This window comes from Salvelinus namaycush, chromosome 25 (genome assembly GCF_016432855.1).
Source record: "Salvelinus namaycush isolate Seneca chromosome 25, SaNama_1.0, whole genome shotgun sequence".
NCBI lineage: Eukaryota > Metazoa > Chordata > Actinopteri > Salmoniformes > Salmonidae > Salvelinus > Salvelinus namaycush.
Window position 1 is genome coordinate 20,817,174 of NC_052331.1, and position 72,089 is coordinate 20,889,262.

General features: G+C 41.7%; 1 protein-coding gene across 1 annotated transcript; it reads right to left on the minus strand.

Moving 5' to 3' along the window:
* Positions 1-20,874: 20,874 nt before the first annotated feature.
* LOC120019840 (cadherin-12-like) lies at positions 20,875-49,331 on the minus strand. The gene is made up of 11 exons (XM_038963256.1): positions 49,089-49,331; positions 39,928-40,222; positions 36,952-37,071; positions 35,225-35,392; positions 34,666-34,853; positions 30,026-30,279; positions 27,297-27,433; positions 24,245-24,366; positions 23,984-24,098; positions 22,128-22,379; positions 20,875-21,359 (listed from the first exon to the last, which is right to left on the minus strand). The coding sequence occupies exons 1-11, from the start codon at positions 49,329-49,331 to the stop codon at positions 20,875-20,877; spliced, it is 2,379 nt and encodes a 792-aa protein (XP_038819184.1).
* Positions 49,332-72,089: the final 22,758 nt, after the last annotated feature.

Below are 72,089 nucleotides of genomic sequence, written 5' to 3' on the forward strand. Positions count from 1 at the left end.
GGCAACAGGACCCACCTACACAGGATTCATGGACATGGGAGGAGATATTGGATGGAAAGGGACCTTGGGCACAACCGGGAGAATATCGCCTCCCTCGTGAAGAGCTGGAGGCAGCTAAAGCCGAGAGGAGGCGATATGAGGAGGCAGCACGGAAGCAAGGCTGGAAGCCCGTGAGTACAACCCAAAAATTTCTTGGGGGGGGCCTTAAAGGGAGTGTGGCGAAGTCAGGTAGGAGACCTGCGCCTACTCCCTGTACTTACCGTGGAGAGCGAGAGTACGGGCAGACACCGTGTTACGCAGTAGAGCGCATGGTGTCTCCTGTACGCGTTCATAGCCCGGTTCGGTACATTCCAGCTCCACGTATCGGCCGGGCTAGATTGAGCGTTGAGCCGGATGTCATGAAGCCGGCCCAACGCATCTGGTCACCAGTGCGTCTCCTCGGGCCGGCTTACATGGCACCAGCCTTACGCATGGTGTCCCCGGTTCGCCTACATAGCCCGGTGCGGGTTATTCCACCTCCCCGCACTGGTCGGGCGACGGGGAGCATACAACCAGGTAAGGTTGGGCAGGCTCAGTGCTCAAGGGAGCCAGTACGCCTGCACGGTCCGGTATTTCCGGCGCCACCTCCCCGCCCCAACCCAGTACCACCAGTGCCTCCTCCACGCACTAGCCCTATGGTGCGTGTCTCCAGCCCTTTACCACCAGTGCCTAAACCACGCACCAAGCCTCCTGTGTGTCCCCAGAGTCCTGTGCGTCCTGTTGCTGCTCCCCGCACTAGCCCTGAGATGCGTGTCCCCAGTCCGGTACCACCAGTTCCGGCACCACGCACTAGGCCTAATGTGCGCTCCCAGGGTCCAGTATGCCCTGTTCCTTCTCCCCGCACTAGCCTGAAGGTGCGTGTCCTTAGCCCGGTGCCTCCAGTTCCGGCACCACGCACCAGGCCTACAGTGCGCCTCATCCGGCCAGAGCCATCCGTCTGCCCAGCGCCATCTGAGCCATCCGTCTGCCCAGCGCCATCTGAGCCATCCGTCTCCCCAGCGCCATCTGAGCCATCCGTCTCCCCAGTGCCGTCTGAGCCATCCGTCTGTCCAGAGCCATTAGAGCCGCCCGTCTGTCCCGAGCCGTCAGAGCCGTTAGTCAGTCAGGAGCCACTAGAGCCATTCGTCAGTCAGGATCTGCCAGAGCCGCCAACCAGACAGGATCTGCCAGAGCCGCCAACCAGACAGGATCTGCCAGAGCCGCCAACCAGACAGGATCTGCCAGAGCCGCCAACCAGACAGGATCTGCCAGAGCCGCCAACCAGACAGGATCTGCCAGAGCCGCCAACCAGACAGGATCTGCCAGAGCCGTCAGCCAGCCATGAGCGTCCAGATCCGTCAGCCAGCCATGAGCGTCCAGATCCGTCAGCCAGCCATGAGCAGCCAGATCCGTCAGCCAGCCAGAGCAGCCAGATCCGTCAGCCAGCCATGAGCAGCCAGATCCGTCAGCCAGCCATGAGCAGCCAGATCCGTCAGCCAGCCATGAGCAGCCAGATCCGTCAGCCAGCCATGAGCAGCCAGATCCGTCAGCCAGCCTTGAGCAGCCAGATCCATCAGCCAGCCATGAACAGCCAGATCCGTCAGCCAGCCATGAGCAGCCAGATCCGTCAGCCAGCCATGAGCCGTCCAGCCAGGATCCGCCAGAGCCGTCCAGCCAGGATCCGCCAGAGCCGTCATTCAGTCCGGAGCTGCCGTCCCTCAGTCCGGAGCTGCCCCTTATCCTGGTGCTGCCCCTTATCCCGGTGCTGCCCCTTATCCCGGTGCTGCCCCTTATCCCGGTGCTGCCCCTTAGTCCGGTGCTGCCCCTTAGTCCGGTGCTGCCCCTTAGTCCGGTGCTGCCCCTTAGTCCGGTGCTGCCCCTTAGTCCGGTGCTGCCCCTTATTCCAGTGGGGTTAAGAAAGCGGGTAGTGACTATGGTGGGGTGGGGACCACGACCAGTGCCAGAGCCGCCACCGTGGACAGACGCCCACCCAGACCCTCCCCTAGACTTTATGCTGGTGCGCCCGGAGTTCGCACCTTAAGGGGGGGGTTATGTCACACCCTGGCCTTAGTTATCTTTGTTTTCATTATTATTTTAGTTAGGTCAGGGTGTGACATGGGGAAGTTTGTGTTTTTGTATTGCCTAGGGTGTTGTATGGTTTAGGGGGTTTAGTAGAGGAGATGGTTTAGTGTTCAGTGTAGGTGTCTAGGAAAGTCTATGGTTGCCTGAATTGGGTCTCAATTAGAGACAGCTGGTTATTGTTGTCTCTGATTGGGAGCCATATTTAAGGCAACCATAGGCTTTAGCTTTTTGTGGGTAATTGTCTATGTCAGTATGTAATGGTCAGTGTCAGCACCATTTTGTTATTATAGCTTCACGGTCGTCAGTTTGTTATTTTGTTTGTTTAGTTGTATAGTGTTCGTTTCGTGTTTTTTTCCCTCTTCTGAATAAAAGAAGATGTACTTTCCACACGCTGCGCCTTGGTCCAATCTCTCACCCAAAGACGATCGTGACAACATGGGGACAAAGATCGTACTTTTTGGAGAAATGTCCTCTGGTCTGATGAAACAAAAATAGAACTGTTTGGCCATAATGACCACCGTTATCTTTGGTGGAAAAATGGGGATGCTTGCAAGCCGAAGAACACCATCCCAACCGTGAAGCACGGGGATGGCAGCATCATGTTGTGGGGGTGCTTTGCTGCAGGAGGGACTGGTGCACTTCACAAAATAGATGGCATCATGAGGCAGGAAAATGATGTGGATGTATTGAAGCAACATCTCAAGACATCAGTCAGGAAGTTAAAGCTTGGTCGCAAATGGGTTTTCCAAATGGACAATGACCCCAAGCATACTTTCAAAGATGTGGCAAAATGGCTTAAGAACAACAAAGTCAAGGTATTGGAGTGGCCATCACAAAGCCCTGACCTCAATCCCATAGAACATTTGTGGGCAGAACTGAAAAAGCATGTGCGAGCAATGAGGCCTACAAACCTGACTCAGTTACACCAGCTCTATCAGGAGGAATTGGCCAAAATTCACCCAACTTATTTATTGTGGGAAGCTTGTGGAAGGATACCCTAAACGTTTGACCCAAGTTAAACAACTTAAAGGCAATGCGTTCCAAATACTAATTTAGTGTATATACACTTCTGACCCACTGGGAATGTGATGAAAGAAATAAAAGCTGAAATGAATCATTCTCTCTACTATTATTCTGACATTTCACGTTCTTAAAATAAAGTGGTGATCCTAACTGACCTAAAACAGGGAATTTTTACTTGGATTAAATGTGAAATGGTGAAACTGAGTTTAAATGTATTTGGCTTAGGTAGGTGTCTGGTTAGACTGTAAACTCTTTCCAGACTCACATTAAGCATCTCCAGTCCAAAATTAAATCTAGAATCGGCTTCCTATTTTGCAACAAAGCCTCCTTCACTCATGCCACCAAACATACCCTCGTAAAACTGACTTTGCTACTGATCCTTGACTTCGGCAATGTTATTTACAAAATAGGCCCCAACACTCTATTCAGAAAACTTGATTTAGTCTATCACAGTGCCATCTGTTTTATCACCAAAGCCCCATATAATACCCACTACTGCGACCTGTATGCTCTCGTTGGCTGGCCCTCACTACATATTCCTCGCCAAACGCACTTTCTCCTGGTCATCTATAAGTCTTTGCTAGGTAAAGCCCCGCCTTATCTCAGCTCACTGGTCACCATAGCAACACCTACCCGTAGCACACGCTCTAGCAGGTATATTGCACTGGTCATCCCCAAAGCCAACACTTCCTTTTTCCGCCTTTCCTTCCAGTTCTCTGCTGCCAATGACTGGACCAAATTGCAAAAAACCTCTGAAGCTGGAGTCTTATATCTCCCTCTCTAACTTTAAGCATCAGCTGTCAGAGCAGCTTACGATCATTTTACCTGTACACAGCCAATCTGTAAATAGCACACCTGACTACCTCATCCCCATATTATTACTTACCCTCTTGCTCTTTTGCACCCCAGTGTCTCTACTTGTACATCATCATCTGCACATCTATCACTCCAGTATTAATGCTAAATTGTAATTATTTTCGCCTCTATGGCCTATTTATTGCCTACCTCCCTACTCTTCTACATTTGCACACACTGTACATATATATTTATTTTGTGTTATTGACTGTACGTTCGTTTGTGTAACTGTTGTTTTTGTCACACTGCTTTGCTTAATCTTGGCCAGGTCGCAGTTGTAAATGAGAACTTGTTCTCAACTGGCCTACCTGGTTTAAATACATAAAGGTGTAAAAAAATGTAAAAATAAATATATATATATTTCTTTAAGACAGGCACCATGGGTGCACACCTATCTTTTGGTTGTCACCTTCTCCACAATGTCATTTTCCTCCATTCTACACAACTCCTCTTTCACCTTCTGCATATGTGGTATTGAAATTCTGTGCGCTGTGTGCGCTGTGTGCATTGCGCGCTGTGTGCATTGCATATGACTATTCTCTTTCAGTTGTATTTTCACTGGTTCAGTGTTGAGCAAGCCATGTTCTCCTAATGCGTCATAAACCTATTTGATGCGTTTCACCAGGCAAATCTCGGCTGCTGTTGACCGGCTGAGTTAGTTGTTCACACACGGTCCCTGAACGACATACTGGGAAGGAATAGTGCTTTTCTTTGTATGTGGTGGTCACTTGAAATTGCCCTAAACAATTCAACTGGCCCCTGGGACTTCACAGAGTAATGGTAGACAGCTGGAATGAGCATATCAAATGTCTCTTCAAACATAACACTAGCGTCTGTTCCAGCGTAAATTTTTCATTTTCAGGTGTTGCACCACTGAGAAATTGCACTGTCCGTTGGTCATCACTCCTACCGGCATTGCTAACGGATGCCAAAAAATATGCTTGGTCGTAATATTCTGTGGCACATTCTTTCCCAATATCCTGTTTTCTGACACTTGTTGCATGTCGACTTGAAAGCTGGACATCTTTCCTGCTTTTTATGTTGCATTTTCCAACACAGGGTTGCATTTTCCTTCTGCACGCTCTGTGTTCCTTAAATCTCTGTTTTCATTCCATTTTATGTGCCATTTTGCATTCTTGTGCCCCCTTGTGATCTCCTGCACATCACGCAGCTTCTCCCTGCCTGCTTAGTTGCATGCTAACTTCCTTTGACAGACTTCTTGTACAATAGTTGCTAACGTGAGATCTGCAGTTTGTGAGACGGTCCTTTATCCAGTATGCCCACGACAATCCGGTCCCGAATATATGCTCATCTCTATTCGCACCAGTCACAATACTCTGAAAGCATGTAAAGGGCTCTGATAAATGCCTCTGTACTCGTTGATTAAAAACAGGCACGTTCTTGAATAACATCCTGTTTGTGGGGGAAAAAGTAGTCATCATATTTCCTCATGCCAATTTCAAAGTCTTCTTTCTCATCCTCCGATGCAAAGATGAATGATTTGAAAATGTTCTTTGCCTCGCTGCCCATGGAATATGAGGGAACTGACCTGTACATCACCATCTTCCTGATCCAACTTGGACACGGTTCTGAATCTCATAACCTTGTTTCCAACCTGTCCATCTGTCGGTTTATCAAAGCTAAAGTTTTGCGGTGGGTCAAACTTCGCCAGAGTCTACTTTCTTAGTAGGATGTGAGCCTGTCATCCCGCTTCTGACACCATGTAATATAATGTGAATGTCCAGTCAAGAGTACCTTTCTCGGTAAGTTGTTTTAATGCCTCAAGATAACTGACGTACTGCTTTAAGACATCCCGTAACACTGTCGTGAATACTACGACAATGCCCTGAAATCCTTTTTATATACAGTCATTTCGTTTCAACAAAAACCTTGTCTGGGTGGTGGCCTGGGACATTTAAAACCTGATTGGCACATAGTCATCTCAGCATTTTCCTTAAATGTTTTACTCTCGCACACAATGTATTTTTTTCTCTCTCTATCAGCTGCATAAGGGACAAACTCAACGCAGAGGGCTGAATTCGCTTTAAGTCGAGTGTCGCTCCTAAAGGAATCCTAATAAATAATATAAGAGTGAGGGAAGAGTGATGTGACATAAAACATAAAGGCTAGGAAGTGTTGCGCCTACTATTGTGGGAGCAAACAGATACATTTGTGTGATACAACAAAGGGTTTATGGGTGGAAAGAGGTTTACATGCTAGAGCCCCAAAGTCATTAAACCTTCAGTTGACTCATGCCATCCATCACTGATCCCAATCATCATTGATTTTGACAAACAAATCGGTCAATCTGTGAGACCCTCTGGCATTCAAAATCCTGATGAGGCCCTCGAGCCAAAAGGTTTGCCCACCCCTGCTGTAACTGCAGCTTTATATTTTGAAGTTTATACTGTAGGTCTTCAAGACCAAGGTCTGTCATGTTCTGTTCATTGGCCATTTGCTAACACATCAAGAAACACTTTCTTAAATGCTATGTCCTGCTTGGCAATAATGACATTGTGAGATTTTGGAAGACAATGCATTCGCTATCTTTACTAGCAACACATACTGTCACTGGTTATAGTGGGAGTAAAACATTATGGGACCACCATGGATCCACCACGATGGTCAAATGGGATTATTAACCCAGAAATGTCTTTCATAAAACTCATCTCCCAGGGTTTGAGATCTACAAAACCTAGCAGGTGATTTTTGCTCCCCACAAATAATCTAATTTGACTTTGCTTCCGGTTTCCTCTTCCCTCTGTGTAGACTGGAGGGAGAGGAAAGGAAGAAAGACCACCCCTTGTTTTAGTAAGGCTCAGGAGCTGAGGGTGAGAATGAATGCTCATTACAGGATTAGCAGAGTCCAGAGAATGACTCAAGGGAAGAATTGACGTGGGTCTGGCACATTGACATCTCCACTGCATAAAGCATTAGTGAAGAGGTATCTAGCTAGCAGAGACGGTCTGTCCCAGTGAGTCTTAAACCTCCCCCCTGTAGATTAAACGGAACTCAGGAGAATTGCTTTGGCCTTTCAATGGAGGGAATTATACATACATTTAGCATGGATCTCTCTAATCATAAAGTAATGAGCAGCAGCTGACAAATGCATTTTAAAATAGCAGCTTACATACACACTTATGTATTCTATACAAATCAGCACTTGCAGAAACTACAATTCTTCCTCTACACGTTAAGTGGATATTTTTTGCAGAACCACCATCTTTTCCAGGTCTTTAGCCAGCTACACCTTCTGAGGCACTAACATAGTCAATTGCTAGACTGCAGTGAATTGATCGTGGAGCAGTGAAATTGTTTCCACAGGGTTCCACTCTCCTGTTTAGTTCCATCTTAGAGCTGGAGCAATGAGTGGCTAGGAGAGGTCCAATGGTAATGTGATAGATACCTTGGTGATAATAAAAAGGACACCACTGCTCATTAAAGCTCAAACAATAAAACCATTGAAAATGTGGCGTCAGGGCTCTTGCTTTAGCACACCCCTGGCCGTATAGAGAGGCTCTAAAGCAGCGTGAATAAAACAAATTAACTTGCACTTATTCACAGCAGCAGTGCTCACCACAGGCAAAAGCAGCTTCAGAGGATCCAACAGCAGAGGCAGCAGGAGTAGAAGCACAAACAGTAGCAGATGTGAAGACTATGACAACAGAGATGGATTGAAAGTGCTGAACAATTTCCCTTTACCTTTCCTCTCCAAACAGATGATAAGGTGTGTGAACAGTGAGCTGTGATCAGACTCTCCCTCTTCATTTTGCTTCCCACCCCATCTGTCAACTGCTGCTCCCAATCCACCTCAGTGGAGTCATCTCCCCAATCCACCAGGTTGCTGCCTTACTTGTCTGCTGCAGCTCTGGAGTGGGCTTCTGATTGGCTGACTAAACACACACACTCTCTCTCTCTCTCTCTCTCTCTCTCTCTCTCTCTCTCTCTCTCTCTCTCTCTCTCTCTCTACATCTGCTGCATCAGTGACTAAGGTGGAACAAGCTCAAAGCAGAGGGTTGAATATGCTTTAAGGTGAGTGTTGCTCCTAAAGGAATCCTAATGAATAATATAAGACTGAGAGTGAATGGGAGGGAGGGAAGAGTGATGTGCAGCAAAGATCGTGAAGCCCCTCCAGACCATAGGGCATTTTTAACTGAGATGAAAGCGAATGTGTCGGCACATAAAAAAAATAAAGGGGAGGGAGGGTTGCGCATAGTATCGTGGAAGAAAGCAAAGAGATGAGAATGTGATATAACAAAGGGCTTATGGGAGGAAAACTAGGTTTACATACCAGAGCCCCAAAGTCATCAAACCTTCACAGTTGACTCCCATGCCATCCATCATCTTTGCCCGGTATCCACCCACATCTTCAAAGGCTAGGGAGGTGATTTATCTTTTCAGACTCATTTATTTATTTACCTCTGCCAACATTATGAGTGGCCCTGTTGGTGGGCCCCAGGTTGAGTTATGTAACACTGTAGGGGAGACCGGGGTTGGTTGTCACACTGTTACTCTTGTGTGTATTTCTCAGCACCAGTATAACTTACAAGACTATTTTCAATATTAGGAGAAACCAAGGTCCTGGGTTGGAATTGGGAACATTTTGATCCTCATATCTTATTCCAACATGGCGTTATAAGCCATGAAATACAATCTGTCCACTTGTGACAACTAGCCCAATCGCGGGGTTGGATGTCACACAGTGCGTTGTTGGTTGTCACAATGTTTAATGTTTGTGACTTTTGTCACAGGAAATGAATCAATATAGTATACAATGTTTTAGAAATAGCTTTTCTCTGACAAAAAACAGCATTTTATGCCGTGAGAATAAATGTGTGTGTACTGTATGTGTGTGTGTTTGCACACACACATACTCTTCAACAAACATAATTGTTCATGGATACTCCCATCATTCAACGATTTACAAAGAAAATACAGAGATTTTTATTTTTACCTTCACCTATGAAAAACATACACTGAGTGTACAAAACATTAAGGACACCTGCTCTTTCATTGACATAGACTGACCAGGTAAATCCAGTTGAAAGCTACGATCCCTTATTGATGTCACTTGTTAAATCCACTTCAGTCAGTGTAGATTAAGGGGAGGAGACAGGTTAAAGAGTTAAAACGTTTTTGTGTATGTGTGCCACTCAATATTAGGAAGGTGTCCTTAAATTCCCCTCACCTCAACGTTTTGTCATACTGACATGAATTGACCAGGTGGATGAGTTATTTCAAAGAATTCACAATTTTAGTCATGCTAGAAAATATTTGATCCACGATGATGAGGCGTTAGGCTATACGTGCAACATATAATTGAATGAGAGGGTTATACTATTGGGAGGCCCTTTTTAAAAGCATTTTCAATGTATGGGGATACTGTATGATATCTACATCAGCATATCACAAAGCATGATCGCTCATCAAATAAATCAATGTTTAATGCAAACTGGTTTAGCCAAGCCCTTGAGACAGTAATTCCTTTAAAATGAGTGGACCTGACAAGGTCCTATTATCCAATATCTTAATTCGGCATCAGTGTTAGATGGTGTCAGGGAGTATTTTGCCTAAGAGGAAGACATCAATTACTTCAACTGACTTAAATATCACAATTTCAAATAATTTGAATTTGACGAGACAAGTTACAGAAATGATAAAAAGAGAGAGTGTGTGTAATATCTTCAAAATGGAACATTGGAACTATACTACATGATATTTGCACTGTATGGCCCATAGTTTTCCTGATCTCATAGTCAGCACAAAAAACTCCTGGCCTTGGTTATTATATGCAATATGCCTGTGTATCCATACCATGGTTCATGTCTTATTTGTCTAAGCTTTGACAAGGGCTTTAGTAATTTAAATGAATGCATTACAATGGGTTTAGTGATGAAAGCTTTCCCTCGTGCTCATTTTCCATCCAGAAATGTGCTTTCTTTCCAGGCAGCTAGGCAGCTGGCAATTTAGAAGAGGAGGGCACGCACATGGTGTAGCCTTCTCTTATCTTTTGAAATTGTGAATAAATGTCACATTGCAATTCCACAGTTGGGCATTAGTCAAAGATGACAAATGGGCACTGATACTAGTCATTTATTTTCATGGCTGTGGTAGTGGTGGTGTGTGACTGAGATTACAAAAGGGGTGGCATTAATCTAGGTGAGGCAGTCACTTTAGTGGGCCAGAACTACTGCAAGGTCAACATCCTGGGTCGCTCAAGCATGCAGGGGTTCAAGAAAGCACAAGCTGAGCTCTGATATAGGGGGCAACAAGAAAATCATATCTACTATATTGAGTTCATAGTATAGCACTAATAACTGTTATTTGAATGGCAAAATTGAGCAGGGCAATATATTATTACATCTTGGAACTCTATTTGATTCTCTACAAAGTTTAGAGGAGGGTAACTAATTTTCCCCTCCCGGTGTGAACATACTAACACATCTCTGGATAAACATTTACTACAGTATCTTAGAACATAATCTATCTGACAGGTCATTGTAATGTTAAAATTGTTCCAATTTACCCTTCCCATGAGGTAGGTTGTCGTCTGAGATAATTTCTCTCTCTAGTTCAAGCTAAACTAGGAAACGACATCAGGCATTTGATGGAAACTTCTTTTAAAGTTTCTTTCTTCTCCACTGACTCTGAGCAGTTGAGTGAGCCACTTACATCACATAGAGTTCCCATCATAACTTCCCTCTCTTTCTTCTTCACTCAACTTCATGTGCTTTGTACTTCTCTTTGCACATAAAAGTGTGCTCGCTCTAGGTTTCTCCTCAGGAGCTAGCTACCAACTTATAACCCTTCCGAATCCACCAAACTGCTCTCAACATTTGGGGACTGTTATACTATACTATACTATCCAATTTCCTGTCACCCTACATTCCCTCATCCTCTGACACTGGGGTGTCAGATAAATTAGGAATGGAGGAATGGAGCCTTACAGAGACTTGACAGTCTTCTATCTCATCAGCTTGTTATTTCTGTGGCCACATTTCCATCGCTGTCTGGGATCACCGGTATAGGTCCATCAAATATTCCTGTGGACATTCTCAGTGACAGGGCGCCTTTCTGAGTAAGTGATAGAGTGGCTAAAGAGCAGACAACTGGCAGGCGGCATCAGCATCAATCTGTTGTTATTCTGACTGGGTGCCTGGGAAGCTGTGGGTGTAGTGGTGCTGAAGCAAGGGAGTTTTTTTTTCTTTCTTCCTGTTGCTCTATTCTCAATGTGTTCTCACAGAATGACCTGATGTCTGTTTGGTTTTGTTAGAGTTTGTTTTGGAGTTTGATAGGTGGCTGTGTTAGTTTTGTTAGACCTGTCTAAAAACATGAGTACTAATCCACATCATTCTAGTAAAAATCATTCTACTAGATGTGTCAAGACGTGCCATAGGGAGATAAGTCATAGTTTTGGGACTATGTGAATGGAATATAATCATGTATACCTCTATACACATGCATTTTCATGCTAGTAACCGTCACACAATTCGACAATGAAGCTTTCCTTGAAACATCCAAGTCGAATATGACGCACTATGCATTCAAGTTGCACACAGTATCTATTCTTAGACCACACTACTGTTGGTTTATCCTAGGGAATGGGAAATGTGTGTTACATAAACACCATTTTGGAATGTTGCTGAAATGACCAGATCGGTTTGGGATTGTCTGTTGTGTAAATGTTACCTCTGCAAATTTTTACTTTTGCTGAGCACACTCCTGGTAGGCCATAATTGCCTGGAATACTCTGGAGAGCATGCCTTAATATTATATAGGAATGCCAGTGGAGCTGCCAAAGCTGGACAGAAACAGGGCAGCCAAAGTAACAGGTCATATACCAAATACAGCGGTACGATAAATAATATAAAGTACAAAATTGCATATATTGGTATCTGTCAATATCAAAATGGTCTTCCAATTTGGGTAACATATCCCATAACAGCACATAATAGTTATCAACTGTATGGCAGACCTTTCATGTTATGACTGATAAGTCTGACAATTATCCACACATCATGATATTAACATGAAAGTGTTATGAACGTGTCTAGCAATTATCCCCAATGCAATTACCTTTGGTCATTAGGATTTGGGGCTTGAGTACAATGCCAGTCTGAGCCTCATCACACATAGTCATTACTCAACTGCAGACCCTGATGAGACAGTGCTGTAAAGATGGATGTCTGCATATCAGCATACTGCAATATTGAGATGTCCACGTTTGTGTTTGTGCCTTAGCCTACCCTCTCCTGAAGACAGCTTCTGAACTACTTTGTGAGCTAAATGACAGTGGAAGTGTCCCCATTATAAACATATTTAAAGAACAGCTGCTGTTCATTAAGGGATACTTCGGGATTTTGGCAATGAATCCTTTTATCTACTTCCCCAGAGTCAGATGAACTAGTGGATGCCATTTTTATTTCTCTGTGTCCAGTATGAAGGAAGTTAGAGGTAGTTATGCGAGCCAATGCTAACTAGCGTTAGCGCAATGACGAAGTCTATGGGTATCTGCTAGAAACTACCTCTAACTTTCTTCATACTGGACACAGACATAACTATTGTATCCACTAGTTCAGCTGGGGAAGTAGATAAAGAGCCTCATTGCCAAAATCCCAAAGAAACCCTTTAACAAAAAGACAGCTGCTTGATGGGTTCTGGGGAGAAGATGGGACTCTTTACTGAGAGACAGCTGATAAAAGGTAAGATTGAACCAAACCTGATAAGATGGGAGATGAAAGCTGTTGAGCTGCTAATCTCCCAAAATGTGTTAAACTAGTTTATTATGGTGGGTATTTCTCTGGACTGCCAGTCAGTTGGTAGAGTTCCTCCTCAGATGTCAGAGGGAGATTTACACTCTAAGCTGTCATGCTGAGAAGCTGCAACTGAAGTCAAATAAAAACCACATGAGATCAAACCCACAGCACTTTTAATGGTGGACAACTTCATCAACAGTCAGTTAGGTCAGGCCAGAGAATCATCACTCGATGGTTTGAGTAGGTGTTGGACTGTTATATGGTCTGCGTCCCAAATGGCACCCTATTCCTTATAAAGTGCACTACTTTTGGCCACATTAGAGAGGGTGTAATATCCCAGCATTATTCTACAGTACATTCTCCACATATGATTTGAGATCCTGTTGTCTGTTTGAGGTATACCAGAGGTACTGGATACAATGACGAGATGCTTGTGTCTCTACCATAACAATGAGATTCATTGTCCACAGAGCGGAACAGCGGGCTGTCAAACTGGTGGATACATCTTGTTATTTGAATACTTTTTTGAATATTCAATGAGGGGGGTTGACATCAACCGCCTGTATTCAATGGAGAGTGAGATGCTAGACTCATGAATATGCATAGACGTCTCGAACTTCTACAGGGACAACTCCGATATAAAGTGTTTTTTCTTAAAGGTTTCTGGGATGTCGCGTGTTCTACTTATATCAGTACACTAGTAACAACCTAATCATTACGAAACTTCCATTAGATCAAATAAGCCTCACATATCAAAATAGAAATATATTTTTTTATCTTGACTAAATTCAACTCTCTCTTATTGCCCCCCCATATAAAAACGACTCATTTGCTTAACAATGAATGATCTGCTTAACATGGACAGATTTTGGGCAGAGTAAAAATCCTCACGCTTCGTCTCTTCCTCTCTGTGTATACTGCCTTATGTGGTATGAAAAGCGATTCACAAGCCAGCTGCAGCTGTCAGTGCTAGTGCATCCACTCTAAGAACCTCAACAGACAGAGGAGCACTCCATACCTGGCTGTACCATTAACACTTAGGATACACTTTATTCTGAGGTATAGTATTTCCAGGATATTGCTGAGAAACTAAGTAAGCATAATTAAATGTTGCCTATATATATTCACCAATTATTTTGTGTTTTCACACTGTGAATGAAGGTGCACACATGCATTCATTATAATGAAATACATAAGTGTGTAGTACACCACCCTGCCAATACACACACATGCCTGGTCGCACGCTTGTGCACAAGCACACACACACACACACACACACACACACACACACACACACACACACACACACACACACACACACACACACCTATCGACAGCCTCAGAACCTTGAAGTTATCCAGCCATGCGAACTGAAACTGAATTAAGTGAGCTGCCCTTACCCTCTGATGTTTCTTTTTGATGTACTCCTCGCTAGTCTGTCAGTTCATGTAAATGGCTGTTTTCACTTCAATTGCTTCATCACTAAAGACCCTCATTGTACACAGCATTTTTAAATACTTTTTACTGCCTCTTCTGAATTCCTCTCTTACATGTTATTGTCGGTCTTTTCCACCGCATCCTCTGTACATTCCATGCCTATCCGGTGTATGTGACAATAAAACATATTTTTCCCCCTCTCAATGTCTCTTATAAGACAACACAACAAAAGCCATCCCTTCTGAGTGAAAATTCCCTCAGCCGGAAATAGCTTTCTTGACAGTCACACACAAAGCATTCTTTAAAAGTAACTGAAAACAAAATTTTCTATCAACAAGAAAATCTCAGGACTGTTCCGCCCTACCTGTTTCACTTTCATTGAAATCTCATGGCTCCATCTCAAAGGCGCGTGACTCAGGTACAGAAACCACATGCAGAGAGAGGAATGCAATGCACACGCTGCATTCCGGATGCTATAAAGAATGAACAAATCCAGAGCTCCAGTCACCCACGAGACCTAGGGATGTGAATTGTCCTCATTTGAGCACCGCCACAAACAGGAAAAAATGTCCATTACATGAAAATGTTTAAATATACAGGGGAAAAGAAGAGTATGACAGCACATGACTCTGGCAGTCTGCTCTCTCCCCCTCTTGCTCTTGGTTCTCCTCTTTCTCACTCTCTTTCTTTCTCGGTCCCCCCTCTCTCCTCTCTATTGCTCTATTTTTCTCTCTCTGTCCCTCTCTCTACCCCCCCTCTCTCTCACACGCACGCACACACACACTCAGACTCTGCTGTGCTCTTGCACTCCCACTACTGTTGTGTAATCAATTGGGTCTGATGGAAAATACAGTTTTTTAATCGCTTTGGTGCAATTTTCACAAGTATATGGTACATTGTCACAACTCAGTACAAAACTGAAAACAGATCATCAAAAAGGCAGTTGACTAAGTACAACACACAAAACATACAGTCATCTAGAAATATTGTACATGTTTCACATTGCCATACATGTTCATATGAAGTAATTGCCTTTCACAATGTAATGCTCACATTTCTTTTGATTTGATTCTCTTCTCTTTTGTTAAAATACATTTTACTATTACTTAAGCCAACTGCTGTTAATTGATGATCACTTAAACGTTTGGTAAACCTAGAGATTTGACATGTAAACTGCTTTGTCTACTACAAACTTTGAGAACTACACTGAACAAAAATATAAACTCAACATGTAAAGTTTTGGTCCCATATGTCCAATTTTCCAAACACAAAAAAAGCTTATTTTACATCCATGTTAGTGAGCATTTCTCCTTTGCCAAGATAATCCATTAAACAGCATGATCCTTACACAGGTGCACTTTGTGCTGGGAACAATAAAAAGCCACTCTAAAATGTTCAGTTTTGTCACACAACACAATGGCAACAATCACAGTTTCAACTGTGCCGGGCAGATGGCAGACATGGTGATGTGCGGGTGGGTGGTTTGCTGGTGTCAACGTTGTGAACAGAGTTCCCAATGGTGGTGGTGGGGTTATGGTATGGGTAAGCATAAGCTACGGACAACAAACACAATTGCATTATATCAAGGACAATTTAAATGCACAGAGATACCGTGATGAGATCCTGAGGTCCATTGTCGTGCCTTTCATTTCCCGGCCATCACCTCATGTTGCATGGCCCCATGTTACAAGGATCTGTACTGGATCTGTACAGAATTCCTGGAAGCTGAACATTTTCCAGTTATTCCATGGCCTGCATACTCACCAGTCACCCATTGAGCATGTTTGGGATGTCCTGGATCGAAGTGTACGACAGCGTGCTCCAGTTCCCGCAACTTCACATAGCCATTGAAGAGGAGTGGGACAACATTCCACCGGCCAAAGTCAAAAGCCTGATCACTTCTATGCAAAGGAGATGTGTCGCGCTGCATGAGGCAAATGGTGGTTACACCACATACTGACTGATTTTCTGATCTGTGCACCTACCTTTTTTTTTATTTTTTTTAAATGCCCCCTTTTCTCCCTAATTGGTAGTTACAGTCTTGTCCCATCGATGCAACTCCCCTACAGACTCGGGAGAGGCGAAGGTCGAGAGCCGCACCAATGTGCCGGAGGAAATATTGTCCAGATGGCGACCGTAGTTAGCTTGCAGGTTCCTGGCCCACCACAAGGAGTTGATAGAGCACGATGGGACAAGGAAATCCCGGCCAAACCCTCCCCTAACACGGACGACGCTAGGCCAATTGTGCGCTGCCTCATGGGTATCCCGGTCATGGCCGGCTGTGACACACCCTGGGATCGATCTCGGGTCTGTAGTGACGCCTCAAGCAATGTGATGCAGTGCCTTAAACCGCTGTGCCACCCGGGAGGCTCACCCTACCTTTTCTTTTAAGGTAAACATGACCAATCATGTTAAATCCATAGATAGGGCCTAATTTATTTATTTCAATAGACTGGTTTTCTTAAATGGACTGTAACTCAGTAAAATATTTGAAATTGTTGCATGTTGCGTTTATATTTTTGTTCAGTGTACCTAATGAAAATGTATGTCTGTAAAGTAGAAACATAAAAGTATAATGTACAGTTCCAGTCATAAGTTTAGACACACCTACTCATTCAAGGGTTTTTCTATATTTGTATTATTATTCTACAATGTATAAAATAGTACAAATAAAGAAAAACCCTTGAATGAGTAGGTATGTCCAAACTTTTGACTGGTACTGTATGTCAGACATGGCTTTTCCCCAGGTGCATGAACAATGAAGATATTTACTGCAATTCTGATGCAAACTAGTGGCTGCTAAACATTGTTTCTTTCATTTCTTTCACTTGATTACACTGTGAAAGATTATAACACCTTTGATCACACCTGGAATAGAAATTATGGAAATGTGATGTTCACTCATTTTTTATGAGTGGTGCCTAATATGAAAACAGCGTGATGTATTGTAATTAACAGTACTGTAGCATACTACATTCAAACGGCAATTTTGAAACATGTTTTGCTATTAGATTAAATGGTTTTTAAAATGAGAAGATAAAATATCATTATGTTGTGTACTTGTGATTAAACCAATGTACTCATTATATTTCACATTAAACGTATATTTTGGATCAAAGGTTGTGTGGTGAAAGATGTCTACAAATGAAATGAATGCACAATTAAAGGTTTTGAATGTAAGACTGGCTGCGTTACAAGTGTTACCTATTTGTACTAAGAGTTTTTTTTAAATTCATCACATACTTGTGAAAATTGTACCAAAGCGAATAAAAAAACTGTAATAGGACTCAATTTAACAAGAAAATCAAAATGAGGCTGCTGCTACTGTACTGATTGGATTACATTACACCAATTAGAAATTTGGCAGAGTTTGTCAGAGAAATTTGGCACACCCCCCCCCACCCCCAAAAAAACAGCAGCATGTATACCATTGAGACCGCCCAAATTGATGCATATGAGCATCTAGAAACATCTATTTAAAATGCAAAGGGTGTGAAGGGGACTGACTGGCACCTTCCTTAGGGAATACTGTAGTCCTGCTTAGGGAATATAGTCTTGAAATCCTTCACTTTTTGATACAAAACAGAATGTAACTCCCCACTGTGTGCCTTCAGGTCATGTAGAAATTTAGACAAATATAACAATAAGCCCATGCAAACATTGATGCGTCTCACGTTCTTCATAATTGTTTACCCATGAACAAGCTAAAGGTGGCTGAAAACAGCAGGAGTAAAACACATTACTATGACTGTCTCCGGTTTGTTTTCGCTTGGTCTGACTTCCTCTGCTACCTCCATGAATACATAACGAATCAAAAGAAGGCACAGCAATACATTTTCTAAATCCTGTTTCTCAAACTGAGGGGGTTTTATCATTTGCCCTTTTTTGTCTCGACAAAGTACATTACTTTCTCCTGGAAGCTAAAACTACAAATTATATAGTTGACTTGGGAAGAAGAATGGGGAAAGGACTTTAATGGGGATATAGGCTACTGTGTATGTGTACTGTAGCATATGCTAATCTAAAAGCACTTAATCAATGTCTTGTCTGGGTCATTATTTTTGTTCAAAAATCTAATAGAGTAGAGTAACAGGATTTGACCTGAATCATTATTACATGAAATCTCTGAAAATAAGGAGTATTGAAGGGTTCTTCAGTTTATAATAGCATTAACAATAAAAAATACTTACAGCACTAAGACATTATGCAACTGTTCATATATTTAAGGCTACAGTATTCCAGATATTGTATCAGACAGTGAATTATCCATGTGGAAATTAAGTATTAAAAAGTAGGAACCCCAAGAGATACACAGATTTTCCCCCCAATTAACCTTATATCTCAAAGCTATAAATGGAGTCAACATGGAACAATCATCTTCATAAGATAACTGAGACATTAAGATGTCAAGATTCAGCCCCTGCTTTCCATAATTATTATTATTGAGCTACGTAGTTAAAAGAAGAATTCTGATGTTGTGCTCGTTATGCATTGGAAATGACAGTTTGCCAACAAGTGGACAAAATAAGTGGTTTTGTGGAGAAAGAGAAAGAAAGCAGACACGTAATTAGCATCTTGGAGGATGCATCAAAGAGGAACTTTTTATGATCTATCTATTTCAACATGGAGAAGGGAATTCCTCAGAAAATGCAATTTCAACTGCCTGAATAAAACAAAGTAATTCTAGACCTCTGCTGGTGGTATAGTGTTGGGGAAAAAGAGATTTTCTTAAAAAGCTACAATGAATGTCTTTGCACGGAATTAGAATGGCCAATTTAGGCCCCAGCATGTGAGCAAGGAACATAATATTGTGTAGTGGGGGGTGTCGGTAGTTTAGCAGCCTGATGATGATGTCTTCATCCATGTTCTCACTTCCAGAGGTGTGGGTGCCTCTGACCTGGGGGCTGTGGGTTACTGCTGTATATGGGAATAAGATAACAATGATTTAGTATGATGACATGTTGATTAGGGTCAAAATGTCTGTCATGTTGCTCTCTGGGAGTAGAATAAATACGCTGTGTGTGGATATTGGATTTTTGGTGAGCCACACACTTACAAATCATCCATATTGTTTTTACCAGTACAATAAAAAAGGAATTACCGTAAATCTTTTTATGTCACCTTCAAAGTGCGACAATAAACTGAGTGTACAAAACATTAGGAACACCTTCTTTTTCCATGACATAGACTGCCCAGGTGAATCAAGGTGAAAGCTATGATCCCTTATTGATGTCACTTGTTAAATCCACAAATCAGTGTAGATGGGGAGGAGATGGGTTAAAGAAGGATTTTTAAGCCTTGAGACAATTGAGACATGGATTGTGTACGTGTGTCATTCAGAGGGTGAATAGGCAAGAAAAAAGATTTAAGTTCCTTTGAACGGGGTATGGTAGTAGGTGCCAGGCACACAGGTTTGAGTGTGTCAAGAACTGCAACACTGCTGGGTTTTTCTTTTGTGTATCAAAAATGGTCCACCACCCAAAGGACATCCAGCCAACTTGACACAACTGTGGGAAGCATTAGAGTCAACATGGGTCAGCACTCCAGTGGAACGCTTTGGACACCTTGTAGTCCATGGACAGACGAATTGAGGCTGTTCTGAGGGCTTAAGAGGGTGCAACTTAATATTAGGAAGGTGTTCCAAATGTTTTGTACACTCAGTGTAGGTTCACAATCTATTTGCTTACTTCAACAAATAAAACACACGCTAAAACAATTAACTGTTTGTCACTTTGCTACTCAAGGAGTGTGTGTTTAGTATTATAACAACGTAGGAGATATGAATCAAAACTCAAAAGGAAACATGATGTTCTTTGTTAATGTATGCATTTAGGTAGATCAACATAGGCCTACATTGAAAATGTTAAACATATTGTAGATGAACAAATCAAATAATGCACTGAAACTGTCTGAGCTTACCCTGCTGACTTGCTGTAAAGTAAATGTATGAGATGTAAACATCTGACTGCTTAATGCAGTTTGTGTGTGGTTAAGTCGAAAGCTTGTATTTCTCCAGATAGAGTCTTAACCTCATGGTCTTTAACATAATTCATGCAAAAATTGCATTACAATAAAAGATGCCACTGCAGTTGACATTTAAAAATCACTTAACATTTAATTTGACAAGAATAGAAGGGAATGAAAACGTGTAGCTCCTCGCTGATGCACAAGACAAACACGTCCCATTGGTTGGGTCTTTTTTTCCGATAGAAACAATTTGCCTATTGTGATTAGCAATACCGTCAATTCGAGCTAAGTCATCAGAATCCAAGATAAGAGTTTTTCACAATTGCATGCTTTTGAAGGTTTATTGTCTAAAGGCCAAGTTTAGCACAATTGTGTGAGTGCAGCTGGCCTATGTGAGGATGGTTGAGAGGGACTCTTTTAAATATACTTTTTTTGAAAGACATTTTGTAGATTCTGGTTATTCGGACAAAAATGTTTAGTTACATACAAACAGAGCAGTTCCTGAGGCACTTTGAGAGGGTTATCAAGTTTATTTGAATAAAACATTTCAAATGTTCTGCCTTCTAAGTAAACAACCACCACAAAATATGATTAAAACTGAACTGAAAGGCTTGATTTTATTCCCATTGTCTTTAAAAACAAATCTACCATAAATATAACACATTAGTCTTTTCTGCTTTTCTTGTCCTCACAAGTACTCTCGGCTCTCCTCCACTTCCGCCACGGGAAGATCTGTTTAGTCTTTGTCTAATATCCCCGCTACAGTTTTAAAGGGCGTCCCCCATTCGCTGAGGTATTTGAAGTCTTCTCCACCGTCTGCCATCCACGACTCGATGGAGCTTAGCGACTCGCCCACCGACCCATCCCCCTCGTAGGCATACGTGACCAGTGAGTCATACGGCGGAGCAGAGAAACCCAGGCGGTTCTCCTGGAGACGCTGGTGGATGTAGTCCCTGATAATGTCCGCGCTGCCCTCTGTGGTGGGGGTCGACTCATTGATCTCAGTTTGGGCGGTGACCTCTGACCCTGTGCCCCTGCGGATAATTTTTTCCTTGATGGCTTTGGTGTTCCTCAGAGTGCCCATGTCGAAGGCGTGGGTGTCCTCCTCGCCGCCCCCCTCGTCATCGTAGTGGATCACGTTGTCCCGGATGTCCTCCTTGGATGACATCAACGTCTCCCTCTTCTTCTGCCGTCTCAGGCCGACATAGAGTGCAAAGATCGCTACAGCATAAAAGAACCAAGCACACACAGTGTGTTATCTTTTACATACATAGATGTACTGCAGTGAAAATATACATTGACGTGCATTTCAAGAGCCTTTCAAGGTACTGTAGGAGGGTATGGGAAGAGAGACAGTCGGAAGTCATGTGTTAGGAGCCATTAGCTAATTTCCTTATTTCTCCAGACATTCTTTTTTTAGCAGGAGAACTTAAAATAATCACAGCCTGAGGCCAGCCGGGATCCATTTCTGACATGCTATCTGTCACTATTGTAGTACTGAGACAGGATGAAAGGCTGTTTCACCTGGCTTTCATCTCCCTCTCCCTCCCCTTTTCCTCTTTCCCAATGGCAGACAGTAGAGACTACAGCACAGCAGCCTACTCCATACTACTGAAGTGCTCACTGTGTTATGCAACATCAAGAGATTATACTTTAGTAGGAAAAAGTAGGGGGGGAGTGGCCAGACCAAGATAAGTGAGCTAAATCGACCTATAAGTATGATTATGATTATGGGACTGTTTCAAGGGCCATTTTTCAAATTGTAACGTCAATTTAATGAAGTTACTGTATGTTAGGACTTCAGCTCCCCCTAGTGTAAAATGACAGTTTAACATTTCGATTAATTGCATTTACAGAGTCTATACTGTAGTTGGAAATTAATACTTGTGGTAATCATTATTACTCTCATTCTCAAGGTGTCAGATGAAAAGTTCAGAAATACTCTGCTTCTGCACCAGGATCGCAGTCTGAATGATAGACAGGACTTACGCAGGAGTATGACCATGCACAGTAAAATGGCCATCACTGCCCAGGTGCTGAGGCCCATTGGTAGGAAGACTGCCTCTGCCATGCAGGACAGGAGTGACCCGTCAGTCACACAGGCACACACTCGTACAGTGAGGGTGCCGGTGCTGCTCTGGGCTGGATACCCATTATCCTCCACCACCACAGGTATCACGTAGTACTCCTGGACCCGCCTCTGGAACCCTACACGCTTGGTCACTATCCCCGCCGTGTTGTCTGGAAACCAAATGACACAATCATTAACCCTACATGTCTCAAATCAATCAATAAATCCATCCTGGCACCCTACACATCTGGTCACTATTCCCGCAGTGTTGTCTGGAAACCAAATGACAACCATTAATCCAACATGGCTGAAACCCCACACGTCCATTAACGATTAACTCTAATATCTGACTGAAATCCTATACGTCTGCCTGGTCACGATCCCCGCAGTGTTGTCTGAAAACCAAATGAGATCAGAGATTGTTCACTTGTAATGCAACAGAGTACATATACATGCAGTACTTTCTTAGTTCTTATGTAATCCTCTTTGTTCCTGGAGGAATATAGGGACCTGTACTAAAGATCTACATCGCTGCCGGTCTTGGGCTACATGCATTTGCTGATGTCTAAGCCCGACCTTTATCAAGCACAATTTTTCTTCAGGGGAGATGTTGAATTGTATCTGAAATGTCACTTTTACCGCTTTTGCTTCTCAGCTTATTTGAAATAAGGTGAAGGTGTGTACTTAGAATGTACAACAGAAAACAAATAGGGCCAGCAGCACAATGCAAGGCTCTGAGAAACAAACACAGGCCTGCCGTTTTTACGGCTATACAGAGATGAAGTGTCGAGATGTGCCCTGCCTCCTCTCCTCTCCAGCACCAGGATAGTGGTTGTGAACTGACTCTGTACAGCCTTCCCTCTGCCTGGCTGGACAAAGATCTCACTTGACAAGTAGGAGCCATTAAAGCACACCTTGTGCCTGTTTTCTGCAATTGCCATGAGCGCTGCTGTCCCTCTGAATCAAGCCTGATATTTATGCGTTATTGTGTTAGAAAAATACGAACAGAGGTTGGTGAGATGGTAAGGCTCTAGGGCAGGGGTGTCAAACTCATCTTGCCCTGGGGGCCGCATTCGGTCTTCAGTGAGGTCCGGAGGGCCGCATTGAAAATTTGTTGCATTTCCTCTACATCAAAATTGGAAAATAATTGTTCTCTATCCATCGTTCTGGGAATTTTCTATGTCTAGCTTTCATTCTGGTGATTATTAGCGAGCTGGGCACAATCTACAAATTGTTTGTTTCAATTTGATTTGAGTCATTTTAAAGTATACTGAGTTCATTTTATTTTTTACTCAAACCACACGCGGGCCTGATTGGACACTCTCGTTTGCACCCTGGTATTAGTGGCGTAGTGCAGTTTCGAAAAAAGAAAATGTCAAGCTATTTTACACATTTTGCCATGAGGCTGAGAGAAAATGTTGTTTTAGAGATCATTTCCTAGGGGGGTGGGGGGCTTGTGGGGGCTGCAGTGCCTGACATCCCCTGGGTCGTGACAAAAACTCTTAACAATACCAATTGTTTGTGGATATTGTAGGGAGATAGTATCAAGAAAACAGATTTGCAGTGAGTCACTGGCACTGCATCATAATAGATAGTCTCTGTATAATATTATTGTATAAAAACCCTTTCTACAAAAAAATCCTTATTGAACGTGCCACAACTATTCTCTCGATCTCTCTCTCTCTCTCTCTCTCTCTCGATCGCTCTCTCTTGATCTCTCTCTCTTGATCTCTCTCTCTTGATCTCTTTTCTGGAGGGAAAAAATATGGCTTACTTCCAAAGTCTCGCACGGTGAAATTCCTGTTTCTGATTTCCCTAGGGGACTTGAAGAAGAACCTCTGTCCAACAGCGGGAAGATCCTTGTCCGTAGCACTGATGGTCTGAATTACCTGGCAAAGCACAAAGAGCTTTCAACTTTAGAACCAAGTGGAGAAACTATTTATCACAATTATTCTCTTTCATTCTCTCTCACATACGCACGCGCATACACACGCACTCACGCACACAGCCTTTCTCACAGTGGAATTGTACTTGCCTGGCCTACTTCTGCATTTTCACAGACAAAAGTGTCAAAGGGAACGGCAAGCTCCGGAGGGAACTCGTTGACATCCAGCACATTGACTGTGACTGTGACCTTGTTGGATAGGAGAGGGTTGTCTGCAGAATCAAAGAAAACAGTAATCATACAACACATAATAAATACACCATGCACATAGTGGACCTCAGTGAGCATCACAAATGAGTGAGCATTGCAAAAGCCCTTTCTCTTATCATGTCTGAACTGCTTTTTCAAACAATCAGTGTTGTGGTTTATTGGGCACATGTTAATTCTAGCTTGATAAAATATGCAACAGTGACACTATCTGTTTGCATTTGGAATTGCATGCCTCATTCAATCAATATGAAATTGACAATGAAATGACACAACACTTAAAAGTAATTGAAAAAAATAGAAAAAAATAATAGAAAAATAAATGGCAGTACAGACAAATTATAAGATATTAATAATATGTGTTGATTGTATTGGGTGATTTGCTTATCATGCTAATTATTTTTTCCAATTGAAAAGCTTCCCATATGAAAAGCAGCCCTTTCAGTGGAGAAATAGCATTAGTTCATGTAGTCTGTCAGTCTGCATTACTATGAGTATAAGTCAATTCCACTAGATGGTGCCAAAAGAAAGGAACATTGTGTGTGTAGGTGAACTACTGCAAACTCCATCCAAGTTATTTGCTCCAGGACCGTTATTAACAACGCGTCTTAGAGAAGCACTGATCTAGGATCAGGGCCCCCCTCTTGTTCATGATGATTTAAAAGGATTTAAAAAAAAAAAATCTTAGATCAACACTTCTACTCTGAGAGGCTTTGTGAATACGGCCGCAGGCGGATATACAGTGCACTCGGAAAGTATTCAGACCCCTTTTTTCACATTTATTACGTTTTAGCCTTATTCTGAAATTGATTAAATTGTTGTTTTTCCTCATCAATCTATACACAATACCCCATAATGACAAAGCAAAAACCGTTTTTAGAAATGTTTGCAAATGTATTAAAAGTAAAAAACTGAAATATCACATTAACATAAGTATTTAGACACTTTACGCAGTACTTTGTTGAAGCACCTTTGATAGCGATTACAGCCTAAAGTCTTCTTGGGTATGATGCTACACATTTGGCACACCTGTATTTGGGGAGTTTGATTGGTGGAGTGCTGCAGAGATGGTTGTCCTTCTAGAAGGTTCTCCCATCTCCACAGAGGAACTCTAGAGCTCTGTCAGAGTGTCCATTGGGTTCTTGGTCACCTCCCTTAGCAAGGCCCTTCTCCCCCGATTGCTCAGTTTGGCCGGGCAGCCAGCCAGCTCTAGGAAGAGTCTTGGTGGTTCCAAACTTCTTCCATTTAACTTCTCTAGGGTAGGGGGCAGCATTCGGAATTTTGGATGAAATGCATGCCCAAATTAAACGGCCTGTTTCTCGGGCCCAGAAGATATGATATGCATATAACTGGTAGATTTGGATAGAAAACACTCTAGAGTTTCCAAAACTGTTAAAATAGTGTCTGTGAGTTTAACAGAACTGATTTGGCAGGCGAAAACCTGAGAAAAATCCATTCAGGAAGTAGTTTTTGGGGGGGGTTGTAGTTTTCTATTCAATGCCATTACAGTATCCCTTGACTTAGGACTCAACTTGCCATTTCTATGCCTTCCACTAGATGTCAACAGTCTTTAGAAAGTGTTTCAGTCTTGTATTCTGAAAAATGAGGAAGTAAGAGCAGTCTGAATGAGTGGACCCTAAAGTTTCACAGAGCTTTTTCTTGCGCACAACCGAGAGAGTGTGTTTCTTATTTACATTTTATATTGACGACGTTATTGTCCGGTTGAAATAGTATCGATTATTTAGGCTAAAAACAACCTGAGGTTTGAATATAAACATCGTTTGACATGTTTCTATGAACTTTACGGATACAATTTAGATTTTTTTGTCTTCCTGTTTTGACTGCGTTTGAGCCTGTGGATTACTGAAGAAAACGCGCGAACAAAACTGAGGTGTTTGGGTATAAAGAGACTTTATCGAACAAGGGGAACATTTATTGAGTAAATGAATGTCTGCTGAGTGCAACCATATGAATATCATCAAAGGTAAGGGATTAATTTTATCTCTATTTCTAAATTGTGTAACTGTTCTATTCTGCTGGCTACTGTTTGTAATGATTTGTCTTGTGGGCTATGTTTTCATAATAGTAATGTATGCTTTCGCCGTAAAGCATTTTTTAAATCTGACACCGTGGTTGGATTCACAAGAAGTTACTCTTTAAACCTATGTAAAATATATTTTGTTTTTAGAATTTTTATAATGAGTATTTCTGTATTTGAATTTGGCGCCCAGCAGTTTCACTGGCTGTTGAAGAGGTGGGACGCTACCGTCTCACGTGCCCAAGAGAGGTTAAGAATGATGGAGGCCACTGTGTTCTTGGGACCTTCAATGCTTCAGAAATCTATTGGTACCCTTCCCCAGATCTGTGCCTCGACACAATCCTGTCTCTGAGCTCTACGGACAATTCCTTCAACCTCATGGCTTGGTTTTTGCTCTGACATGCATTGTCAACTGTGGGACCTTCTATAGACAGGTGTGTGTCTTTCCAAATCATGTCCAATCAATTGAATGTGTTGTAGAAACATCTCAAGGATGATCAATGGAAACAGGATGCATCTGAGCTCAATTTCGTGTTTCATAGCAAAAGGGTGTGTAGATTGACGAGAAATAATGAATATTTAATCAATTTTAGAATAAGGCTGTAGCGTAACGAAATGTGGAAAAGTCAAGGGTCTAATTACTTTCCAAATGCATTGTATATTAACCAGAGGAGGCTGGTGGAAGGGGTTATAGGAGGACTGGCTCATTGTAATGGCTGGAATTGAATAAATTAATGTTACCAAACACATCAAGCACATGGAACAACGTGTTTGACTCCGTTCCATTAATTCCAGTCCAGCCATTACAGTGAGCCTGTCTCCTATAGCTCCTCCCACCAGCCTCCTCTAATATTAATATATATTATATACATATTAACTCTTCGTCCCAATACTTACTAACTTTAGTGGCCACTACAGAGATATTGTGCTGCCTATTACTCTCTCTGTCCAACATCTCGTTGGTGGAGATGGTCCCTTCCACAGTATCAATGTCAAAGCAGCTGTCCACAGGCCTCTTCCACTCAATAGAGTACCTACAAAACACGCAGAAAACATATAATAAACATATACATGTGATTCCTTCAACCTCACATGGCATCTCTCAATCAAGACTTACAGCTGAACTATTTTTGCCATACCTTTTCTACGTAATAGATCTATAGCGATAGATACATATTTTATTGGTCCCCAAGGAGAAATGTCAGAACGATCAATCCAATAAAGACCAAGGCTATGACAGCAAACATTACACAGAAGATTTATCTTTTTCTTTTCATGTAGAGACTAAGGATTTTTCCCAAATGTCATCCTATTCCCTATTCCCAGGGCCTGGTCAAAAGAAGTGCCCTACATAGGGAATAGGATGACATTTGGGATGCAGCCTGGTTGTGTTTTGATCAGCGTTTTAGTATGTTTAAGTGTTCCGTATTCCAAAAGAACGATGACAAATGTAATGCTCTAAAATATTAAGCAGCCATCACGAAGACTGCCTTTCAAGCAAGGTGAATTACTGCCTCTTCCATTTGTAGTAAGCCATGAAATATTCATAGACAACAAAAAACACACAGCTGGGCTACAAAGTATTTTGATGGTCTTGTGCAAGACATGTCCTGCGTCTCACATTCCCGCTCTCAACACTAACAGAGTGGAAGTCAACTGTACTTGAAAAACATTTGAAAGATGACGACAAACAACAGGCCAAATGTGATAATAGATGTCAGTGTTCATTTATACCTCTAAAGAGCAGAGCGACAGTTGGGTTTTGTTGCCGTTTAAGATGTCAGAGATAGGTGCCCAAATGTAAAGTAACTCAGCCCATGATGAACCCATTTCTCAACCCCAGCCTTGATGGATCTCACCTTTAAGTAAACATACAGTAGGCAAATAACACTTATTAAATACAGTACCAGTCAAAAGTTTGGACACACCTACTCATTCAAGGGTTTATCTTTATTTTGACTATTTTCTACATTGTAGAATAATAGTGAAGACATCAAAACTATGAAATAACACATATGGAATCATGTAGTAACCAAATAATGGTTAAACAAATCCAAATATATTTTATAATTGAGATACTTCAAAGTAGCCACCCTTTGCCTGGATGACAGCTTTGTACACTCTTGGCATTCTCTCAACCAGCTTCATGAGGTAGTCACCTGGAATGCATTATAATTAACAGGTGTGCCTTGTGAAAAGTTAATTTGTGGAATTTCTTTTCTTCTTAATGCGTTTGAGCCAATCAGTTGTGTTGTGACAAGGTAGGGGTGGTATACAGAAGATAGCCCTATTTGGTAAAATACCAAATCCATATTATGGCAAGAACAGGTCAAATAAGCAAAGAGAAATGACAGTCCATCATTACTTTAAGACATGAAGGTCAGTCAATCTGGAAAATTTGAAGAACTTTGAAAGTTTCTTCAAGTGCAGTCGCAAAAACCATCAAGCGCTATGATGAAACTGGCTCTCATGAGGACCGCCACAGGAAAGGAAGACCTAGAGCTACCTCTGCTGCAGAGGATAAGTTCATTAGAGTTAACTGCACCTTAGATTGCAGCCCAAATAAATGCTTCACGGAGTTCAAGTAACAGACACATCTCAACATCAACTGTTCAGAGGAGACCGCGTGAATCAGGCCTTCATGGTCGAATTGATGCAAAGAAACCACTATTAAAGGACACCAATAAGAAGAAGAGACTTCCTTGGGCCAAGAAACACGAGCAATGGACATTAGACCAGTGGTAATCTGTCCTTTGGTCTGCTGAGTCATAATTTGAGATTATTGGTTCCATTATTGGTAGGTGAACGGATGCTCCGCATGTGTGGTTCCCATCGTGAAGGATGGAGGACGAGGTGTGATGGTGTGGGGGTGCTTTGCTGGTTACACTGTCTGTGATTTATTTAGAATTCAAGGCACACTTAATCAGCATGGCTACCACAGCATTCTGCAGAGATACGCCATCCCATCTTTGCGCTTAGTGGCACTATCATTTGTTTTTTAGCAGGACAATGACCCAACACACCTCCAGGCTGTGTAAGGGCTATTTGACCAAGAAGCAGAGTGATGGAGTGCTACATCAGATGACCTGGCCTCCACAATCACCTTACCTCAACTCAATTGAGATGGTTTGGGATGAGTTAGAGTTTTATTTTTTTATTTATTTTTTATTTATCCGTTATTTTACCAGGTAAGTTGACTGAGAACACGTTCTCATTTACAGCAACGACCTGGGGAATAGTTACAGGGGAGAGGAGGGGGGTGAATGAGCCAATCGTAAAGTGAAGGAAATATATGCTCACCATATGTGGGAACTCATTCAAGACTGTTGGGAAAGAATTCCAGGTGAAGCTGGATTAGAGAATGCCAAGAGTGTGTAAAGCTTTCATCAAGGCAAAGGGTGGCTACTTTGAAGAATCTCAAATCTAAAATATATTTAGATTTGTTTAACACTTTTTTGGTTACTACATGACTCCATATGTGTTATTTCATAGTTTTGATGTCTTCACTATTAGTCTACAATTTAGAAAATAGTAAAAATAAAGAAAAATCCTTGAATGAGTAGGTGTGTCCAAACTTTTGACTGGTACTGTATATACAATGTATAAATGTATGCATGATGACGAACCTAACTGCACTGCTGCTTGCGTCTAGGTCCTGTGCAGTAACTGATCCAATAATTGTGCCCACAGGAGTATCCTCATACACATCTATGGTGTAAGAGGTCTTAGTGAACACAGGGGGTTCGTTCACATCCAGCACATTGACCTTGACTGTGGCGGTGTCTTTGAAAGGGCCCAGGTGGAGGAACCGGGGGTCCAGGTGAGCGTTGGAGGCCTCTACTTTAAAGGTGTACGACTTTTTGTTTTCGTAGTCGAGATGCTGAAACATAATGAGTGAAGGCGTAATCATCAAAGTAAAATGCATTTATTACTCAGAAATATCAATCAACATAGAATGATTGAATTAACACCTTCAAAAAAGCTAACATTTTACATGAACATGGAATATACTGTGCAATGGTCAAGTACAAAGCTTAGGGGGACATACTTGTCCTGGTTCAGTTTGTTAACACCTCTGTTCAGTTTAGTATGCTCAACAGACACGGAAGTCAAGCACTTTGATATGGAAATGTCACCATTAACTGCACCAACCAAGATTGATTAATCTAAAATGAACCAAAAGGGTTGGTTTCCATGTGCTTTTACCAAAACAGATTCATGTTCTTCAGTGTCTCAGCGAACTTCTTGTCAATAGGGGGGCGCTGTTTTCACTTTGGAAAAAATCGTGCCCAAATGAAACGGCCTCGTACTCTTTTCTAGATCATACAATATGCATATTATTATTACTTTTGGATAGAAAACACAATTTCTAAAACTGTTTGAATTATATCTGTGAGTAAAACAGAACTAATTCTGCAGCAAACTTCCATACAGGAAGTGAAAAATCTAAAAACGAGGCTCTGTTTCAGGGCCTGTCTATTCAACTGGCTTTTATTTATCGATATGCATGCACTTCATACGCCTTCCACTAGATGTCAACAGGCAGTGGAAGGTGGAATGGGGTGTCTAGCTTGATCTGAGGCCGAACAAGAGCTTTTGGAGTGACAGGTCCGGAATTTTCTTTGTCTTCGAAGGTGCGCGGCGGAGCTTGACATTGTCTTCTGAAAAGCGTTCGGTTTACACGGCGAATATCTCCGGCTCTGATTTTATTTCATACATATGATAATAACATCATAAAGTAGGTTTTTTCAACCGAGTTTTATCAGTTTATTCAACGTTTATTGGGACTTTTGGAGTTTTCCGTTCTTTGCGTCAAGAGAGGATGGGAATGTTAGCAACCTTGGCTAGCATTGTGGCGCGAATTCGACAGAAGAAATGGACATTCTAAAACCAAACAACGATTTATTCTGGACCAAGGACTCCTTGTACAACATTCTGATGGAAGCTCAGCAAAAGTAAGAAAACATTTATGATGTTATTTCGTATTTCTGTGTAAAATGTTGACTCCTATTCTCCGCCGTTTTGGTGAGCGCTGTCTCACAATAACGCAAGCTGTATGTTATGGTAAAGTTATTTTTTTAAATCTAACACAGCGGTTGCATTAAGAACCAGTGTATCTTTCATTTGCCATACAACAAGTATTTTTATGTAAAGTTTATGATGAGTTCTTTGGTCAGATTAGGTGAGTGTCCAAAATATCTCCGGAGATTCTGGTGAATCGATGCTACGTATTCACAATGTATAATCAGGATTTGTAGCTCTAAATATGCACATTTTCGAACAAAACATAATTGTATTGTATAACATGATGTTATAAGACTGTCATCTGATGAATTTGTTCAAGGTTAGTGATTAATTTTATCTCTATTTTGTCGGTTTTGTGCAAGCTATTTTTGCGGGGAGTAAATTGCGTTGTGTGTTTGGCTACTGTAGTGAGCTACTAGAAATATATATTGTGTTTTCGCTGTAAAACACTTAAAAAAATCGGAAATATTGGCTGGATTCACAAGATGTTTATCTTTCATTTGCTGTACACCATGTATTTTTCATAAATGTTTTATGATGAGTATTTATGTATTTCACGTTGCTCTCTGTAATTATTCTGGCTGCTTTGGTGCTATTTGTGATTGTGGCTGCAATGTAAAACTATGATTTATACCTCAAATATGCACATTTTCGAACAAAACATAAATGTATTGTATAACATGTTATAAGACTGTCATCTGATGAAGTTGTTTCTTGGTTAGTGACTAATTTTATCTCTATTTTGTCGGTTTTGTGAAAGCTACATATGCGGTGGAAACATGGTGAAAATATGCGGTTGTGTGTTTGGCTATTGTGGTTAGCTAATAGAAATACATATTGTGTTTTCGCTGTAAAACATTTAAAAAATCGGAAATGATGGCTGGATTCACAAGATGTTTATCTTTCATTTGCTGTATTGGACTTGTGATTTCATGAAAATTATATTATATGATATCCCTGTCCCGTTAGGCTAGGCTATGCTAGTCAGCTTTTTTGATGAGGAGGATCCCGGATCCGGGATGGGTATTAAGTAAAGGCAATTTGAGACTTGAAAAGTGAGTGCTTAGGTTTTGACAGATTTTCAGGAAGAGACTTTGAGAACAGCTTTCTAACCCTATGTTACAGTCTTACATTATCTCAGCTAGGTCCCTAGTTTGTGCATACAGCTAAACAGTTCTCACTGTCAACACACACACAGCAGTCCCTGTCTGAGGCACATGCATGCAAACATCTGGTCATCTGTGAAAATGGCAGCCACCCTGCTAACTAGATAACAACCAGACAGACAACAGGACTGGGCCGGTGATGCAGGAGGACAGACACCACAGCATGAGTGCTATCCCATCCTAAAAGCACCGTTCAGTGTTACATGCAGGGAACATAATTCCTGCAACACTGCATAAATGTAAATTAGCAGGGAAAATATGAATGATCTGGAAATTGAACCCACCCTTTGTTAGTTTGGGCCTATATCCTCCTACTCTACCTTCCACCACAAATCCGCAACCTAGTGAAATGTCTTATCATCGGCACAGAGGTGTCAATTACAGTATTTGTACCAGGAAGCTCCTGCTGTTTTCACTTTGCCTCCTGTGTGCCTGACACCTCCCTTGTCTCATCATCTAGGAGATCAATGGGATAGCAAAGCGCCTCAACCTACTACTTAAAATGAGAGGGGAGACTTTTTTTATTTCACTGATAATCCACATGGTAATAACTACTTTTGTAATATACCAGAGCTCAGGTTGGAAAGAGATCATATTATCTCAAATCAATCAGAGGTTGATTGTCTAACGTATAAAGGTTGGAACCTTATAGATAATAACTACTGGAGTCTTGAAGCATATCTTAGATTAGGTTGTGCTTTCAGACTGAAACTAAATCCAGCAAACTGTCCAATGTAGAAAGACCCCGATATCTTGACACATAAATACATGTAGAGGGCATTCAAATCCCACAGACTGTTTACCTACCATTTCACTATAATCTTTTATTTTGACGGAGCCGATTATCCCTTGAACCCATTATTCCAAATCCTCTTATCACACTGTGGCAAGCCTTGGCTGAGCCCTCCCTAAGTCAGAGACGGGAGTAAAATAACCTGTCTCAGCAATTTTCTATACTTTCCTCCGACACCTAGGCTTTCACAGTGGGTGGTCAGGTGCTGTTTTAGCAAATGTACACAAGTCAGGTATATGGTTTGTCATTTTGGGCTACTTGTCAGGACCTTATAGATGTCTTACAGTTAGAGAGTGGGAGCAATAGACAGAGCAATAAGACAGATGGCTGTGATACAAAGATCTACAAAATGATGGCCCTGTTATAACTTCAATTTCAGAAGGCAATGGTGCATTTATATATAATTCCCACTATGTATTTGCAAGAAAGTGCCAAATGCTTTGAAGTTTCATTGTCACACAAATGCAAGTGGCACTTCGGGAAACTTCTATCTAACCAAGGACGTCCTCCAGATACAGAAAACACAGTATTTACGAGGAAACTCTCATAGCTGCAAGATACAGACGCCATCTGTGAACAAGTAATAATATCATCCCAGAACAAAACGAGAGGTGCACTCAAACCCAGTACAAAAGCTTTTGGTGCAACTATCCATTTATGTGAAGAAAAGAGTTTGGAAGTCTGTGGGTCACAGAGAGAAGAGCTGCTGTAAAGAGGATGTCTAAAGGGGTTCCTGCTTGTCACATCCCATCAGGAGGTGTGTTTTCTGATCCTAGCCTCGGAGGCATTTATTTATTCATGTCAGCTAAATCCAAAAACATTGCCCACTGGGCACAGACTGGTTGACTCAACATTGTTTCCACGTGACGTTGAACCAATGTGGAATAGACATTGACATGACGTCCGTGCCCAGTGGGTGGGCACTTTCCTGCAAAAAATATCACACATTTTTTTTAGACTTCCAGAAAATAGGGATCATCAAGTTCTCTATACTTCCTCCTGGTTAGGTTCTGATGGTGGTTTGTAGCTGTGATAAGAGGAGGTATGCAGAAATGATCTATTCATATTCCAAGGCCCAAGTAGTCCATTATTATAATTATCCAAGTGAGCAGCTTTGCTCATGATCTATCCTAACAGATCTGAAATTATCATGGAAGGAAATTGAGAAACTGTCCCAAAGCCTAGTGCAATGGATATCATTTCTGGACCTACAGTATCCTCATCACAGAGAAAAAGGGTGAAAGTTAAATTAAGTGACCGGTGAAGGGTTGTGAATTCCTACCTTTCTAAGGACTATGATTCCCTCCTGACTGTGCCCGTTGGAGGTGATGTCAAACATGTTGCCTTCATCACCAGGAAGTATAGAATATTCCACCTCCGCATTCTTCCCAGTGTCCAGGTCATGAGCTCTGAACTTCCCTACTGCTGAGCCCACAGACGATGATTCTGGGACCCTGAGGTGGAGAATACCTGCCGGAAAATAAAGACGGACAAGAAGGTTTCAAATACAATCTGTCATTGGCTGATTCTTGTATGTGTCAAGTCCCGGCGGTAGTGTTACGTAAGGACAACAGACTCACATTATCCTCTGTGCAGTTATCGCTTCTATGGTCATTTTAAACAATTGATTATGTATAGACAGTGCATAACCTCATTATAATTGATTTACACTAATTAATACTAATTCATCATTAAATTAACATAAAATTGCCTAGAGATATAAGGTGACATTCAGCACACACAATTTACACAGGCATTCAACTTTCATACTAGTTAGACTTACTAGATTTATTGGCTAACAGCAAACAAAACTGTTGTCATTTAAATGCAATGTGGCACACTTTTTGAAAACCTGGGGGGGTTGTCGTTGACGTCGCTGAGGGTGATGTTGATGGTGGTTGTTCCGGCCAGTCCCCCCAGCTGCCCGCCCATATCCTTGGCCTGAATAAGGACCTGGTATAGCTCCTTCATTTCACGGTCCATGTTGGGTAAAGCAGTCCTTATCACCCCTGTTCAAGGTCACAGAAACAAACAGGGAAGATGTAAGTGTGTGTGAGGGAGAGAAACAAGAGAGAGAGAGAGAGAGAGGCACAGAGAGAGAGGGAATGTAGAGGTAGAAGAGAGATGAGTTGTGACTATAAGAGATCGTATCCCCTTTGATGTTACTGGAAGGAATTAAGAAGAGGTGGATTTTGTGTGAATAGTGAATAGAAGATGTGTGAATGGTGAATAGAAGATGTGTGAATGGTGAATAGAAGATGTGTGAATAGCGTTTGATCAGGAGTCAGTCCATTGTACAGGGACAACGGGGTCACAAGTTGCCACTGACAATGAGTAAAAAGGTAAAGGAATTGCACTGTGTTGTCAAGCAGGGTGTTTCCCTATACTCTCAGTCCAACTTTATCTGCAAAAAAGGCTATCTCAGGGTACACTATATATACAAAAGTATGTGGACACCCCTTAAAATTTGTAAATTTGGCTATTTCAGCCACACCCGTTGCTGACAGGTGTATAAAACCGAGCACACAGCCATGCAATCTCCATAGACAAACATTGGCTGTAGAATGGGCTTACTGAAGAGCTCAGTGACTTTCAAAGTGGCACCGTCATAGGATGCCACCTTACCAACAAGTCAGTTCGTCAAATTTCTGCCCTGCTAGAGCTGCCCTGGTCAACTGTAAGTGCTGTTATTGTGAAGTGGAAACATTTAGGAGCAACAACGGCTCAGCGGGACACACAAGATCACAGAACGGGACTGCCAAGTGCTGAAGTGCGTAGCGCGTAAAAATCGTCTGTCCTCTTTGCAACACTCACTACTGAGTTCCAAACTGCCTCTGGAATGATGAACAGCACAAGCACTGTTCATTGGGAGCTTCATGAAATCGGTTTCCATGGCCAAGCAGCCACACACAAGCCTAAGATTACCATGCGCAATGCCAAGCATCGGCTGGAGTGGTATAAAGCTTGCCGCCATTGTACTCTGGAGCAGTGGAAACTCGTTCCCTGGAGTGATGAATCACTCAGTGTATAAGAATTTGACAGGCCTGCACAGAGCCCTGACATCAACTCTTTCAAACACCTTTGGGTTGAATTGGAACGCCGACTGCGAGCCAGGTTTAACCGCCCAACATAAGTGCCCGACCTCACTAATACTCTTGTGGCTGAATGGAAGCAAGTCCGCACAGCAGTGTTCCAACATCTAGTAGAAAGCCTTCCCAGAGGAGTGGAGGCTGTTATAGCAGCAAAGGGGGGACCAACTCCATATTAATGCCCATGATTTTGGAACGAGATGTTCGACGAACCGGTGCCCCATACTTTTGGCCATGTAGTGTATCTACAAAAATCTAACACATCAAAATAAGATATTGCAGTGGTCAGGGCTCTAAAGTGTGACCAATTTGGTCGAACATTTTTGTATATTGCTGTGCAACCTGGAGTTTTAATTTGGTAACACCAGTGGTACAGCTTTACATTTTGCCATTGTAAAAGCCAGTTACACATTTGGTTTTCAAATCTCTCCATGTGACATTGTGGTTGTGCCTTGATTTGAACTGTGTTGTGATCTCACCAGTTTTGGAGTCGACTGAAAAGTAAGGCTGTCCATGTAGGATACTGTAGACGATCCGTGCACTATTCCCATAGGAGGGGTCGTCAGCATCTGTGGCAGTCACCTGCATAACAAAGGTACCTGTGTGTCAGGCAGAGACCAAGGGAAGGAAATTGTTAGAAATACTGTTCTTTTTGTGACTTCAAGCATTACGTTTTAAGAATATTCGTATGGTTTTGGAGTTAAAGAAAAATGTAATGACATAATTAGACACATTCTGACATGCAATGTAACCTACATAGACTATAGGATTTTAGCTGGACAATTTAGCTGGACTTTTTGGATGAATGCTGGTTATCTGAAGCTTTCACATGGTTTAAACTTGATGAGAATTAAGAGATTATGGTGTTATAAACCTTACCATTAACTTTAAGTAATTGTATTTACCAGACAGATGGAGAGGCCTAACCTTCTTATGTAGATCAATGCGTAGGCCTTGTCTATTCATTTCACCTTGTAGGCTAAATAATGTACACTGCTCAAAAAAATTAAGGGAACACTTAAACAACACAATGTAACTCCAAGTCAATCACACTTCTGTGAAATCAAACTGTCCACTTAGGAAGCAACACTGATTGACAATAAATTTCACATGCTGTTGTGCAAATGGAATAGACAAAAGGTGGAAATTATAGGCAATTAGCAAGACACCCCCAATAAAGGAGTGGTTCTGCAGGTGGTGACCACAGACCACTTCTCAGTTCCTATGCTTCCTGGCTGATGTTTTGGTCACTTTTGAATGCTGGCGGTGCTTTCACTCTAGTGGTAGCATGAGACGGAGTCTACAACCCAAACAAGTGGCTCAGGTAGTGCAGCTCATCCAGGATGGCACATCAATGTGAGCTGTGGCAAGAAGGTTTGCTGTGTCTGTCAGCGTAGTGTCCAGAGCATGGAGGCGCTACCAGGAGACAGGCCAGTACATCAGGAGACGTGGAGGAGGCCGTAGGAGGGCAACAACCCAGCAGCAGAACCGCTACCTCCGCCTTTGTGCAAGGAGGAGCAGGTGGAGCACTGCCAGAGCCCTGCAAAATGACCTCCAGCAGGCCACAAATGTGCATGTGTCTGCTCAAACGGTCAGAAACAGACTCCATGAGGGTGGTATGAGGGCCCGACGTTCACAGGTGGGGGTTGTGCTTACAGCCCAACACCGTGCAGGACGTTTGGCATTTGCCAGAGAACACCAAGATCGGCAAATTCGCCACTGGCGCCCTGTGCTCTTCACAGATGAAAGTAGGTTCACACTGAGCACATGAGCACATGTGACAGACGTGACAGAGTCTGGAGACGCCGTGGAGAACGTTCTGCTGCCTGCAACATCCTCCAGCATGACCGGTTTGGCGGTGGGTCAGTCATGGTGTGGGGTGGCATTTCTTTGGGGGGCCGCACAGCCCTCCATGTGCTCGCCAGAGGTAGCCTGACTGCCATTAGGTACCGAGATGAGATCCTCAGACCCCTTGTGAGACCATATGCTGGTGCGGTTGGCCCTGGTTTCCTCCTAATGCAAGACAATGCTAGACCTCATGTGGCTGGAGTGTGTCAACAGTTCCTGCAAGAGGAAGGCATTGATGCTATGGACCGCCCGTTCCCCAGACCTGAATCCAATTGAGCACATCTGGGACATCATGTCTCGCTCCATCCACCAACACCACATTGCACCACAGACTGTCCAGGAGTTGGCGGATGTTTTAGTCCAGGTCTGGGAGGAGATCCCTCAGGAGACCATCCACCACCTCATCAGGAGGTCATAGGCATTGTAGGGAGGTCATACAGGCACGTGGAGGCCACACACACTTCTGAGCCTCATTTTGACTTGTTACATCACATTACATCAAAGTTGGATCAGCCTGTAGTGTGGTTTTCCACTTTAATTTTGAGTGTGACTCCAAATCCAGACCTCCATGGGTTGATAAATTTGATTTCCATTGATCATTTTTGTGTGATTTTGTTGTCAGCACATTCAACTATGTAAAGAAAAAAGTATTTAATAAGAATATTTCATTCATTCAGATCTGGGATGTGTTATTTTAGTGTTCCCTTTATTTTTTTGAGCAGTGTATTTATCATTGACACTTTTCTAAGATCTTACCCAATAATTTACAGCACAGTGTTTCGTTAAATTACATGGTTTCAGTTTGCTACTATTACCGAAATGCCAGTGTTGTTTTGTGTCATACTAACATTTAGCCATTTCACTCCTTAGAATGTGTTTCTTTCATTCTTCCATGTCATTCATCTGTTGCATTTTCCTGTGTGTGCCAGTATTTGCGGCGATAGGGGCGCGAATGTGAAATACCTGTGTGTAACGTTTTGTTGGGTTTAGCTGGTTATGGGCAGAGCCTGGTACCCCACCTGTGCTCAGTGATCAAGGTAGGAGAACCTACTTAGGCCTTACTTCGATTTTATATGAATTCAGGGGAGTCATTTGAGGCCTAGTTAAAAGTAGTACATCGTTAGCAATGTTGTTGAGTTGACTTAATGTTTTGTTATTCATCCCCGGTTGCAGCCCAGTGTAGGTCTTTAAACAACTGCTCATTTCATTATGTTCAGCATGCGATGCATGTATTTAGAAAATGGTGCGGTTTGTTCGAGATGACCAACATTGGGTGAGTCCACTGCAATTTACTGTGAATGAATGTTGCTGGCTTTTAATGTGTGTTTTTGTGGCAAATAGTGTACTTTATACCCTTCAACTGCAAAAACATTTACAACAGAAAACATCAAGGCCACCTGCCTGCAATGACATTAAACCAACCTGTGCCGGTCTCAATCATATGATTCTATGAAGATGAAACCGTAGACAGTATAACTAGGCCTGTACAGTAGTCCTAAAGGATGCCTGTCAAAAATAGTGTAGCGCACTGTCCAACATTGTCATAGTAGCTTTACCCCATATGGATTTGTACAAGCCAAAAAACACAGTATAGGTGCCTTTCTTACCTCCTGGTGACATCTCTGGGACACTGGCTGTATATGGACCCTCTAAAAACTTTGGTTCATTGTCATTTATGTCTTGAACTTTTATGATGAATTCAGACTCAGGCTCCAGAGGCCTGCCTGTGTGCATGTCCATAGCCTGAGCTCGTAATGTGTAGTAAGACTTCTCCTCTCTGTCCAAACCCATCAAGGCATGGATATCGCCCGTCGTCTGGTCTATGGTGAAGATGGTGCCTGCTCCTTCTCCTGAGAGAGTGTACTTCACCTCACTGTCATCCCTGTCCCGGTCTGTGTGAAGCTTAATAGAGAAAACATGTTGTATTTGTCAATGAATCAAAGTATGTATATATGTACTAGGCCTAGTTATTTATGTGACTTTAGTTGTATTCACATTTCCCCAACCTTCTCCATGAGCTAGATTTCAGCCATGTCACAACTGTGTTGTACCGCTGTTATACAACATTATGTTATTCAAGTAAGTGAGGAATCTCAGGGTACTTTACTCCCCTAGACATGATATAATTAGACCATTAGTAATTACTGTGCTTGTTTGATGGATGACAACAAGATGCATAGAGGGACAGAGTTTTCTTGCTGAGCTGTGTCTATTTCCTGCTCCTCCTCCTTCCTTTTAACTGTCACTGACCATATGAAAATGCTGAGAACATGTGGTGCCATTGATAGATACATAATGGGGCAGAGCACAGTTCCCTCGAGTTAATAAATACATCCTTTAGTTGACCTGTGCCTAGACTAAGGGATTCATTACTTGGCTGGATGGTTTTACATACAGACGTAGGATGCCACCTTTCCAACAAGTCAGTTTGTCAAATTTCTGCCCTGCTACAGCTGCCCTGGTCAACTGTAAGTGCTGTTATTGTGAAGTGGAAACATTTTGGAGCAACAGCGGCTCAGCCGCGAAGTGGTAGGCCACACAAGCTAACAGAACGGGACCGCCGAGTGCTGAAGCGGGTAGCAGGTAAAAATTGTCTGTCCTCGGTTGCAACAACTTACTACCGAGTTCCCAACTGACTCTAGAAGCAAAGTCAGCACAAGAACTGTTCGCCGGGAGCTTCGTGAAATGGGTTTCCATGGCCAACAGCTGCACACAAGCCTAAGATCACCATGTGCCTAAGATCACCATGTGCAATGCCAAGCGTCAGCTGGAGTGGTGTAAAGCTCGCTGACATTGGACTATGGAGCAGTGGAAACACATTCTCTGGAATGATGTATCACGCTTCACCATCTGGCTTTGGTGGATCCAGGAGAACGCTACCTGCCCGAATGCATGGTGCCAAATGTAAGGTTTGGTGGAGGAGAAATAATGGTCTAGGGCTGTTTTTCATGGTTTGGACTAGGCCTCTTTGTTCCAGTGAAGGAAAATATTAACGCTACAGCATACAATGGCATTCTAGATGATTCTCAAATCAAATGTTATTTGTCACATGCGCCGAATACAAAAGTGTACTAAAGTGTAGACTTTACCGTGAAATGCTTACTTACAAGCCCTTAACCAACAGTGCAGTTCAGAAGAAGAAAATATTTACCAAGTAGACTAAAATAAAAAGTAATAATAAAATGAACACAATAACAATAACAATAACGAGGCTGTATACAGGGGGCACCAATACAGAGTAAGGGGGTGGGGGTACAGGCTAGTTGAGGTAATTTGTACATGTAGGTGGGGGCAAAGTGACTATGCATACAGTAGGTAAAAAACAGCGAGTGTACAACAGGGAGGGGGGGTCACAGTAATTTGTCCGGTGGCGATGTTATGAATTGTTCAGCAGTTTTATGGCTTGAGGGTAGAAGCTGTTGAGGAGCCTTTTGGTCCTAGACTTGGCACTCTGGTACCGCTTGCCATGCGGTAGCAGATTAGACAGTCTATGACTTGGGTGACTGGAGTCTCTGACAATTTTATGGGCTTTCCGCCTATTATATAGGTCCTGGATGGCAGGAAGCTTGGCCTTGTGATGTATTGGGCCGTTCGCACTACCCTCTGTAGCTCCTTACGGTCAGATGCCGAGCAGTTGCCATACCAGGCGGTGATGCAACCGGACAGGATGCTCTTGATGGTGCAGCTATAGAACCTTTTGAGGATCTGGGGACCCATGACAAATCTTTTCAGTCTCCTGAGGGGGAAAATGTTTTGTCGTACCCTCTTCACGACTGTCTTGGTATGTTTGGACCATGATAGTTCGTTGGTGATGTGGACACCAAGGAACTTGAAACTCTCGACCGGCTCCACTACAGCCCCATTGATGTTAATCGGGGCCTGTTCAGCCCGCCTTTTGTGCTTCCAACTTTGTGACAACAGTTTGGGGAAGGCCCTTTCCTGTTTCAGCATGACAATGCCCCTGTGCACAAAGCGAGGTCCATACAGAGATAAAACATCGGTCTGGAAAAACTTGAATGGCCAGCACTTAGCCCTGACCTCACCCCTATCTAACCCTACCCTATCTGAATTGGAATGCCGACTGCGAGCCAGGCCAAATCGCCTAACATCAGTGCCCGACCTCATTAATGTTCTTGTGGCTGAATGGAAGCAAGTCCCCGCAACAATGTTCCAACATCTAGTGCGAAGCCTTCCCAGAAGAGTGGAGGCTGTTATAACAGCAAAGGGGGGACGGACTCCATATTAATGCCCATGAGTTTGGAATGAGATGTTCGACGAGCAGGTGTCAACATACTTTTAGTCATGTAGTGTATTTACATACTTGGCCTACTGCCATAATCAGTTTAATATTTAATTATTCGTGTGCATGTAAATATACTCATTGTAAAGGAGCATGAAAGATGCAATGTATTGTGCCTGTAATGATCTTCGTTGGGAGAAAGAGAGTAGGACCAATGCTCAGCGTGGTACGTGTTCATTTTCTTTAATAATGAACGAACACAGAAACAAAACAATAAGCGATACGTGAAATACAAACCGAAACATTTCCGTGTGGAACAAACACTGACACGGAAAATAACCACCCACAAAACAACCTCCCTAAATATGGTTCCCAATCAGAGACAACGACAAACACCTGCCTCTGATTGAGAACCATATCAGGCCAAACGAAAAACCCCAACATAGAAAAACAAACATAGATAACCCACCCAACTCACGCCCTGACCATACTAAAAGAAAGAAATAACAAAAGAACTAAGGTCAGAACGTGACAGTGCCAGTGTCCAGTACATACAGTTGAAGTCGGAAGTTTACATACACAGTTTTTAAACCACTCCACAAACTTCTTCTTAACAAACCATAGTTTTGGAAAGTCAGTTAGGACATCTACTTTGTGCATGACACAAGTCATTTTTCCAACAATTGTTTACAGACAGATTATTTCACTTATAATTCACTGTATCACAATTCCAGTGGGTCAGAAGTTTACATACACTAAGTTGACTGTGCCTTTAAACAGCTTGGAAGATTCCAGAAAATGATGTCATGGCTTTAGAAGCTTCTGTTAGGCTAATTTACATTATTTGAGTCAATTGGAGGTGTACTTGTGGATGTATTTTAAGGCCTACTTTCAAACTCAGTGCCTCTTTGCTTGACGTCATGGGAAAATCAAAAGAAATCAGCCAAGACCTCAGAAAAAAAATGGTAGACCTCCACAAGTCTGGTTCATCCTTGGGAGCAATTTCCAAAGGCCTGAAGGTACCATGTTCATCTGTACAAACAATAGTACGCAAGTTTACACATCATGGGACCACGCAGCCGTCATATCGCTCAGGAAGGAGACGCGTTCTGTCTACTAGAGATGAACGTACTTTGGTGCAAAAAGTGCAAATCAATCCCAGAACAACAGCAAAAGACCATGTGAAGATGCTGGAGGAAACCGGTACAAAAGTATCTATATCCACAGTAAAACGAGTCATATAAAGACATAATATGAAAGGCCGCTCAGCAAGGAAGAAGCCACTGCTCCAAAACTGCCATAAAAAAGCCAGAGTACGGTTTGCAACTGCACATGGGGACAAAGATCGTACTTTTTGGAGAAATGTCCTCTGGTTTGGTGAAACAAAAATAGAACTGTTTGGCCATAATGACCATCGTTATGTTTGGAGGAAAAGGGGGGAGGCTTGCAAGCCGAAGAACACCATCCCAACCGTGAAGCACGGGGGTGGCAGCATCATGATGTGAGGGTGCTTTGCTGCAGGAGCGACTGGTGCACGTCATAAAATAGATGGCATCATGAGGAAGGAAATGTATGTGGATATATTGAAGCAACATCTCAAGTCATCAGTCAGGGAATTTTACTCAGATTAAATGTCAGGAATTGTGAAAAACTGAGTTTAAATGTATTTGGCTAAGGTGTATGTAAACTTCCCACTTCAACTGTAAGTCCAAACATTGATTTTATTTTATATGAATGACGGAAACTGCAGGAAGCAGTGCTAAAGCTAGATTAAGGATTCAAGTTCTCTGTTAGTGTTTTGACTTTGTAATTTACATTGCATGGAGTATGTGACATTCCTGCATTTTTAACAAGTGCATACTAGAGAATAGAGAATACTTGTCGTATTCCATAATCAAGTAGAATTGCTGTCACCTCTTGACAGAAGGAAATGCAACCTGTATTCGAAGTTTAAAAAGGATCTAAAGTTTGTAATTTCCACTTTAAAATATCAGACTTGGTTTGCCCTAACAAAAAATGTATCAACCCCTACAAACAATGTCTGTTAATTATAATCCACATAATAATTCACATGTCCTGTTGCTGCAGGATCATTTTCCTGCTGTAGCTAATGAAGATCCTACATCTGTAGCATATAATCCATGAGCCACAACAACAGAGCAATAAAATGCCCCACTCTTTTCGCTATGTACTGCATTACTTCTGAAAAGTAATGCACTATATAGGGAATAGAGTGCCATTTAGGACATAACCACTGTGATTCAGTTTCAGTATGCAGGGGACCATTAAACCTTTTCCAATGGTTTATTTAGAAAGTCACTGAATTGAATGTAATTAAATCAGAGGGCGAAATCTCAAGACACATTTGCTCATCACATTATTTTATGTCCATTTACTGTCTGATGTACCTAACACATTCAGCAGGCGGAACACGATTTTTTTGACAGTGAGTTTGGATATAATGAGTTTTAAAGTGAATCAAAAATTGAGGCCATTTGTGGTAAAAACAATGAGACCTCCACAGGAACAATGTCTGGTTTAAAATAAATCGGGAGGAAATACATATTTGAATAGAATTATTAAAAGTATCCATCCAGTGCTTTTATGCAGAGGAATAGCTTGTGCCCTGAGTACAAATCAGTGTTGGGATGGAGTAACTGTCGGGCATTAGCGCGGTTATATAATAGAATGTGGTGTTGATATTTAGCCGAATCCATACAATCTGATGCATAATGTGGTTATTTGAGTGTCTGAAAGTCACGCACAGGGGCACCTGTAAGATAAATGAATGTGTCATTGTAAAAGGTTATCCAGCAAAAAGGAATAGGGGGCAAGGGGGTGATATATTCTCCTTCAAAAGGGCATGAGAGGTGTGCTCTTTTCATGATTAAAACAAATGATGATCAGTGTATCATCTCCTGCAGCAATGGATAGTCATGGACATGGGCGGAACTTTTGTTTTAGAAGTGCGGGGGACATATATTTTTTGAGTTATTATAATTTTTTTATCCGTTTGGAAAAACACTCCCAACAGCCTACCCGACCGCTCGGAAGCGTACACATGGTCCTAAAGGACACGGTTGCCTTGTTTTGTATCACATTCCAAGTATAAAACTGGGGGGGGGGGGGACAAAAATGCAATTTCAGAATGTTGGGGGGGAGGGGGGCATGCCCCCACCTCCAGTGAAAGTTGCCCCCTAGTCATGGAGGCCAGTGGCGCTGCATACATATACAAAATGCTAAATGATATGATAGCTGAATTAAAATGTTGTAGTTTAACCTGAGAAGTGGCTGTCCTTGAGAGACTCAACCAGCATGCTATAATGATCATAAGCACCACAGACAATTTAACCCAGTGATTTAGACTAGAGAGAAGCTTAGTGTGTTTTAGCTGAGACCAGACTAGCCCACTAGCCCTGTCTTCCTTGCAGATGGCCTTTGCTCAGTATGGGGGCCAGACACTTATTGTTTAATTGTACATAGTACAGTTGCACATAGTTGTCTTCCTCTAAAGCTTGCTGAATGTCAGATCCAGGAGCATAAGGTAAGCTGGTGTTTAAATGTGGGTCTTTCACTCTGCTGCCCAGCAGAGGAGCTTTCGGCAATGTGGAACAGTGGTGCAGTCATTTTCTTTTTAAAATGTTCACACAAAGGTGTCATGGAAGAAAATGCTTGTTTTCCTGTTTTGCCAGCAAAGATGTGGTCATTACCTGTTGGTAAAGTTGTCAATTTTGTATCTGTTTATAAATAATAGTATTGCCTCGCTAAATCTCAATACAAAGGTGATATTTAGAAACAATAACCAAAGCAATGGCTGAGAAAAGTCTTCATGTGCAAATTATCATTATATACAATAACATGCCTCCATAGAGTTTTGGATGCTATTAGACAGCGCTCCCCAGCTGAATGCGAATCCATGGGAGAATCTCAATTGCATACTCCTTGCGTCCTCTTGTCTTGCATCCTTCTCAAACCCATTGGTCTCTCTCCCCTCTGACCTTCTCCTCCAATGGTTTTAGAGAAGAAGGCGAGGCAAGAGAAGTATGCAATTAGGATTCTCCCAATGACCTGGCAGTCACACTGTTTCCAAGCCAGATTTGAGCTTTCCAAAAATGTAGCTCACAGTGATAATCAAGGTCCTGATCCTTCACACTGTCCCCTATTAACTGGCAGCAGATTAATCTGTGGTCTCGGGGCTGGCCATGCATGGCTCGATGCTGTCGTCCTCATTCTCAACACAGAAACTGGGTATGTCCCAAATGGCACCCTTTTCCATGTATGGTGCACTGCTTTTGACATGAGCACTATGGGCCGCCCTGGTCTAAGGGAGTGCGCTATGTAGGAAATAGGGTGCCATTTGGGGGACACACACTGTGAGGAGTGAATCACTCAGTAATTTTAAAGCAGGAGCGGTAGCATCAGTTTGACAATGTGTCCCATCCCTCCTTTCTCAGCCAACGGAAACACATCCAGCGGGACCGTGCATACTGAGAAAGGCCGTAGTAGATTGCCTTGGCATCAGCAGCTGACAAGTCAATCTAAAACATTATCCCATTTGAGCTGGAAGTGCCAGATTCCAGGATGGTTCTTAATGCCTCTTGAAATTTGATTTAGAATGGCACAAAACACTCTTTAACCTCCTTTGTGTGTGGATAATTACTGATGATACTGAGAAAATTGCAAAAGTCACAGCCAGAACCGATCAAGCAGCCCAAGCAATTAGATGTGATGTGTCGTGCTGCTTATTGGTATATTCTTTAAGTCTTAAAGAACAGATGCCCAAGTGTTTGAACTCCTCTTCTGTTTGATTTCTTACCTCAAACTCTCATCAGAGGAGTGAAGGCAGAGGTTAAACAGAGGTGTACAGTTGAAGTGGGAAGTTTACATACACCTTAGCCAAATACATTTAAACTCAGTTTTTCACAATTCCTGACATTTAATCCTAATAAAATTCCCCTTCTTAGGTCAGTTAGGATCACCACTTTATTTTAAGAATATGAAATGTCAGAATATAGTAGAGAGAATGATTTATATCAGCTTTTATTTCTTTCGTCACATTCCCAGTGGGTCAGAAGTTTACATACACTCAATTAGTATTTGGTAGCATTACCTTTAAATTGTTTAACTTGGGTCAAATGTTTTGGGTAGCCTTCCACAAGCTTCCCAAAATAAGTTGGGTGAATTTTGGCCCATTCCTCCTGACAGAGCTAGTGTTACTAAGTCAGGTTTGTAGGCCTCCTTGCTCTCACACGCTTTTTCAGTTCTGCCCACAAATGTTCTATAGGATTGAGGTCAGGGCTTTGTGATGGCCACTCCAATACCTTGACTTTGTTGTCATTAAGCCATTTTGCCACAACTTTGGAAGTATGCTTGTGGTCATTGTCCATTTGAAAGGCCCATTTGCGACCAAGCTTTAACTTCTTGACTGATTTCTTGAGATTTTGCTTCAATATATCCACATAATTTTCCTTCCTCATGATTCCATCTATTTTGTGAAGTGCACCAGTCCCTCCTGCAGCAAAGCACCTCCACAACATGATGCTGCCATCCCTGTACTTCACGGTTGGGATGGTGTTCTTCAGCTTGCAAGGCTCCCTTTTTCCTCCTAACATAACGATGGTCATTATGGCCAAACAGTTCTATTTTTGTTTCATTTCTCCAAAAAGTACGATCTTTGTCCCCATATGCAGTTTCAAACCGTAGTCTGGCTTTTTTATGGTGGTTTTGGAGCAGTGGCTTCTACCTTGCTGAGCGGCCTTTCAGGTTATGTCGATATATGACTCGTTTAACTGTGGATATAGATACTTTTGTACCTGTTTCCTCCAGCATCTTCACAAGGACCTTTGCCGGTGTTCTGGGAATCGATTTGCCCTTTTCGCACCAAAGTACGTTCATCTCTAGGAGACAGAACGTGTCTCCTTCCTGAGCGGTATGACAGCTGCGTGGTCCCATGGTGTTTATACTTGTGTACTATTGTTTGTACAGATGAACATGGTACTTTCAGGCGTTTGGAAATTGCTCCCAAGGATGAACCAGACTTGTGGAGGTCTACAATTTTTTTTCTGAGGTCTTGGCTGATTTCTTTTGATTTTCCCATGACGTCAAGCAAAGAGTTTGAAAGTAGGCCTTGAAATACATCCACAAGTTTACCTCCAATTGACTCAAATAATGTCAATTAGCCTATCAGAAGCTAAACACATGACATCATTTTCTGGAATTTTCCAAGCTGTTTAAAGGCACAGTCAACTTAGTGTATGTAAACTTCTGACCCACTGGAATTGTGATACTGTGAATTATAAGTGAAATAATCTGTCTGTAAACAATTGTTGGAAAAATGACTTGTGTCATGCACAAAGTAGATGTCCTAACCGACTTGCCAAAACTATAGTTTATTAATTAACAAGACATTTTTGGAGTGGTTGAAAAACTAATTTTAATGACTCCAACCTAAGTGTATGTACACTTCTGACTTTAACTGTATATTGATCAGTCTTAGAGAATCAGAACCCTAAAATGATGGTGCCTTACCTTTCCAACGTACTGTGGTTCAGATCCCATATATTCCTCCAGTACAAAGAACTGGTTCCACACCCATCCTCGCTTTACCCTCTGAACCCCTGATGCCCCATGTCTCCTCAGTCCCAGTCCTGCCATGCCCCTCAGGTGGTGCTCTCTTCCCATCCTGCTTTGGGTTGGAGAGTGAAGGGGTGCCAGGAAGCCTTTGTCGAAGAGATACCAAAAGACCAGCAGGAGACCGTTCCTTGTGATCATTGGCAATCTGGGCAGTGGAGGATCTCTGTTGAATTCCAGTGAGAGACTGTGAGTTAGACAATATCAGCTGGGTTGTAGACCCAAGGTAGAAGGGGATTGGGGGGATGTTGTGGTGACATTGTTAGATTTGCCTCCATGATCTTTGGTTTCTCACTCAACTAGTCCTCATTGACCTTAGTCTGCTGGTGGAAAGAGGAGTGACATGGTCTTACATTACACTGCAGTTAAAGTAGTTACAAGGCAACATGGAAAGTAATCTCGTCCACCAACCGACTCTCTCTATCAAACCTGTCTCTCAGTCTATGCGGTAATAGAGCCTAGGACGAGGCTACATAATACATTGCAATACATTGTTATAAGCAGCAGTACTTCAAACAGTCCTATCTCATAACTGCCCGATCAGCAACTCATCAACATTGTTTAAAAAAATCTGTTCAGGCTGTGTCTACTCCAATTTATTTCATAATTGAGGTCATAATACACTTTATATGTTTGTCTAGTCAAGCTTGACAGTATCTTACTGGAGGGATTTTACGGATCATGATTCAGTGAAAACGAAACATGAGCAAATTGGTCCTCAGGAGTGCATTTAACTCTGCAAGTCAGGCAATGTGAATTTAGTGGAGCAGGAGCAAACATCAAACACAGTCGCACACACAGAGGAAAGGTAGATCAGATAAAAGAAAGAGACTCCCTGAGCACGATTACATACACACAAGAATACAATTATTGTGCATAGTCAGATTAACATAAAAGTTTGTTTAAAATGTTTACGTGCTTCGCAAAAAGAATGATTTCCCTTTTCATCTTGTTTACATGGACTCGTCTGAAATCAGGCTACCTGATGGAACTTTTGTTCATGCAGAAAACCAGCAATCAAAATAAACTTCCTACCACAGTGGTCATGTTATTTTTGCGAAACCTATTTGATTCTGAGTTCGGACATATAAAGTTGCATATGATGCATATGTTCAGTCTTTCCGAACTCACTTCAATTGGGCATAAGATGATGCCTTGCACTACTGGTGCTGGCACATGCCCAGATCAAATACACCGCTGGAACGCCGATTACGCTGTGTATTTGATCTGCGCATGTCTTAGTAATTCAAAAGATTGCTCAGAAAACCAGGTGTTTTAAATCGGCATATGCTTACTTCGATTTTGATCTGGAGGAAGCAGTGCAAAAGCTAGATGTCAAGGATTCAGGTTCTCTGTTAGTGGTTTGAATTTGTAATTTACTTTGGATGGAGTATGTGACATTCCTGCATATCTAACAACAACTGCATACTAGAAAATAGAGAATACTTTTCACATTGCATAATCAAGTAGAAGTCCTGTCACCTCTCCACTTACATACAGATGCAGAATCTTAATTTGATCACTCTTTTTTGATGAGAATTTTCCTGCACAGCTGGAAATGCAAACGTGTGGTGTATTCAAAAAGGGTTCTAAAGTTTGTAATTTCCACAAAAAAAATTCAGACCTGATTTGCCCCAACATAAAATGTATCAACCACCCTGCAAAAAAGTATACATGAGTTATAATCCACATAATAATTCACAATTCCTATTGCTGCAGGATTATTTTCCTGCTGTAGCAAACTGGCTCAAATTAAAATCCTACATCTGTACTTTGTAGTCACCCTCATAGACATTTTACACTAGTGTTAGTTGTTTAAAGTGCAGTGTCTGCATGCATAGTACTGAATGATAGGTACTGTGTAGGCCCACATTCACTGATCCCGCCCCTCATCCCTCTTTACTTCAATCCTTCCCCCTCCAAATCTGCTTCAACAGACCGGTTTATTTTTAGCATCAGGTTTATACAAATTTACAGTACAGTTTCTCTCCTTCATTGTGTCCCAATCTGAATGCATTCTTCCTGTGTTGTCTGTTGAAAGGCGATGGTAGGCTACATTCCTTGGTTGACAGGTTATTGTGCATCCATTGCTGTATTCTCTGAGGGCTAAACCTTCGCCATTCTTATCCCAACATTGAACAAAATGTCCTTGTGTCGTGTCGCACTCGACTATTCCATATCCCAGTTTCCTAAGTTTAGTGGTCACCGAATGATGACCACAACAAAAGAATTGGGGCGGTATGTATCCTAGTCGTTAGAGCGTTGGGCCAGTAACCAAAAGGTTGCTGGATGGAATCCCTGAGCTGACAAGGTAAAAATCTGTCGTTCTGCCCCTGAACAAGGCAGTTAACCCACTGATCCCCGGTAGGCCGTCATTGTAAATAAGAATTTGTTCTTAACTGACTTGCCTGGTTACATTTTTAAAAACTGACTGATAACATGTGTTGGATGACCTTGTTGAATATAGTTCTTGCATCAATATGACTTTTTTATTGTTGTGTCCTATAAACTATTGTTTGTCCTAATCAGTAGGCCATTATCAGTCATCAGTTATTTTACAGTTAATGTGAGATGTGTCCTGTAGTGTCTGCCCTCAGAGCAGAAGGCCTTATGGGAACAGACTAGTTTGTGTATTGCGGGAGCCTGCACTGCTCTTATACTGGCCAACGAGGGCTCAACCAACCCCCTTACTGCACAAACATGTGACTTAACAGAAAGCCACCCCTAATCCAACAGAATTATCCTTAAACTCCCAGACAATGTCAGACTGAGTTAGATTGAGGTCTCCAGAACTGTTGGTTGAGAGATGTGTTGAGAGATCCAACAGCATCCCTTGAGAAAGGCAGAAGCCAACATTTTTGTGCTGGCTGAACTATATTGAATTTAATACATGTCAAAGACTACAGTAAGCAATAACAGACTTGTAGTTTTTGTATGTGCATCCTTTCTCTACATTGAGACGTGTTAAAACTTTTAGATAAAAATGAAGAACAAGTTTGCAACGACAGGCATACAAGGACGCAGACAATTACAAAGCTTAAACTATTACTCACAATAGCTTTTTTCTAGGAGACATCTTTGTGCTGTATAACACAATTTCATGTAATTTTGTTGCTGCATCAATATTCCGAGACAAAGGAAATGGTTTTGCTTGACTGAAATTTTGTTACATAAGAGCCCGTTTGTCATATGAAGTAGAACCCAATATGAACCAGCATAGCCTAGACGAACAGTGTTTGCGGTAGTGCACCAACATATGAACCTCAGGCTTGTATGTACTGTACAGTAACCTCTGAGCATAATCATATCTTTAAGTCATGGCCAAAGGCACAAACATCACCAGAGGCATGAAGGGATGGTCTGAGGTGCCCTTATGGTACATTAAACAATCTGTACTGTATGTTCCTAAATAATTATCACACATACACATGCATACCTGTACACTCACTCCTTGATTTACATGGATTGTGGAAACCGGTGCAAATCCACCCAAACACACATAAATCTCCCTATAACGCGAAACCTGCTCTGATGCCCAAGTTGTATAATCATTTAGGGATTTTGCTGACTGTTCAATGTTTTATAGAATATGGCCAATTATCTTTATGGTTTGACCAACTTTATGTTGTGTGGACATGTTAGTCAATTAACTCCATTACATACTGTATGCATAGAGCTGAGGCAAGTCATAAAGAAATGCACACATCATGTGTCGGTGATGTCTGTGCTAAAAACCGGTCTTTGCAAAAAAGTCAATAAATACATATTTTTAATGAAAAGTGGAGAGTCAGATATTCCCCAGCTAGCACATAACGTTCCGAGAACCATATGTTTCTTAGAGCTTGGTGAGAGAGTGGTTGTCCTATGATTATTTTGCATACAACCTTCTAACAAATTTCTGGGAATGGTGCAGGATAGTTGCTTGGCTTTGGAACATTCTCAGCACATCTATGGAACTTGACAAAGAAACATTATTTTCTTGGTATTTAATTACTTTAATAGAACGTTTCCTAAAAGTTAAAACATGGTTAAACTTAATTTCAATGTTGATAATGTTCTAGGAACGTTCTCCAACTGGTTTGACATTGGGAATGTTCTCAAATAGTTCAGAGAAAGTTATGAAACAATGTTCTTGAACCATTATGTTGGATTCTGCAGGTTTCCTCATGGTTCTATTTAAAGTCATGTTCTCAGAACGTTAACAAAATGTTCCATAAAACCACAAGAAACATTAGTAACGTTCAAAGAACGTTTTAAGATTGTCATTTAAAAACATATACATTCTGTACTCAGCGTCAACAAAACTCTCTCGATCCTCTATCTTGTTACGTGTGTTCAGGTGTGTTGGCCTCGCCCACTAATTGGCCACACCTGATCCTAATGAGTGCTTGTTTCCTTTGAAATGGGCAGCTTTGTATGAGTAAAATAAACATAGGATGCTAGCTCGATCCTGGTGGCGCAGTGGACTAATCCCATGGGGAGAAAATAAAAGATAATACGTTCGAATCTCACTGATATCGTGCCACAATAAAACATTTGTTTGCATGATTAATGCATAAGCAAATGAATTGTCCTGTCTGTGCTTGGAGCTAAAATAAGCTAGCATTATTGAAATATTCAGTTAAAATGTTAATTTCTGTTCTCAGAATGTTAATAAAACCTCCCTGAAAAACTTCCAGGGAACCATAGTAAAACGTCCTCAGAACTTCCCTGCAACGTAACAAAAAAATATGTTTGCTAGAACAGGGAACGTGTTCAGTTTTACAGATCAGGAAACATATCACTTTGTTCCCAGAATTAATGGGAAACCATAAACTTACGTTCCTACAACTTCCAAATAACTAAATGTGCTAGCAGGGTCTATTGTAGCCTACTCTCATATTGTATTAATGCAGTGAAGGCAAGAACCAATGCTTGGGCACACAGTGTGTTCATACATCTTAAATCAGTGGAGGCTGCTGAGGGGAGGACGGCTCATAATAATGTCTGGAACGTTGCAATTGGAATGGCATCAAACCATGTGCTTGATGTATTTGATACCATTCCACCTATTCCGCTCCAGTAATTACCACGAGCCCGTCCTCCCCAATTAAGGTTCCACCAACCTCCTGTGATTTTAATGTTGCTTGACCCCAGGAAGAGTAGATGTTGCCTTGGCAGCAGCTAATAGGGATCCTTAATAAATACAAATAAATAGAAAGTAAAGATAAAAGATACAAACTCAGGTTAGCATTTTTCGTCATGAATATTGTTCTGGAGGCAGCTCTGCAGAGTGGTCGCTAGCTGGCATAGCCACAAAGTCATAAAATCTGATTTTAAACATAACCTTAACCCTAATCTTAACTACACTGCTAACCCTATATATATTTACTAACTCTAATCTTAAATTAAGACCAAAAAGCAAATTTTTGTTTTTATGAATTTTTATAATATTGCCAATTTTGACTTTGCAGTTGGCCTATCTAAGGGGAAATCGCTCAGTTCTGCCTCCAAGACAAGACTCATGACAATAAACGTCAATCTGCGCTAAAAACAGCAGAGAACAGAAAGAGAACTGAAGCAGTTGTCTTCTTTGCATATACAGATGAAGGATCTTATTTTGATCACCCTGTTGCAGGAGAACTTTCCTTTGCAGGAAATGTAAAACGTTTTGTGTATTTGAGGTTTAAAAAGGCTTTTAAAAAAATGTATCAACCTTACAGAAATGTGGATTAATTATAATCCAAATAAAATGTACATTTCCTGTTGCTGCTGGATTATTTTACTGCTGTAGCAAAATGGCTCAAATTAATATCTTACATCTGTATTTGTGTTTACCATTTAAATATACACAGAGAGAATACCAGCTTTAGAGCTTAATATGGAATTCAGTGCACTCTATTTGAATACCTGCACCATTTGCATCAATTTCATCCAGTGCAGATCATTGAGCTCAATACCACTGACTGAGCTGCTGCATGTTTTCCCTTAAAATGCAATAAATCTCAAAATGAATCCATGTAGGCACACTCCATGTGGGCTAGATAGAGTTAGTAGGCTGTATGTCCTATAGTGATATGGACAGAATTGATTTGCTACTGTAAAGGTAATTTCTTATTTAAATACTTTCACATCTTTTCTTTATATATCTTATCTTTGTAAAGATAAAATATTTAGTTCAATTGTTATTTTAATGAAACAGTGAAATTAATTGGAACTCTCTTAAACTAAACATCAACCTTCAGCATCTACCCCAGTGGGTATAACTACTCCACTTCTCTGTTGCCTAATACATTTTTTTATCCTAAAAAAAACAACAACAAAACAACTAAGGACACTAACAGTGACACATACCTTGACTGTCTCTCCCAGAATCTCCGGCTGGTGCGCTTTAAAACCAGATTAATCCAAATGTCCGATGGCAAAAGCAATGCAACTCCCTTGCGAGCAAAAAACACATTCAGACTTACAGCCCTTCAAACACATTCTCTCTCTCTCTCTCTCTCTCTCTCTCTCTCTCTCTCTCTCTCTCTCTCTCTCTCTCTCTCTCTCTCTCTCTCTCTCTCTCTCTCTCTCTCTCTCTCTCTCTCTCTCTCTCTCTCTCTCTCTCTCTCTCTCTCTCTCTCTCTCTCTCTCTCTCTCTCTCTCTCTCTCTCTCTCTCTCTCTCTCTCTCTCTCTCTCTCTCTCTCTCTCTCTCTCTCTCTAACACTCTTTCTTCTCACTATCTCGCAGCAGATGAGTGTGGAGGAGAGATGAAAAATGAGAGATTGAGTATCAGCTGTATGTAGTACTATTGTATTCAGGAGTGCTCAGCAGTGCACAGAGCGTCAAGCCAAGCTGCAAGCCCAGCACTCTGATACGCTCCTGTTCCATGTGTTGTGAATATAGTTGAAGTGGGTGTCAGAGAGTCTCGATCCCATAAGGTCCCCATGCTAGTCTGGAATCGTCCTCCCACCTCTAGTTTCCTGGATTAGTAGAGGGGAGGAACCCACTCCCTGCTGGAGCCAGCCAGTGATGTGCACTGTTGTGTTCATAATTTGAGGAACTTGCTAGAGCCATGAGACTTTGATGGTAAAGACCCAATTACTGACACAAGGGTTGATGAGGAGCTGTCATGTAGGGGGTGTGTGTGTATGTGTGTGTGCGTGTGTGCGTGTGTGCGTGTGTGACTAAAGTGGGCTACAGGCTCGTTAAGAAATGAAATGTTACATATTCTAGTCTTCAGAAATTGATAGATTAGAGAAACTCTCATATGAATGCACTTTATCAATTTTTTATAGAAAAGCTCCAGTTCTCAATGTTTTAAAATAGCTTTTGATGTATGATGTCCTTCATTATGAGCTGACCTATTTTGGATTCCACATTTTTCTCTCATCATTTCCTCCTTGTCTAGCTCTGGTTTTCTCCAAAATCAGGGAAGAGATAATGAAAAAAATGCTGTCGTTTGTAAATGGTGTCATTTCTAAACGGCTCAGCAAGGCATGTCATCTCACACACTGTAGCCTATGACAAGCAGCCACAAAGATAAAATAAGAGATTACCCAACAGCGGAGTTTAAGGTAGCAACAATTGTAAGCAGGGTAATGAAAACAACTTAACAAAGTAATTCCATGAAAATAGAATTGGTCAATAAAGCACAAAAATGACATGAACTGTATAAAACTGTAAATGCACTGAAGGGGCTAAATGTCATGTTTTGTTTGAATACTGAGCCTCCCAAACAAGAGTTTAAATGGTTTACAGTTTAGAGAGAGAGTGATGTGGGTGGATTATGGGTTAGGATGCTGACAGAAAAAAGGGATTTAAACCCTAGCTCAGTTCCCACAGTAATGGAACAAAAGTACTTTAGCATACATGGCTGGGAAGCAATTAAGACAGAGCACACGACCACCAGATCACACAGGGTGTGTCCCAAATGGCACCCTATTCCCAATGTAGTACAGTACTTTTGACCATGGCCCATATGACTCTGGTCAAAGTAAGTGCACTATATAGGGAATAGGGTGCCATTTGGGATGTAGTCAGAGGGTTGAAGGGGTCTGTTCAGCTCTCCCAGTGGCATGGTATCTGTGTACTTTGTGTCATCGCAGACGGACAAAGGTATTATGTTTTCCCTGCTCTCTCAGAAGTAGTAGTGGAATACATGGTCTTGTCCATCATTAAGCCAATTTAAAGGCCCACTGCAGTCAAAAAACAATTGTTTCTGTCTTTTATATATACACTCACCGGATAGTTTATTATGTACACCCATCTAATACCGGGTCGGACACCCCTTTGCCTCCAGAACAGCCCGAATTCTTTGGGGCATGGATTATACAAGGTGTCGGAAACATCCGTTGGAAACATTCCCCACACCAGTACACCACCGCCACCACTGTGTACCAGGCAGGATGGGTCCATGGACTCATGCTGCTTACGCCAAATCCTGACTCTGTTATCAGCATTACGCAACAGGGACCCGGATTTGACGGACCAGGCAATGTTTTCCCACTCCTCAATTGCCCAATATTGGTGATTGCATGCCCACTGGAGCTGCTTCTTCTTGTTTTTAGCTCATAGTAGTCGAACCCGGTGTGGTCGTCTGCTGCAATAGGCCATCCGTGTCAAGGATCAACGAGTTGTGCGTTCCGAGATGCCGTTCTGAACACCACTGTTGTGCTGCACTGCTATTTGCCTGTTTGAGGCCTGCCTGCTAGCTTGCACGACTCTTGCCATTCTCCTTTGACCTCACTCATCAAAGTGCTGTTTTCGCCCACAGGACTGCCGCTGACTGGATTATTTTTGTTTGTCGCACCATTCTCGGTAAACCCTTGACACTGTCGTGCGTGAAAAGCCCAGGAGAGCAGCCGTTTCTGAGATACTGGATCCGGCACGCCTGGCACTGACGTTCATACAACGCTCACTTTTGCCCATTCTAACGTTCAATAGAACAGTAACTGAATGCCTCAATGACCCCTCTGCCTGCTTTATACAGCAAGCCACGGCCACATGACTCACTGTCTGTTGGAGCGATCCATTTTCGTGAACCGGGGTGGTGTACCTAATAAACTGTAAGATGAGTGCATTAACACACTATGAGGTTGGGATAATACTGTGAAATTGGGAAAGTGATGATAATGCCCTTTTAGTGTAAGAACTGTTTGAAAATACCACCTGAAATTTCAGCCTGTTTTGGTGGTATGGAGATTTTCCCTACCTGGTGACATCACCAGGTGGTAAATTAGTTAATAGATAAATAAGAAAGAGAGTTCCAAACCTTTCTGCCAATAACAGCTAGTTTTCAGTTTCCCCCTCCTCACTCTGACCACTGCCAGACAGTCCTAGTACAATTCTTACTTCAGAAATGGCTATTTTCTAAGAAGCTATTTTTGTTTCTAATTAAAATGGTCAAAAAGAAATAATCACAGTAAGGTACTTATTTGTTCCCAGACATGATTTGATATTGAGATAAAAACTGCTACATTGGACCTTTAAAAACTCCCCACAGACTAAGCCACAGCAACTGGTAGTAGTGGTGTGTAGCACACTTTGATAATAACATTGCATGATAGCGTTTCTCTGTGAGTCTGAACCTCTGCCTTTCTCCTAACGTGGTCTTAATTTGATTGTTGTTCATGGAGTAATGTGAATCCCCTGCCTGCTCTGATCAACCCCTGTCCAGATGGCATGGTGTTCCCCCTGAGAAACACAATTTAATCCTCCTAACACATGGTGGGCTGAGTTGTGTGTGTGTGTGTGTGTGTGTGTGTGCATATTTGTAAACAGGATAATCAGAGAGGGTGGAAAGATACTGTAGATATAACAGGTCTGGCAAGCAACCCGTGGGAGAAGTTGTGACTGTACTTTTGCAGATTTTGAAATTACAGTGCCAAAACCTGTTAATGAAGAATTTGTGTACTGTTGATGCATTCTGAATAGGAAGAATCATATGTTCTGATAAACTGAGGTAGCTACAAAACACTCCCCACACCCTCCTTGGGATGTGACAAGCTACCGTACCGCTTATAAGCCCTACCACACACTGTGACCATATAATGCAGATCATTTATTTCCTTTTCCGTGTTACACTTTGCAGTCAGAACAAATAAAACAGGCATCTCATTACAGGTTAAAGTAGCTCCAGATGCCTGATAAAGGATTTGCTGCTTTGCCTTAAGGAAATGCAGAAGCTTAGAGGCCCCGAAAAATGTAAACTGCTTATGTCCCCTACAGTACCAATTGTGGATTTGCATGCCATTGTGACAGATGGGGGGTGGCTGTCACTAAAGTGAAGATAATCCAATGCAATACAAAGGAATTGTGCAAAGATGCTATGAGATTTCATGAAATCACAAGGGAATTGAATTGTACAGTTGCCGATGTGCCGTGTCTGACAAACAATGAGGTCTGAGAGCACTGGCCCATGTGGCTGTTTTTAAACTCATATTGTCTCTCAGCTCTTCTGACGTGTGAAGAGACTAAATCCCCAACATGCAGTAGGGTAGGAGCATCCAGAGTGTGTTTTTATGCATTTCCTGGATATGGAAGTGACTATTATGTATTTCCTGGGAGAATAACCGTTCCCATTGTTATGATTTTTCTCCATGTGTTTTTCCATCTTCCCCTTGACCTAAGATGGCAGATCAGTAAAAGCTTTCACTATTGTTTTCCAGGCAGTAGCCTATAGAGTATAGTGCAATTCTGACTATTATGGAAATAGTAGAATGCTGAATCTGTTCCCACTATTCTCTTATACCTTGGTTTTGCCATGACAATTTTTACTTTACACCAGAGGAGGCTGGTGGGGGGAGCTATAGGACGACAGGCTCATTGTAATGGCTGGAATGGAATTAATGGAACGGTGTCAAACACATCAAACATATGGAAACCACATGTTTGACTCTGTTCCATTAAATCCATTCCAGTCATTGCAATGAGCCCTTCTTCCTATTGCTCCTCCCACCAGCCTCCTCTGCTTTACATGTATTACTTGGGAAGTGATGGCACGTAGTCTAGGCCATTCAGTACCTCCCCCTGAGGTCAAAAGAGTTAGAAATTGTCCTTGTGGGGGAAGAAGATTTTTCCTGACGTTGTTTCTGCCCAACCACTTGGAATAGATTGGAATGTTGGTCTCATTGGATCCTTCCACTAGCGTTTCATTGTAAACTTAAACAGAACCGAAAGGTCTCTTGTGTTCTTCAAAGGTGTAGAGGTACTGAACATGTCCTCCGAGATTCCAAATGAAAATATGAGAGGAGAATAGAGGGCAGAATCCTTTTTTAGATTCTGCATGATATTATAGAGCAGAGGCTTAGATTCATACAGGTCTGTCCGTGTTCGAACCAACAGGCTATTCTAGTTCATAGTCCCTGTGCCTCTGGCTGACCACAAATGAGGGCGACATATCAGATACTAAGAGCCATTCTGCAATGGCTATCAAATTAAATCATGGTCAGCCACACACATTTAATTTGTCCTGTCTCTCACTTCCACAGACTGTAATGAGGTCTCAGAGAATAGGCTACAAACTGATTTGGTTATCCTTCCGAAAATAATATTGCAATATTTCAATCTAATGATTAATCATCCTTTTTCATCCTTTTTTCCCCAGGAGAAAACATATTTAATGGGCTACAGTACCTATAATATTACCAGGTCAGAAATTTACTAAAATGGATTGTTATGTTATTGTTAACACTATATAATCTATAGTATACTGTATAATGTAGTCAGTGATATTATCATCCTTATTGATCCTTATAAGAGACTGGATAGTGGCTTCTAAGCGCTGCATATAAACGAAGCATGTCCTCAGCTTGTACATGAGAGTGAGACCTCAGAGGGTCTAGCCCCTGGCAAGGTCAGTCAGAACAGGTTAATGACTAAGTAGAGTAGCACCCTCTCTAACAGGGTGGTTAATCTACCATGACAGGGTGGACACAAATCAAGCCCTAATGTGCTCAACGAAGCAGACGGCAACTTCCCTAACGTAATTACATGGAATGTGTGTAAACTTGTTGTTTCTCCTAGCTAAAATAAGCTTTAGTTCGGCTAAAATATGTGGAGGATTTATGCATATTCTTAAGGGCTTAGACGGATTCCCTACACATGCAAAGCATTATTTTCACATCCAGTCTGACATCAAAATGGAAATGAACATACTTTTTGGGCATAAACAGTACAGTATCTGGATTGTGTGGTATCCGGCTCCTGCAACATTGCACCCTGGCCAGCTTATAGCTACCTGGTAAGACTTATGATTGTCTTCCATCATGCGGATATTTAGGCACAAAGAAAATTATGTTGTAAAATGCATTTGCACTTATTTTCCCTCTCTGGAGATTGGTATGGACTCCACAAATTATATTTCCTCCAAAGGGAAGGTGGTTCAGAATGTAAGATTTGATTGATGAATTCATAAAATCCCATGAGTATGAAAAGGCTACGCATGTAATTAAATAATGATGGACACTACACCCACCAAGGTCAGGGTAAGTTTCACATCTCAGTGGGCTTGTTTCTCAGTTGAAAACATACACATGTACTACTTGTTTAAAACTCCCTGTAGGCTCTTACTGTGCATCTATATATAAATATTGTAATACTACAGTATTTATACCATAGTATACTATAGTATTTTCTCATTCGTTTTTTCCCCCAATATGCCTCCCTCAATAAACCAATACAATATCTCACATTGTATACAGTACTATCATAGTCAGCCAGTGTTCATGTAACGGCATTCCTCCTCCTCTTCATACGAAGAGGAGGAGTAGTGATTCGACCAAAGTGCAGCGGGTTGTGAATACATAATGATTTAATTAAAGCAAACGACGAAACACGAAAACAAACACTTGGAAGGATTACAAAAATAACAAAAACGAATCTAGACTGACCTAAACCATAAGAACTTACATATAACACGAAGCACGTAGGAACAGGTACAGACTATAACAAACGAACGAACAAACGCTACAGTCCCGTGTGGTGCGCAGACACAGACACGGACGACAATCACCCACAAACAAACAGTGAGAACAACCTACCTTAATATGACTCTCAATCAGAGGAAACGTCAAACACCTGCCTCTAATTGAGAGCCATACCAGGCAACCCAAAACCAACATAGAAACAGAAAACATAGACTACCCACCCAAACTCACGCCCTGACCAATAAACACATACCAAAACACAGAAAACAGGTCAGGAACGTGACAGTTCAATGTTTTGAGCTGGTCAAATCATAAGCTTTTTCGCTTGTTCACATAAAAATAGACTAGAGCAATTTGTTTTGTAGTTAGTCGTAATTCAGAAATAAAATTGACTATGCAATTACTCTATAGAGTAATTGTCTTTTTTCTCCATGAAGCCCACAGTTTCTTCTTAGTGGAATGAACAAAACAAAGCTTTCTCCTGACAAATACCCAATTAACTTTACTTTACACATATAAGGTCCAGAGGGCTTTTTCCAAGAGATAGTATCTGCTGTGCTGATACAGTCGCCTCCTGCTTCAGTCATTTGTCACACGGTAAGGGTGGTTTTTCTAGTATAACATATGAACCTATACATTCCTACTGTATAGTGCACTTATCGTCAGGTTTTTCAGATGAACAAATATACAGTTTAGGCTATAAAAATATATATTTTGTTAAATATGTGAGTGTTTTTCAGCTGTTCAAATGGATTACCTGGAAAACCATATCTCCCGATTCCTAGAATAATCTCAAAATGTTGTATTGCTTTAGTAAGCCTGCTGTAACTTTGGGGATTGACTTTCAGTTAACCCTGTTGATCTCTGCAGTGCTTTCAGGGGATCTACTGTACTGTATTCCTACCAGCCACATGTCAACCTGTTACTGTCATTAATTTACTATAATGAGTTGGGTTACTACAGTTCATGGATTACTAGTACATGGGTCCAGAGTTGAAGCCATAGCAGGGCCAGAGGATTGAACACTCGGACACCCAATCAGGATGGCTTAACATATATTTTTCAACAACAAAAAAATCATAAATGTTTGTTGTTTGCATTGTCTCCTGACTAATCAGAAATGCCGATAAATGCAGTAGGAGGTACTAGGGATCTAAGTGTAAATGCCCCAGAAGCCAATATTTGGAGGATATATTGGCAGAGTGTTGTTAACACTTTGTATTAAAGTCGAGGGCCGGCAAAACGTGCCAATATATCCTACAAACACCGGCTTCTCGGGCATTATCACTTTTATACAAGGGGTTATCAACATATTTAAATAATGATTGACATACAGTATTTTCATTAAAAACATTATTTTTATGAAATAATTCATACTATTTCATCTTCCACAAGATATAGTCCCAACACAAATCTTGGATTGCTACCCAATCCAGCTGGTCGTTTGTTCTATAGGTTCGGATGCTAGAGACGCGACGCAGTCGGTCAGTCTTTTTGTTCTGTATCTATGGACTCGACCCAGTTACTCGTTCTAAATGTTCCATTGCCATACTGGCTGACAACGTTCTTATCCCTTGCTTGCTAGCTAGCCAACTACGGCTAACTTACAGTCACGTCAAAAAGTGCAGCCAGAATAACAACAGTAGCTGCATTTGCATTTGTTTAAGCTGTTTTCTAGTGACATTTATTTGGATACATCCATAAAAATGAGCCAACGAGGCACAATTTTGCCTGGCATAGAAAATATGCTCGCTCGTCAGGACACTGTTGTTCAGAGGAGCTAGCCAACAACACAGCTAACACAATCACTTCAAACTGAAGCTGGAAAGACTGGAAATTAGCTGCACTTCGTTTCATTTATCCTTTTTTCAATTGCCATTTATTTGTATATATCCCTTCAAATGATGCCAGCTGATTCATGATTTCGACTGGCTGAGAAATGCTGCCTGCCTGTCTGTCTCGTCCTGACTCCCGACACGTTCATTACTATGGGACAGCTGCAGATCGAATTTGAATATTGAAACAATGCTGCAAATATCATAGAGACAGACAGCAAGGTTTATACAAATCTCCTCTGTGGAAAACTACATGTTAGTCTAAAAGAAATGTGAGATAAGGTCTACGTGCTTTTTAGAGTGGAGATCAAGTTTATAAAGTGTCTGGCTGCGCTGATGAGACAGTGGATTGCGCTGTCAGATGGAACAGAGGAAAAATACATTGTAATGTTATAGATTTAGCCGGTGGTAACTTGTGGAATAGACTCCGCTTGGAATGCGGTTTTAACCAATCAGCATTCAGGATTAGACCCAGCAATCATATGGTACCTCTACCCTCCCCACACAAGTACTACTAGCTAGCTAACAGTGGGCAAATTGTTTTGACCCTCTGCAATTCTTTGCTAATGCGAGATAGTGCTAGCTAGCTAGTCACAAGTTCTGGCAAACCCAAGTTCAAAGGGCTTTTTCAAAAGCCACGGATGGAGAATGAAGACCCCAGAGTCCAATCTGTCTAGTCATTGGCCAATGAGGAGGCTAGCATGGCTACTGCTTCAACTTCCACAGCCCAGCTAAGTTGCCATCTTCAAGCCCTACCTTGTTACGGTGAGCTTGTCATCACAAATCCACCTGCAGATTTGTCTGCAGTTGGCAAACCACACACACAACCAAAAATGTGAGTGTGCCCAATTAAAGTGATCAATGAAAAATCTGTGTTTCTCATGGAAGTGGGAAGGACAGTTTTATTGGCTGGAATACAGGGGACGCTGTTTTCTGTAAAATGTGTAGACATTTCCTAAAGGCCACTATGGAAGGCTAATTTGTTAGAGACAGATATAAGGATTGGAAGCACCTTCGTGATGCAAAAGAGGTTCTGGACATTGTTATGCTGTGCGCTAAACAGGACATAGCACTACATCGACATAGGGCGAGTGAAGAGGCCATTAATAAGTGCAACTTTGGGGATTTTGAAAAATGTATATCCAAATGTATATCCAAACCACCTTGATTCGGTCTTATGTTGCAAAATTTGAAATTGTGTTTTTTACATTGGATAAAAGAAGAGACACAGAGCTACAAAGTGGTATATCATCCACTGCATTTGAGGAATGATGGAAAAGTAATTCTGCTTTGAAAGTTGATGAACTTGTAACTTCACATTTGAGAAAATGGCCTTTGAATGTTTTGGTACCTATTGGAGAGCTCTTCTTTGTCTACACCCATTCAGCATTGTTCACACCCTCTTTAAGCTTTAGGCCCATTGTTCACACCCTCTTAAGCTTTAGGCCCACCCATTTCTTTAAGGGTTGATCCAAGTGTTCTGTCCTAACAACAACAGTCAAGCACTCAAGATAACTGGCAAACGTGAGAGAACCGTTCACTGACCATTTTACTCACCCTAGCAGAGCTGGTTAGGATGTTTTTATGTTATCCAGAGTGTTGATGAGTGCAACTGCGCTGCTGGCAACAATTTAGGCTTGTTTGCCAACGTTTACTGACACCGGCCATATTCAACAGGTGTTGAGCGTTCGTAAATTCGTCAGTTATTCTGTGCTTTGGCACACTCAGATGAGAGTGCTCTGAAATTGGTGTAGATAGCCAGAGCGAATTTACCAGCTATGTTTATCAACAGTTGTCGCAGTGACATTCTATTGAAATGGTTACTTGCATAGTGGAGTCTTTTGTTAAGACATGTAGTTAGCTAGCTAGATAAACATTGAACCATAATCCCAACTCATGACGTTACTACCCTGCATGAATCTACAGGTGGCTAACCAACCAGGTTCAATGTTAGCTAGCTAATATTAGGCTATAACTAGCAATGGCTCTGAGATACGAATAATAAGATCATACACGTTACGTTAGCTAGCGAGCCAGCCAGCTAGTATTAGCTAGCTAGCTAACAGTACACTAACTTGAAATAAAAATGACTTTCTGTCAAAATTTGAAATTTGTAATATCTGAAAATGTAGCTAGCTAGACTATCTTACCCGTGCGCTGAAATCAGAGTAGATAGACAGAGCGAATTTACCAGCTACGTCTATCAACAGTCGTCACAGTGACATTCTATTGAAATTGTTACTTGCATAGTGGAGTCTTTTGTTAAGCCTCTCCCTGTCACACAGATGCCATGGTTGCCCTTAATTTGAAGATGTAATCCGGAGACAGGTGTTTTCTCCATCTCCTTAGCTATCATACTCTAATTTCACTGATTTCAAAATTCGGTCCTCCAGAAAGTGGAGAGCAACACTTATGCAGTTCTACTACGCAATATATTTTTTTAAAAGCTGCATTAGACAGGATACATATACTGACCAGCTCAAATAGACAGAAGCTTGCTACATGGCAGATCAATCCGAAACTCATCTCTCGGCATGTCCAGCCCACTCATTATCTCAGCCAATCAAGGCTAGCAGGAAGGTCTTTTTCTGTGGCTAAACCAACTAGGCTCGTAATTTAACAGTTTTGTTCGTATTTACAGATGGCATACAAGTCTGTTATTAAGGCACATGAAAGTTCACATGTTCCAAAAGGTATTTCTGCCCAAACAAATGCATTTAGATTTTTTTTTTCAGCTTACGTTCAAATGGCTCTCCTTTGAAGTAGTGACCCGCGACATACGCCTAGTTTCTTGAAACGAGTCACAAATATGATCCAAAAATTCTAAATCGTCTAGAGCAGCTGCCCCAAAACGCTAGACTCATGAGTCCAGATACTCAAAAGGAGCTGTTTGAGTCTGCAGCCTCGCTCACTGTTGGCCCAATGTGATCACTATCATATCTCTGTTGAGGATGCTGAATTATCTGTATTTATTCAGAAACTGCATCGGAAAGTGGGGGGAGGTCAGGAATTCCCGTCCCTTATTGAAGTTTTGGACAGCTGCAGCCCTAACATTTTCCCTATCATCAATAGGCTACTAAGGGCCATCATCACCCTTCTTATGACTTCATATAGTATTTAGAGACGTCTCCACTACAGTACAGGCCAAATCATCAACGTTCATCAGATCTTGAATGCTGACTGCACGTCTCAACAATCTAGCCCTGTTGTCCTTTGAAAGGGAAGTCAGTGACTCTTCAGACTATAATGAAATAATCTCCATCTTCAACATCAACACCAAGCCTATGCGTCTACTCCTTGTGCTGTAATACGTGAAATACACAAGAAAGGTAAACCTGAATACTGTTTATTTATGATTCCGCCTAATGTTTTCATGTCTGCCTTGGTAGGCCTACTGTATATTTGAAGTGAGCTACTGTATTCATACCCCCTGTGATATTACGCTATGTATGATGATTTCAGCCTAGCATGCTGACCACACCACTTGTGCGTGAGAGATGCAAAATAAATGTACACGTACATGTTATTCAATAATTTAATCCAAACTGTGTGTCAATGAGCGCCTGCGTAGCCACGTGTGTGATTGAAAGATGAACTGAGGTCCACACTCCAGTCCAGTTGGTGGTGGTAATGCACTTAAAATTGGTTGCCAACTGTGGTGGAAATTCTAATCAACAATGAGGAGAGACAAGGTCAATCACCAATCAGGATATTACTTTATTCAAAACGTATTAATAAGGAAAGCATAGAGCAATTGTTTCTATAATGATAAGGCTGGTCGGCTCAAAACGTCCAACTGTTGTGGCAAGTAGCTCTGACATACAACGAATACAAATATATTTTATAGAAAAGATACGTACTTTTAGTCTTCTTGACAAACAACAGATGTATGGAATGGGTCACTTGGCATATGAGAAAGGAGTATCCCGCAGCCAGATAGCATTTTCTATGAAGACTATTCTTATTGTTTAGTCTGGCCCCTAAGACGAAGCTCCGATCTTGTTCCTGGTACTTCATAGCACAGAAACACCAATTCATTCCATGGCATAAATCAATTGTCAACTCCAGATACTCCCATCTCAAGTAAAACACCTTCTTGACCACACACCTGGACAAGCTCACTGAGGGGAGTGAGCCTCAAGGTCATACACTACTCCAGGATAGGTGCAACATCAGAGATGACATACAATGGTTCCAGACACTACCCCACACATCTTTGGTCAGACATAATCTCTCCAAACGAGGGAGTGACTAGCGCACAGACATTGTGGAGACAAGTAAGTGGTTCCCCATTAATCATGCCATCCCTTCACATGGTTTAGAATAGGTAAAGACAGATTCACATATGAAGATAATGTTCTCTTCTCTTTCTTATATTCTGCATAGCACCAGAGACATGTGGAAGACATGACTAACTTCTCCCCTCTCTGGGCCTCAGGTGACTGAGCCCCAGCTGAGGGAAGAAGTGCAACTGCCAACACCAGAGTCCGAAGGGATACATTTTAATAACAGCATATCATATAAGCATATTATGCAGATAAGACATCTTAATCATCTATGTTACCTAACTAATTCTGATTCTTCCGCCACACAACTGCCATATAAAGTCCAAAGAAGAAAAAGAAGAAGACTGAAGGAGGAGAGATTACTAGAAACGAACTAGGTTTACCTTTTAATCTGTGGATTAATTGTCGGAGGACCTTGTGCATTTCAGGTAAAATAACAACCCAATGTTTATATCCCAGGACAAATTAGCTAGCAACAGTAAGCTAGCCATTTAAATTGCCATGAATGTTTAATGTGTTTTGACCTGTCTCCAAATTAATATAGTTGGTTCAGAATTCGTTTTGATATTTCAACCTGCGTGTCTTGATCGTGTCTGGTGATGATGGACAAAATCAACATGTGCGCGATGGCGCACGTGGACGCACACACGCTCGTGCCTGGTCTAGTCAGCATGCTATTCCAATCACAGCATACCCTATCATTACATTTTTTAGAGGGTTTGGGATGAGCTGGACCGCAGGGTGAAGGAAAAGCAGCCAACAAGGGCTCAGCATATGTGGGAACTCCTTCGAGACTGTTGGAAAAGCATTCCTCATAAAGTTGGTTGAGAGAATTCCAAGATTGTGCAAAGGTGTCATCAAGGCTACTTTGAAGAATCTCAAATAACACTTTTTTGGTTACTACATGATTCCATATGTGTTATTTCATAGTTTTGATGTATTCACTATTATTGTAAAATGTAGAAAATAGTCTAAATAAAGAAAAACCCTTGAATGAGTAGGTGTGTCCAAACTTTTGACTGGTACTGTAAGTATTCCCACCCCTGAGTCAATACTTTGTAGAAGCACTTTTGGTAACGATTACAGCTGAGTCTTTCTGGGTACGTCTCTAAGAGCTTCCAACACCTGGATTGTGCAACATTTGCACATCATTTTTTTAAATCCATCAAGCTCTGTCAAATTTGTTGTTGATCATTGCTAGACAACCATTTTCAGGTCTTGCCATACATTTTCAAGTAGATTCAGGTCAAAACTGTAAGCCACTCTAGTGTAGATTTGGCCTTAGGTTATTGTCCTGCTGAAAGGAGAATTAATCTCCCAGTGTCCAGTGGAAAGCAGACTGAACCAGGTTTTATTTTTTATCCTGAAACACTTCCCAGTCCTTAATGATTATAAGCATACCCATAATATGATGCAGCCACCACTATGCTCGAAAATATGGAGAGTGTGTCACGCTGGTATAAAGGATCGGGAGACAGGTGCAGAAATGCGTAATGTTTTTTTTTATTGACCCAAATTACAGCGTGCCATGTAAAGGCACGGGGACAAAGACCAAACAAACACGTATACAAACACAGGGTTGAACCCAAACAAAAGAGCGAGGAGTACCTCGAATAAATACACTGGACAAGACCCGTAACATACACCCGCACAATGATTCCACACGGGACGAAGCCCGTAATCATCTGCACACAACAAGTGGCACGAAAGCCAAAACAACACAGCACAGGTACTCACACTACCAACGGACATTGTAACAATAATTGACAAGACAATGGAGAACCAAAGGGCACATTTGTACAATTACTAATCAGGGGAGAATATGGAGACCAGGTGTGCGTAATGACACAGTTCAGTTCCTAGAGGCCGATGACGTAGACCTCCGAAACTGTTGCACGGGATGAGCAACAGTACCGGAGGGATCCGTGACAGAGTGGTACTCAGGAATGTCTCGTATTGGTTTTGCCCCAAACATAACCCTTTGTATTCGGGACAGTATTAATTGAGTGGCTTTTTGGAAACAGGATGCATGTTTGGGAATATTTGTATTGGGTAAAGGCTTCCTTCTTTTCTCAATTAGGTTAGTATTGTGGAGTAACTAAAATGTTGTTGATCCATCCTCAGTTTTCTCCTACCACAGCCATTAAACTCTGTAACTGTTTTAAAGTCACCATTGGCCTGATGGTGAAATCCCTGAGCGGTTTCCTTCCTCTTTGGCAACTGAGTTAGGTAGGATGCCTGTATCTTTGTAGTGGCTGGGTGTATTGATAAACCTTTCAAATTGTAATGAATAACTTTACCATGATCATAGGGATAATCATATGTCTGTTTTTTTAACTATTTACCAATAGGTGCTCTTCTTTGCGAGGCATTAGAAAACCTCCCTGGTCTTTGTGGTTGAATCTGTGTTTGAAATTCACTGCTCGACTGAGGGACCTTAAAGGTAATTGTATGTGTGGGGTACGAAGATGAGGTAGTTATTCTACAATAATGTTAAACACTATTATTGCACACAGAGTCCATGCAACTTATTATGTGACTTGTTTTAAGCACATTTTTACTCCTGAAATTATTTAGGCTTGCCATAACAAAGGGGTTGAATATTTAATATATCTAAAGACATTTCAGCTTAACATTTTTTATTAATTTGTAAAAAATGTGAAAAACATAATTCCACTTTGACGTTAGGGGGTATTGTGTGTAGGCCATTGACAAAATGTAAATGTAATGTAAAAATGTAAATGTAAATTAAATTCAGGCTCTAAAACAACAAAATGTGGAAAAAGTCAAGGGGTGTGAATACTTTCTGAAGGCACTGTATACCCACCTCTTTTCAGTGGGCATTGCATATACTCACTTTGAGGTATATGCCGTACTGTATCAATTGTTTAGTCCAAAAGAGATACTATGCAAAAAGTAGCCAACACAAACACAAATCATGTGAAATATTTAGCAGTATGGGTACCATATAATAGGTCTATATTATTCAGCACGACAGGCAGGTAATGTGGCTTGGCCTGCGCTGGCTGAGCCCGCGAAAGTTGAATAAAAGATTTCAGCATCCGGACAGCTCCGCACTTCGCTCTGTTCTCTGACTCCTGATATTCACATTCACAATGAGAGTTGTGCATCTATTCCAATTTCGCATGAGTTCTACAGTTTAGCATATTTATTTAGCTTCTCGATAGAAGCGCTTTATAGACAGTCTATGGGTTTAGACCAGGACCCTGACTTGATCTGGTAGCGATCACAATTTCACCTATAGACACAATAGCCTAGGCATACAAAAATCACGTGGCAAAGTTATAACCCATAAATCTCCTTTAGCAAAATGCACAATAAGAGATTAATCATCAGCGACTAGCGTCTAAGCCTTCAGCTGCTGTGAAGTGCAGGAACTCCCCGAGTATCCCGTTCTCATGTAACGCACCACCATAAAAGTTCCGTTTCTTACCTCTGCGGTTATCTAGTCCCTTAGCCTAACATATCAGCCATAGGCTCTAGGCCTATTATTTCTGGATATCATGGTGGATTTTGAATTGTCATGATTTTAGGTCATTCAGAGTAGCCTACATCTGCTTCTCATACATGTTTTCACAAAGGGCGCCTTTTATTTGCCAGGCAGGCCTTTTGGGAATTTATTGGCAAAATTTGAATATATACACTTCTCCATGAACAACGACTACACCACTGATGTCTGGGTATTTTTGCCGTATTTGTTTTAGGAAAATGTTGTCCCAGTCACTTTTACTCAGGCCCAGGCACATGGTAATTTCTGCCTACGACTCTGCATGTTCCCTTCATAATTAGGATGGATCTGAATTTCAAATGGTCACGTAGTGTTTACAATCTCATAATGTAAGCATCATTGTCTTCTTTGAAATTAC

Coding starts and splice junctions, on each gene's coding strand:
- LOC120019840 (XM_038963256.1), bottom strand. CDS start 49,331: ATGATCACAAGGAACGGTCTCCTGCTGGTCTTTTGGTATCTCTTCGAC. Junction 37,072..39,927: donor CCCAGAGATGTCACCAGGAG/GTAAGAAAGGCA, acceptor CCTGACACACAG/GTACCTTTGTTATGCAGGTG. Junction 35,393..36,951: donor TTCAGTCGACTCCAAAACTG/GTGAGATCACAA, acceptor GACCTTGAACAG/GGGTGATAAGGACTGCTTTA.